Genomic DNA, 60,948 nt, shown 5'->3' on the forward strand with positions numbered 1-60,948 from the left:
TATGTTGGCTCTTAATTCAACCTAAATGATAACAAATTTAATTATCAAACGAATGATAACCAGATAACAGAATTTGTTATCATTTTGTTATCCGCCTTTGCTCGGGTATTCCTTGAAAGGTTTCTGCGAGATTGCCTTCGGGGATATGTACTACGATTTATCTAGCAATTACTTCAAAGACTTCTTAAAAAATTCCTCTAAGATTTACTTACAGATTTTTTTCATTAATTGCTTCAGGAATTCTTCTAAGCATTGATTTTGGAATACTTGAATTGATTCCTTCAAGAACACCTCCAAGAATTCCTTCAGGAATACCTCCTTGGATCCCTTCATAAAGTCTTTCGAGGATTGTGTCATGAAGTTCTTCAACGAATTCTTCAGATGAACCTTAAGGGATTTCACCAAGATTCTTCAAGAGACTTCTCCAAGAAAGGATCTGGCAGGAGTTCCTCATGGAAAATACCTTTGATGAATTTCTGAGATCATGCTTGATCAGGCATGGCTCTGAATAGATCCTTGTGAGATTTTCTGGAGGAATTTCGGAAGAAATCCCGAAAGAATCTTGTAGAAAGGCTTGCAGGTAGTTTCGGAGGAATTTTTAAAGGAATCCTCGAAGAATCTTCTAGATGAATTCTAAGATGCATTCGGAAAGAATCATTTGAATTTTAGAGATATCTTTGATGACATTCTTGACAGATTACTACAGTACTGTGAGGTAGTAGTAGCGCTACTAGAAGTACTATGAGGAATCACGTAAAGTATTCCTGAAGGAATTTTGAAAGCGAAGGAATGTTTGGAAGAATGCCTAAATTATTTTTCAAAGAAATCAATAGCATAAACCCGAAAGAATTCCTCTCAAATTCGTTGATGTTGATTTGCAAAACAATTTCTATAGATTTTCGTGAAGAAATTTCTGATGGAAGCCTTGGTGGAATTTCTTTAAGACCCCCTGAGGGAATTTGTGCAGGAATCCTTTGGGGATGAATGTGTTCACCCTTGCAGGGTTATCTGAAGGAAAACGTTGAGATATCCCTGAGGAAATCTTTGTAACGTACCTTGAAAAAATCCTTGGAGAAAAAGAAGTCTTCACTGGAATTTCTTAAAGGATTCATGATCGAATCATGAAAAGGCATTTGAAAAAAAAATGCCTAAGGAATCTTTGGACGATTTCATACAGCAATTATTGGAAGAACTTCTGAAGAAATCTTTGAAATGCTTGAACTATGCTTCGTAAGAAATCTTTGAAAGGACTTCAAGAAAAACCATTTGTGGTACTGCAAAAAGAATTCTTGCAAGTTTTTTTAAAAAAAAATCTTAAAAGAATTTCTCTGGGAAATTTGCTCAAAGGATCATGTAAGGTAGCCCCAAAGGAATCGTTTGTTGAAATATTTAAGAAACTCTTTATGGAATTCTTGGGGATACATATTACTGAAGAAATTCCTTCAGAAACGCTGTAGCATCTTCCGAAACAAATTTTGCAGGAGTTTGTAAAGAAGTCCTTGAAGTTATTCCTAGATGAATCGTACAAGATATCTAAGAAAAAGTTCTTGGAGTTCCTCATTTGGAACAAATGCTTGATGAAATCCATAGAAAAATATCTTAGAAGCTTCGTGAAGAAAATTGGTGTTATCGCTAAGTAAATCTTTAATCACAGACAAACAGACGTAACTCTTAAAGGAAATTCCTCAACAACTTTTGCCCGGTGTCTTTTTCATGCGCACACTGCCACCTGTTGGTAGAACCGCGCGCAACACTGTCGGCCATGATGGATTTTCATTTGACATTTGTCTAACACGCACACTACTAAACAAAGCGCCTGTAATTTTCGTTTGCATCATTCAGCAACGTGTACACTGGCAAACGTCAAAGCGATCGAGCACTAGCGCCTCTGGTGGAAGGATCGCGCAAATCAAATGAAATTTGAATTGAATGCATGAGGCAAGTCGTTTTGAAGAGTGTTACGTCTGTTTGTCTGTGCTTTAATGGTATCAATAGATGGAAACCTCGGAAGAATGCCTTAAGAATTCATTTAAAAAAATCCAATAATATTTCTTGGGCGAATTTTATTGAGAATTCTTGAAAAAAAAAATATTAGAATTTTCCTTTGGAAATTTCTTTTGGATCTTTTTCAGTAATTGTTTTGGAAATCCATGCAGCAATTCGTTAGGGAATATCTTTGGAAATTTATTTGGAAACTCCTTCGACATCTTTATTATTTTTAAAGAAACTATTTGGCAATTGTCTCAGATGTTGTGTTCGCAATTCCTTTGGTAAAAATTATCGAGTTTTTTTAGGAACACTGTTACAAGTTTCATTGAAAATTTATACGGTAATTCTTTTGAGAAATTGTTGGGCAATTCCTTTGGAAACTTCTTTGATCAGTTCTCGGCAATGCTTCAGCAATGGCTTTGCAAACTTCTTCAGAATATTTTTTCGACAGAAATTTCTTTGGAAATTCCATTTACAATTTCTCGTTGGTTTTTTTTTTGACAATTCGTTTGAAACATCCTTTGGTAATTACCTTTAGAATAACTTACTTTGGAAATGCATTCGGCGGATTTCCTGAGAGCAACCCCGTGGAAATCTTTCATATTACTTTTTGCGAAGTTTTTTATTGACAAAGTTTTTGAAAATTTCTCTAGCCATTTTTATTGGATTTGATCCTAAAATTGCTATAAGATAATTTTTGGGGGTTTCTTTGAATTTTTTTTGAAAACTATATCGGCAGTTCCTTTGAAATTTGTTACCCAGCCAAATTTCAACATTCGAAAATTTCTGGGCAATAATATTCCAAATTGATTTAGATTTTAATGTTTTCAAAAATCTACGGCATAACTTTTTGAATTTCTTTGGGCAATAGCTTTAGAAATTTATCAGGCAAACCCTACCCCTTCAGCCATACGCGCCAACTTGTGACGTAGTTGGGGAGGCAAAACTCTTCAAAATTGAACGTAATGCAACTTTTTTCGACTAAATGCGCGAGTGTCCACATGAATATGCCTTATTTGGATAAACTGCATCGATTTTGATAGTATTTCATTGATTTTGAGAGGCCTTGCCCCCCCCCCCCCCCTTCAACTACGTCACATGTTGGCGCTTATGCCTTCAGCAATTTTTTTGGAAGTTTCACCGGCAGTCCCTTTGCTAATCTACTTGACCTTGGTAATTCTTCCAATAGTTCCTTTCGAAATTCATTAGGCAGGTACTTTGAAAATTCCTTAGTTAATTCGTAAATTGAGGCGGCAATTTTAGAAAATTCCTCCGTTAATTTCTCAAAAAATTCTTTGGTAATTCCTGTCGAAATTTCATTCGATAACCCCTTACGGATTTCCGTCTATTGTTACTTTTGAGATTTTACGAGATACACTCTTGCCGGAACGGCCGAAGAAAATGTCAACGAATTACCTAAGGAATTTCCGAAAGTCTAAGGGAGTTCACAAACAATTCCCAAAAAAAACACAAAAATTGTTTGAAGGAATACCAGTAGATTTTTTTTATTTGCCACTGTTCTTTGGGGAATTTCTGTGAGAATTCTTAAAAAAAAATCTTTCAATTTTTTATTTGAACCAGTTGAATCTTTGAAGAAATCGCAAGAAAATTTATTGGATGAACTAATAAAGAAATCTTTGGAAAAGCTCCTGAAGATAGTTTGGGAGGAATTTCTTAAGGCATCTTTGAAGGAATTCTTTTAGAGTTTTTAATAAATCCTTGGTAGAATTCCTAAAGCAATCCCTGGAAAAAGCCCAAAAGTAATCTTCTGTATAGCTCTTGAAGAAATGATTGAATAATTTAAGCAAAGAATGCTTTATCCGATTGATAAAACCTTCACAGAGGTTCCTAATAAGATAATAAGATAATTTTTTCAAAGTTCTGAAAGATTTGTTTCAAGAAAAAATTAAGAAATTATTGGGAAAAATCCCGTAAGAATTTTTGAAGCGATTCCTGAAGAATAGGGTCCTAAAATTAAAGACGAAATCTCGCTTATATTGAATAATACGATCAAGCATGGTATTCTAATCGGAATTGTACTTTACTCGAACTTGAAAAACAAAGGAATAATGAGAAAATTCGAAATAAGAAAAATGGTAAATAGTTGTACTTTGACATTTGAGGTCAACCTTGTGTGACTGAGCTCGACATTTTTCGCACTGGGATTTCAAAAATGTTCCTATCTGACATACACGATGAAAAAAAATCACTCAAAGTATGTGTTATAAGCTAGGGACGAGACAAAAGGCTAAAAAAATAAAAATTATATATTTTCAACTACGGTTAATAAAAACGTCAAAAAATGAGTAAATATGTACTCTTGAACCATATTTTGTGGTTTAAAACAAGAATCCCGATAGGACTTTAGGAGCCTATTCTCTCTATATGAAATCTCAAACTTGCATTAATCACTTAAAAGATACTTCTAGGCATTCATAAAGAATTCTTGAAGAAAGTGGCAAAACAGTCTAAGGAGGAATCCTTGTAGAAACTTCTGAAGAAATCATTTGATTTGTTCTTATCAAATCAGATATATATTCCCTTATTATGTAAGCATATACATGTACGCTCCCATGGAATCAAGCGCTTTTTTATATTTTTGTTAGAAGTGAGCAAGAATGATAACAAAAATTACGTAATCAATCGGCGCGGTAATCGGTTAGTTTTCGAATTGGATGAATTTGGGATTGTAGGATTACTAAGACACGTTGACCCTATCAGGAATCCTCGAAGATTTTTTTGGACGAATTTTCAGAGGAACTTCTGAAGGAATCAATAATAAATCCTGAAGCAATGCTTGACTGAGGTGCTAGAAGGTAACTTTGAATGATTTTTTTTTCGGAATGAGAATGAGAGTTTTTCGAAAGAATTTCTAAGGAGTCTGATCAAAAGCCAAAATATAAATTTTTAGAAGAGTTCTTAGAGGGATGCTAGCAAAAATTTCTGAAGGAATCCTTGGGGAAACTCGTAGAAAATGCCAAGATATATTCTTGGATAAATCAATGGAGAAATGATTTACATCCTTGTTTACATCCGTGGAAAAATCATTTAGCGGATATTTGGAGGATCTCCTGATAGAAACTATGGAAGAACGTTTGAAAAAATCTAAAAGGCCTTTGAAGCCTTTGCAAGAATCTTTTGAAGTACTCTGAAGTACTTTGAAAAAAAAAAAAATACTCGGAGACCACACTGTAAGAATACATCACGGAGAAGAATCAGTGTAGTTTGAAACAACCAACACGTTTGTTGAATTTCAAACTACATAATTAGTTGTTTTTAAATGACATTTTGTTGCAATAAATCAAAAAATGTCGTTTGAAACAAACTGACAAGTTAGTTGTTTTTACCTTCAGAAACTATCACAAAACAACAAACTCAGTCGGTTGTTTTGAACCCAAAATTAGTTATTTCTAACCAACAATTCAGTTTACATTCACTAATGTCCGGGTTGTTTCGATGCGACAAACAAATTAAAATACTAGTTCGATTCAACAAACTCGGCAGTAAATTCAACTAATATATTATTTGGAGAAAAAACAACAACCAAATTGGTTTGCAAACAAACTGCAATTTTAGTTTGTTTCATTTTCTACTTCACCATCATAAAGTCCACCGATATTCAAAACATTTCTAACGTGATGAAACAACTTTGCTCCGCGTGTTGTAGTACTTCTAGTGATTTAAATGTTCAAATTGTGCCTGAACTATTGCTCTTAGGTAAGTGAAATATACTTTGCATGCCACAAGGTTGAAAGATGGTTAATCCTACATTTTTACAGCAATTCGTCGCTATCCCGATTTTCAACGGACTCACGCAGACTTCGCATTCATGGAGGATTCCAGAGTTTTCGCACACGACCGAACCACCGTCAACGCTGCTCTTCACAGGAAAACTAGTGCGGCCAGGGGTGCGGAGCGTTTCCTTCACAAATGCCATTAAACCCAGGAACCCACCACGACACCAGCAGGCCAGCAGCGCCGGAAGAATCCTCGGAAAAGCTCACCGGCAACTGAAAGACCAACTGATTTATTTTAACAGCAGTCTTCCTGAACGACATGGCATCACACCGTAGGCATGAAGGGCTAAACGCAATGGGTCCGGCAACGGAACGGCAACGGTGCGGCTGCGGCAGCTGTCACTTTTGAATGTATGGAATCAAATGTTGCGGCACGCAATGATGCGGAACGGCAAGTGCGGAATGTACTAAAACCGCATTTTTTTGAAAATTTTCATAATTTGCGGTGGCGGCAAGACTTTTGAATCTGTTTTGGACTTAGATTTCAGAAAATGGAGTACGCAGGAGAGTCGAGTCAAGGCAATTCTGTTCATTTCCTTCTAATAAATGAGATTCGCAAATATCCCGAGATTTACGCGAAAGGCCAAAAACAATACCGAAACGTACAGCAGAAGGATGCGGCTTGGAAAGCCGTGGCCACTAAGCTAAATATTCCCGGTAAGTTTTGAACGTTCAAGTATAATTATATGTATATTGATCAAACTTATTCTAATAAAATATTCGGTCTGTTTTTCTTTCTAGAGAACATGGCTAAAACGAAGTGGAGAAACATTCGCGATAGATTTGTGAAGGAACTTCGCAAATCTAATGGGTCATCTGTCTCGGGAGCAGGAGCAGATGACCTGTACGATTCAAAGTGGGTGCTGTTTGATGAGCTGAAATTCCTTTCAGCTCATTGCGAGAACCGTCCGTAAGTATATCTAGATTGAGTTTAAATAAGGGCGAAAGTAACATGAGAGAGTTCTCTTCATCGACTCTCTCTTCTGCAAATTAAAGTGACAAGATGCAAATTCAATCGAACTTTTTTACACTTAGACGCTAGATTGCATCGCAACCTAGCGATTTATGACCAAAAAGTTCAACAATACTTGCATCTTGTCACTTTAATTTGAAGAAGAGAGAGTCGATGAAGAGAACTCTCTCATGTTACTTTCGCCCTTATTTAAACTCAATCTAGATATTATCTTACTCCTTAGAAGATTTTGAGCTCCCGGGAAGAACCGGAAGATCCGCAAGTTTGAATTCAGCCACTTCTCAGAACGATTCATCGATCCAGTAATAATTTTGAAACTTATCTTGCAGCATGCCAAATTTCAATATTGTGCACAAGTTTGTTGGGAGAATATTATTTATTAGCTGAGAAGTGGATGTTCTGGGAACCTGGTTCCCTCGGAGAAGTGGACATTTTTCGAACCGCTCTAGAATACAGCTTGTGGCGCACCAAACTACAAGTCCATTGAAGTATGTTTCAGGAATGTACCGATGGATTGATCGTTTTTAAGGATGGTCCGTGAACTACGTTTTCCCATGGAAGTGGCCACTTTTTTAATAGTCCTGGAACCTGGAGGGGGTTGTATTTAAAGAATATTCCATTGTAAAATTCTTCAATACCTTGTTATGAAAAATCTTCAAATTTCACGAATTCACGCTGGGAATCTAGAATTCGGCACATATTTAAGTGTTATTTCACAGACAAACAAACATAATACTCTTATCATTCCCATGGTACACCGATTCAACCAAGGATTTATTGGTCTATTTGAAAATTTGATAGTTGGTCGACTGCCTACCCTTGGCGCTCGTATCATTTTTGTTCGAGTTCGACGGCACATTAGCGCCACCTAGTTCATGGTTGGCCAAACTCAGCGCTTTTAAAATTGGGCGATTATGATTCCGTGACTGTGATTTGAATTGAAAAATGTTCGAACTGTTACATACGTTTGTCTGTGATTATTTGATAAAATATGCAAAAACTTTATTTACAAAAAAATACATTTTCAGCACTACAGGAAACTATCAAGTCGCACCAACCGTACAAAAGCACCCTCATACAGTAGAAATAGAAGAAATTGAAGAAACTCATGAGGAGCAGGAGCAAGCTGATGAATTGGAGGACGGCGGAACAACCCCTCAAACGCAAAAGGGGCAAAGGGGCATGAACAGCAGCTGCAGATCGTCGAAAAAGCGCCGCACAACAGATCTCTATGACGAACGAATTGAAGAAATTCTGTCCAAAGCTGAATCCGTTTTGGACACACAACCACGCCACGCCGCTTTCAGTGCATATTTGACGGAGCGGATGGGAATGTTGCCATTGCAAGTGGCACGAGACCTGGAGGTAGAATTTACGTGTCGTGTGAATTCACTCTTAGATTTGTACAGTCCATCCGATGAATAAATTTGAATGTTCTTTCGATTTCCTATCAATAAACGCAGTACCTAAAAGTAAGCCAACCACAAACCTCAATATTAACATGACTATTGCCCTTTATCCTATGCAGTGATTCCCTAAATGTACAACAATGAAGTTGGAGTAACTAAAACAGTTATAAACTGAACAGATGGAGCCACGGTAGCCACCCCATATACATAGGGCGGAAAACCCATTGCAAAGGTCAGCTTCTCTAATCTTTCCCAGGAATATTTTATGCAAACTTATCCCGTTGACAGAGAGGAGCCAGATCTACATGTTACTGGTAAAAGATTTCATGTATAATTGGGAATATGTACACCTAGGAGATACATGATAAGCATAAATTTGCAATAGGTTGTCGTCTTTCACAGCTTTTAACTGAGAGCATCCGGTGCCAATAGGTGCCAATGACCATTTTGAATGTGCATATCGTGTGGCAGGCACGAAGATACTCTATACCGATGTGAATTTACCCATAGGTGCGGCGATCGGAAACTAGTCGGCTCTTCCATTCCTACGGCATTCTTATGGGAGTGACGTCATATTTACAAATTTGGAACATGACGTCACTTTCATAAGAATGCCGTAGGAATGAAAGAGCCGACTAGTTTTCTATCGCCGCACCTTGGGTAATCCACATCGACTCTATACTCAAGGAAGTCAAGGAAATTCCCTATACGAAAAATTTCTGGAATGATCGGAAATCGAACCCGTCACCATCAGCATGGTCATGATGAATACCAGTGAGCTTACCGTATCGGCTAAATGTGGAATAACCAAGTGGTAAAGTATTTGTTACGTTATGCTATTCAAATAAATTACATATATTAACAAAAAAAGCATAAAAAATGTCTAGCAGTACGTGATTCTTGAAAGAATAATGTGATTAGCTTCTTGAAATCAAACACCCTTAAGGTGATACGGGACGCCGTGTTATTTTTTCCTATCTTTCCTCTCTTTCTAACTATTTGCCTTGCGATTTTGAAAATGGTAATCTCGATTTCTATCGCATAGTAGAGGCTGAAAACTAATCAGCATATGCACTGCAAGTGAGCATACACAGTGATAAGTTTTTGTTCCATAGGGTCTGCGACAATTTGGACAGAAGCACTTATTTTGGGTAATTGCTGCTATAACTCAGCCGATTTTAAACTGATTGACTTGAATTTTTAAATATGGCTAGATACTGTGCGTATCTGATCGTGTCTCAAAAATCAAGTCAATCGGTTCAAAATTTACTGAGTCATAGCACCAAGTGCCCAAAATAGGTGCTGCTGCCCAAATAGTCCCAGACCCTATGAAGTAGAATGTGAGATTACCATCTTAGTAGAAACAGAGCAATGGCGGATATCGCGAGAGATTTTGTATAATACCATTTGAGCAGGTGTACCTATTTTGGGCACTTGCCACTCACGAAATACTAAATCATTTGTAGTCTTTTATTCAATCATGGTAAAGCCATGCGCGTGGTTTGTGCACAGCCAGCGCGTTCAACTTTACAGCTGGGGGCGAAATGCGCTGTAGTTACACGCACGGTAAAAGCCAAACTACCTAAGATCAGCATTAAATGCTTTTAATGCTAGCATTAAAAAATTTTATTCTTCATAAGAACTTTTTATTAGGGTAGCGAACCACTTGGGCAGCGGTCGGTATTTTGGGCACTCTTCGGTATAACTTAGTCAATTCCAAACCAATTGACTTGAAATTTTGTACGCGGCTAGATACAATACGTATCTCAATGCGTTTCAAAAATTGTGTCAATTGGTTCAAAATTGGTTGAGTTATAGCAGAAAAGTGCCCAAAATAGGACCCCTGCCGAGATGGTTCCACTTCCCTACTTACAGTTAGTTCTTTCTCATGTTTTATATAAACAACCCGGTTTCGATTAATGACCTTATTTTATTATTGTTACTCTTTTGCACATTGTTCGAAAATCGTGCCTAGATTATAAAAAAATGTTATTTTCAAACAGGTATTGCGCCAAAGTATCTCGTGTTTCATAAGCACTGCGAGCTGCATTGTTTCCGCGTTGAATAATGCTATTTCCAACGCTGTTCAGAGGTTCCGTTGTTGAGCGCCATTCTCCAGGGACAATAATTTCTCCACGGTGTCCAATTTGATCAACATATCCCGGAGGATTGTACTGTGGTTCATTCGTAGACTTCACGAAATTATGAAGCACTAGCGTAGCCTTCACCAAATTATCGGCTGATTCAGGGTGGAGGAATAAAGGTGATAGTAGTATACGCCAACGCGATACTAAGATGCCAAAGGCATTCTCAATTACTCTTCTTGCACGGGACAATCTGTAATTGAAGTGCTCTTGTAAGGGTGGCAGATTTCGTCCTGGATATGGCCGCATAAGGTTGGTTTTCAATGGGAATGCAGCGTCCCCAACTATGAAGTATGGCATAAGTGGCCCGTCTACTAGTGATGCTGCTTGTGGCAGTCCCAAGCGCCCCTGTAGCAAGCGACTGCCAAATTCGCTTGAGCTGAACACGCTGCTGTCGGCATTTCCACCGTACGCACCAACGTCTACAGCAACAAAGTTGTAGTTAGCGTCGCACATTGCCATGAGAACGATAGAGTGCTGCTTTTTGTAATTAAAATAAAGCGAACCGGAATTCGGAGGGCAATGAATGGAAATGTGTTTGCCATCAACAGCGGCGCAACAGTGGGGAAGGTTCCATTTTACTTCAAATTCATCGCTGTACTGCTTCCATTTAGCTTCAGTTACCTCCGGCATAAATGTTCCATGAAGTTCAAACCATAGAACCTGTGAAACCTCCTGCGTGATCTCCCTTACGGTTGTCACTCCCATTCTGAAAAGTCTTGATATCTCAAATATACTCGATCCATGAGCCAAGTACCTAAATGGAAAAGAAAAAAATTGTAATTATTTTATGCACTATCTTTTTTGTTTTAAGATTTTTTGTTAATGTATTGCTCTTTTGAAACGAAATTAGGTTTTTATGCTCACCAATGGAAAGCGTGGTCAACTCAAACGGGCTTTTCCCCTAATCGGATAGATCATTGAGGCTACAAGCCAGATGATGCCGTCGTTTCTAGTCAGGATCAGGCTTATAGGGATAGGAATCTTGCAGTATCACTGGGAGATTTTTCAAAGATGTTGGCTAAACCTATCGTCTGATCGCAGAAGAATTTTTAAATCAGAATTTTGTGGCAACTTTGAAGAACCAATGGATCACTAATGCTACGTTCACACTACGCTCTATATCAAGTAATATAGCAAGATGATATCCTATATCAAGAAAGGTGTTCACACTACGCCAACTTGATATAGGTTGACGTTTCTGTTGGCGAAAAAAAAAACAGTCCTGTTCAATGACTGAGGTTGAACATGCTCGAACTAGCTCGGAGTTGCTGCATCCTGCTCTTACCCATTTGTTGACGAATGGGTAAGAGCAGGATGCAGCAACTCCGAGCTAGTTCGAGCATGTTCAACCTCAGTCATTGAACAGGACTAACATTGCGCGGAAACGAAACTAAGTTCTGGTTGACGATTTCGGCTTGGTGATTTTGATATTACGGGGTAAATTAACTTTCCAGGAAGTTTCTGGAGATACTCCAGGAGTTCCCTGAGGATTCTTCCAGAAGTTCCCTAGGGATTCCCCCGGGAGTTTTCTGGAAATTCCTCCAGGAGTTCCCTGAGGATTCTTCCAGGAGTTCTCTGGGGATTCCTCCAGGAGTTCCCTGGGGATTCCTCCAGGAGTTCCCTGGGGATTCCTCCAGGAGTTCCCTGGGGATTCCTCCAGGAGTTCCCTGGGGATTCCTCCAGGAGTTCCCTGGGGATTCCTCCAGGAGTCCCCTGGGGATTCCTCCAGGAGTCCCCTGGGGATTGCTTCAAGAGTTCCATGAGGATTCTTCCAGGAGTTCCCTACACGCTAAGGTCAGTTTACCCAAATATAGGTAAAGTTTACCCATAATCACCGAAAAGTGCACAACCTCATTTTATGGGTAAAGGCACTTTACTCATATATGGGTAAGCTGGATATATTATAAAAATAGGTAAAATTTACCCATATTTATGATTTTAAATTTTGGGTCAATTTTACGCATATATGGGTAAAATAATACTATTCAATGAGAGAAAATTATCATAATGTTAATGTCAGAGAAAATATAAAAAAAACGAAAATCCGTTTCACTTTCACCTATTACCTATTTTATTCACCTTTCACCTATAGGGATTTCACCAGATGTTCCCCGATGATTCCTCCAGGAGTACCCTGGGAATTCCTCCAGAAGTTCCCTGGGTATTCCTCCAGGTGTTCCCTAGGAATTCCTACAGGAGTTCTCGGGAGATTCCTCCAAGAGTTCCCTGGGGATTCCTCCAGGAGTTCCCTGGGGATTCCTCCAGGAGTTCCCTGGGGATTCCTCCAGGAGTTCCCTGGGGATTTCTCCAGGAGTTCCTCGGAAAATGCTCCTGGAGTTCTTCGAGAATTCTTCCCGGTGTTAATCAGGAATTTCTTCAGGAGTTCCTGGATAATTCCTCCAAAGAGTACCTCATGAAAACCTCCAGAAATACTCCGGGAACTCTTCCAGGAGTTTCTTGAGAATTCCTGTAGGATTGCCTTGAAAATTCTTCGAGAATTCCTCCAGGAGTTCCCCGAAAATTAATTCCTCAGAAACTCATCCTAAATATCCCCGGGAGCTCCTCGAGAATTCTTCGAAAATTCTTCCCGGTGTTTTCAAGGAATTCTTACCGGAGTTCTTCAAGAATTCCTTCAGAAGTTCTTCGCAAATTCCTCTAGGAGAACCCCGAGAATTCCTCCAGAAGTACATGAGGAATACCTATAGAAATTTTGCGGGAACTCCTCCATGAGTTCCTCGAGAATTTTTCCATGAGTTCCTCGGAAATTCTTTCAAGAGTTCCTTGGGAATTTCTCTAGGAGATTCTTGATTATTCCTCCAGGAGTGCCTCGGAAATTCTTCCAGAAGTTCCTCGGGAATTCTTTCAGAAGTTCCACGGGAATTCTTTCAGAAGTTCCTCGGGAATTCTTCCAGAAGTTCCTCGGGAATTCTTCCGGAAGTTCCTCGGTAATTCTTCCAGAAGTTCCTCAGGAATTCTTCCAGAAGTTCCTCGGGAATTCTTCCACAAATTCCTCTGCAATTCTTCCAGAAGTTTCTCTGGAATTCTTGTAGAAGTTCCTCAGGAATTCTTCCAGAAGTTCCTCGCAAATTTTTCATCAAATTCCTCGGCAATTCTTCCAGAAGTTTCTCGGGAATTCATCCAAAAGTTCCTCGGGAATTTTTCCAGAAGTTCCTCGGGAATTCTTCCAGAAGTTCCTCGGGAATTCTTCCAGAAGTTCCTCGGGAATTCTTCCAGAAGTTCCTCGGGAATTCTTCCAGAAGTTCCTCGGGAATTCTTCCAGAAGTTCCTCGGGAATTCTTCCAGAAGTTCCTCGGGAATTTTCCCAGAAGTTCCTCGGGAATTTTTCCAGAATTTCATCGGGAATTCTTCCAGAAGTTCCTCGGGAATTCTTCCAGAAGTTCCTCGGGAATTCTTCCAGAAGTTCCTCGGGAATTCTTCCAGAAGTTCCTCGGGAATTCTTCCAGAAGTTCCTCGGGAATTCTTCCAGAAGTTCCTCGGGAATTCTTCCAGAAGTTCCTCGGGAATTCTTCCAGAAGTTCCTCGGGAATTCTTCCAGAAGTTCATCGGGAATTCTTCCAGAAGTTCCTCGGGAATTCTTCCAGAAGTTCCTCGGGAATTCTTCCAGAAGTTCCTCGGGAATTCTTCAAGAAGTTCCTCGGGAATTCTTCCAGAAGTTCCTCGGGAATTCTTCCAGAAGTTCCTCGGGAATTCTTCCAGAAGTTCCTCGGGCATTCATCCAGAAGTTCCTCGGGAATTCTTCCAGAAGTTCCTCGGGAATTCTTCCAGAAGTTCCTCGGGAATTCTTCCAAAAGTTCCTGGAGAATTCTTCCATAAGTTCCTAGGGAATTCTTCCAGAAGTTCCTCGGGAATTCTTCCAGAAGTTCCTTGGGAATTCTTCCAGAGGTTCCTCGGGAATTCTTCCAGAAGTTCCTCGGGAATTCTTCCAGAAGTTCCTCGGGAATTCTTCCAGAAGCTTCTGGAAGAATTCTCCAGGAACTTCTGAAAGAATTCCCGAGGAACTTCTGGAAGCTTTCCCCAGGAACTTCTGGAAGAATTACCCAGGAACTTCTGGAAGAATTCCCGAGGAACTTCTGGAAGAACTCCCGAGGAACTTCTGGAAGAATTCCCGAGGAACTTCTGGAAGAATTCCCGAGGAACTTCTTGAAGAATTCCCGAGGAACTTCTGGAAGAATTCCCTAAAAACTTCTGGAAGAATTCCCGAGGAACTTCTGGAAGAATTCCCGAGGAACTTCTGGAAGAATTCCCGAGGAACTTCTGGAAGAATTCCCGAGGAACTTCTGGAAGAATTCCCGGAGAACTTCTGGAAGAATTCCCGAGAAACTTCTGGAAGAATTACAGAGGAACCTCTGGAAGAATTCCCGAGGAACTTCTGGAAGAATTCTCGAGAAACCTCTGGAAGAATTCCCAAGGAACTTCTGGAACAATTCCCGAGGAACTTCTGGAAGAATTTCCGAGGAACTTCTGGAAGAATTCCCGAGGAACTCCTGGAAGAATTCCCGAGGAACTTCTGGAAGAATTTCCGAGGAACTTCTGGAAGAATTCCCGAGGAACTTCTGGAAGAACTCCCGAGGAACTTCTGGAAGAATTCCTCAGAAACTTCTGGAAGAATTCCCGAGGAACTTCTGGAAAAATTCCCGAGGAACCTCTGGAAGAATTCCCGAGGAACTTCTGGAAGAATTCCCGAGGAACTCCTGGAAGAATTCCCGAGGTACTTCTGGAAGAATTCCCGAGGAACTTATGGAAGAATTCCCGAGGAACTTCTGGAAGAATTCCCGAGGAACTTCTGGAAGAATTCCCGAGGAACTTCTGGAAGAATTCCCGAGGAACTTCTGGAAGAATTCCCGAGGAACTCCTGGAAGATTTCCCGAGGAACTTCTGGAAGAATTCCCGAGGAACCTCTGGAAGAACTCCCGAGGAACTTCTGGAAGAATTCCCGAGGAACTTCTGGAAGAATTTCCGAGGAACTTCTGAAAGAATTACCCAGGAACTTCTGGAAGAATTCCCGAGGAGCTTCTGGAAGAATTCCCGAGGAACTTCTGGAAGAATTCCCGAGGAACTTCTGGAGGAATTCCCGAGGAATTTCTGGAAGAATTCCCGAGGAACTTCTGGAAGAATTCCCCAGAAACTTCTGGAAGAATTCCCGAGGAACTTCCGGAAGAATTCCCGAGGAACTTCTGGAAGATTTCCCGAAGAACTTCTGGTAGAATTCCCGAGGAACTTCTGGAAGAATTCCCGAGGAACTTCTGGAAGAATTCCCGAGGAACTTCTGGAAGAGTTCCCGACTAACTTCTGGAAGAATTTCCGAGGAACTTCTGGAAGAATTCCCGAGGAGCTTCTGGAAGAATTCTCCAGGAACTTCTGGAAGAATTCCCGAGGAACTTCTGGAAGAGTTCCCGACTAACTTCTGGAAGAATTTCCGAGGAACTTCTGGAAGAATTCCCGAGGAGCTTCTGGAAGAATTCTCCAGGAACTTCTGGAAGAATTCCCGAGGAACTTCTGGAAGCTTTCCCCAGGAACTTCTGGGAGAATTACCCAGGAACTTCTGGAAGAATTCCCGAGGAACTTCTGGAAGAATTCCCGAGGAACTTCTGGAAGAATTCCCGAGGAACTTCTGGAAGAATTCCCGAGGAACTTCTGGAAGAGTTCCCGACTAACTTCTGGAAGAATTTCCGAGGAACTTCTGGAAGAATTCCCGAGGAGCTTCTGGAAGAATTCTCCAGGAACTTCTGGAAGAATTCCCGAGGAACTTCTGGAAGCTTTCCCCAGGAACTTCTGGAAGAATTACCCAGGAACTTCTGGAAGAATTCCCGAGGAACTTCTGGAAGAACTCCCGAGGAACTTCTGGAAGAATTCCCGAGGAACTTCTGGAAGAATTCCCGTGGAACTTCTTGAAGAATTCCCGAGGAACTTCTGGAAGAATTCCCGAGGAACTTCTGGAAGAATTCCCGAGGAACTTCTGGAAGAATTCCCGAGGAACTTCTGGAAGAATTCCCGAGGAACTTCTGGAAGAATTCCCGAGGAACTTCTGGAAGAATTCCCGAGGAACTTCTGGAAGAATTCCCGAGGAACTTCTGGAAGAATTCCCGAGGAACTTCTGGAAGAATTCCCGAGGAACTTCTGGAAGAATTCCCGAGGAACTTCTGGAAGAATTCCCGAGGAACTTCTGGAAGAATTCCCGAGGAACTTCTGGAAGAATTCCCGAGGAACTTCTGGAAGAATTCCCGAGGAACTTCTGGAAGAATTCCCGAGGAACTTCTGGAAGAATTCCCGTGGAACTTCTGGAAGAATTCCCGAGGAACTTCTGGAAGAACTCTTGAGGAATTTCTGGAAGAATTCCCGAGGAACTTCTGGAAGAATTCCCCTGGAACTTCCGAAAGCTTTCCCCAGGAACTTCTGAAAGAATTACCCAGGAACTTCTGGAAGAATTCCCGAGGAACTTCTGGAAGAATTCCCGAGGAACTTCTGGAAGAATTCCCGAGGAACTTCTGGAAGAATTCCCGAGGAACTTCTGGAAGAGTTCCCGACTAACTTCTGGAAGAATTTCCGAGGAACTTCTGAAGGATTCCCGAGGAGCTTCTGGAAGAATTCTCCAGGAACTTCTGGAAGAATTCCCGAGGAACTTCTGGAAGAATTCCCGAGGAACTTCTGGAAGCTTTCCCCAGGAACTTCTGGAAGAATTACCCAGGAACTTCTGGAAGAATTCCCGAGGAACTTCTGGAAGAACTCCCGAGGAACTTCTGGAAGAATTCCCGAGGAACTTCTGGAAGAATTCCCGAGGAACTTCTTGAAGAATTCCCGAGGAACTTCTGGAAGAATTCCCTAAAAACTTCTGGAAGAATTCCCGAGGAACTTCTGGAAGAATTCCCGAGGAACTTCTGGAAGAATTCCCGAGGAACTTCTGGAAGAATTCCCGAGGAACTTCTGGAAGCTTTCCCCTGGAACTTCTGGAAGAATTACCCAGGAACTTCTGGAAGAATTCCCGAGGAACTTCTGGAAGAACTCCCGAGGAACTTCTGGAAGAATTCCCGAGGAACTTCTGGAAGAATTCCCGAGGAACTTCTTGAAGAATTCCCGAGGAACTTCTGGAAGAATTCCCTAAAAACTTCTGGAAGAATTCCCGAGGAACTTCTGGAAGAATTCCCGAGGAACTTCTGGAAGAATTCCCGAGGAACTTCTGGAAGAATTCCCGAGGAACTTCTGGAAGAATTCCCGAGAAACTTCTGGAAGAATTACAGAGGAACCTCTGGAAGAATTCCCGAGGAACTTCTGGAAGAATTCCCGAGAAACCTCTGGAAGAATTCCCAAGGAACTTCTGGAACAATTCCCGAGGAACTTCTGGAAGAATTTCCGAGGAACTTCTGGAAGAATTCCCGAGGAACTCCTGGAAGAATTCCCGAGGAACTTCTAGAAGAATTCCCGAGGAACTTCTGGAATAATTCCCGAGGAGCTTCTGGAAGAACTCCCGAGGAACTTCTGGAAGAATTCCCGAGGAACTTCTGGAAGAACTCCCGAGGAACTTCTGGAAGAATTCCTCAGAAACTTCTGGAAGAATTCCCGAGGAACTTCTGGAAAAATTCCCGAGGAACCTCTGGAAGAATTCCCGAGGAACTTCTGGAAGAATTCCCGAGGAACTCCTGGAAGAATTCCCGAGGTACTTCTGGAAGAATTCCCGAGGAACTTCTGGAAGAATTCCCGAGGAACTTCTGGAAGAATTCCCGAGGAACTTATGGAAGAATTCCCGAGGAACTTCTGGAAGAATTCCCGAGGAACTTCTGGAAGAATTCCCGAGGAACTTCTGGAAGAATTCCCGAGGAACTTCTGGAAGAATTCCCGAGGAACTCCTGGAAGAATTCCCGAGGAACTTCTGGAAGAATTCCCGAGGAACCTCTGGAAGAACTCCCGAGGAACTTCTGGAAGAATTCCCGAGGAACTTCTGGAAGAACTCCCGAGGAACTTCTGGAAGAATTCCCCAGAAACTTCTGGAAGAATTCCCGAGGAACTTCTGGAAGAATTCCCGAGGAACTTCTGGAAGAATTCCCAAGGAACTTCTGGAAGAACTCCCGAGGAACTTCTGGAAGAACTCCCGAGGAACTTCTGGAAGAATTCCCGAGGAACTTCTGGAAGAATTCCCGAAGAACTTCTGGAAGAATTCCCGAGGAACTTCTGGAAGAATTCCCGAGGAACTTCTGGAAGAATTCCCGAGGAACTTCTGGAAGAATTCCCGATGAACTTCTGGAAGAATTCCCGAGGAACTTCTGGAATAATTCCCGAGGAACTTCTGGAAGAATTCCCGAGGAACTTCTGGAATAATTCCCGAGGAGCTTCTGGAAGAACTCCCGAGGAACTTCTGGAAGAATTTCCGAGGAACTTCTGGAAGAATTCCCGAGGAACTCCTGGAAGAATTCCCGAGGAACTTCTGGAAGAATTCCCTAAAAACTTCTGGAAGAATTCCCGAGGAACTTCTGGAAGAATTCCCGAGGAACTTCTGGAAGAATTCCCGAGGAACTTCTGGAAGAATTCCCGAGGAACTTCTGGAAGCTTTCCCCAGGAACTTCTGGAAGAATTACCCAGGAACTTCTGGAAGAATTCCCGAGGAACTTCTGGAAGAATTCCCGAGGAACTTCTGGAAGAATTCCCGAGGAACTTCTGGAAGAATTCCCGAGGAACTTCTTGAAGAATTCCCGAGGAACTTCTGGAAGAATTCCCTAAAAACTTCTGGAAGAATTCCCGAGGAACTTCTGGAAGAATTCCCGAGGAACTTCTGGAAGAATTCCCGAGGAACTTCTGGAAGAATTCCCGAGGAACTTCTGGAAGAATTCCCGAGAAACTTCTGGAAGAATTACAGAGGAACCTCTGGAAGAATTCCCGAGGAACTTCTGGAAGAATTCCCGAGAAACCTCTGGAAGAATTCCCAAGGAACTTCTGGAACAATTCCCGAGGAACTTCTGGAAGAATTTCCGAGGAACTTCTGGAAGAATTCCCGAGGAACTCCTGGAAGAATTCCCGAGGAACTTCTGGAAGAATTCCCGAGGAACTTCTGGAATAATTCCCGAGGAGCTTCTGGAAGAACTCCCGAGAAACTTCTGGAAGAATTCCCGAGGAACTTCTGGAAGAACTCCCGAGGAACTTCTGGAAGAATTCCTCAGAAACTTCTGGAAGAATTCCCGAGGAACTTCTGGAAAAATTCCCGAGGAACCTCTGGAAGAATTCCCGAGGAACTTCTGGAAGAATTCCCGAGGAACTCCTGGAAGAATTCCCGAGGTACTTCTGGAAGAATTCCCGAGGAACTTCTGGAAGAATTCCCGAGGAACTTCTGGAAGAATTCCCGAGGAACTTATGGAAGAATTCCCGAGGAACTTCTGGAAGAATTCCCGAGGAACTTCTGGAAGAATTCCCGAGGAACTTCTGGAAGAATTCCCGAGGAACTTCTGGAAGAATTCCCGAGGAACTCCTGGAAGAATTCCCGAGGAACTTCTGGAAGAATTCCCGAGGAACCTCTGGAAGAACTCCCGAGGAACTTCTGGAAGAATTCCCGAGGAACTTCTGGAAGAACTCCCGAGGAACTTCTGGAAGAATTCCCCAGAAACTTCTGGAAGAATTCCCGAGGAACTTCTGGAAGAATTCCCGAGGAACTTCTGGAAGAATTCCCAAGGAACTTCTGGAAGAACTCCCGAGGAACTTCTGGAAGAATTCCCGAGGAACTTCTGGAAGAATTTCCGAAGAACTTCTGGAAGAATTCCCGAGGAACTTCTGGAAGAATTCCCGAGGAACTTCTGGAAGAATTCCCGAGGAACTTCTGGAAGAATTCCCGAGGAACTTCTGGAAGAATTCCCGAGGAACTTCTGGAAGAATTCCCGAGGAACTTCTGGAAGAATTCCCGAGGAACTTCTGGAAGAATTCCCGATGAACTTCTGGAAGAATTCCCGAGGAACTTCTGGAATAATTCCCGAGGAACTTCTGGAAGAATTCCCGAGGAACTTCTGGAATAATTCCCGAGGAGCTTCTGGAAGAACTCCCGAGGAACTTCTGGAAGAATTCCCGAGGAACTTCTGGAAGAATTCCCGAGGAACTCCTGGAAGAATTCCCGAGGAACTTCTGGAAGAATTTCCGAGGAACTTCTGGAATAATTCCCGAGGAGCTTCTGGAAGAACTCCCGAGGAACTTCTGGAAGAATTCCCGAGGAACTTCTGGAAGAACTCCCGAGGAACTTCTGGAAGAATTCCTCAGAAACTTCTGGAAGAATTCCCGAGGAACTTCTGGAAAAATTCCCGAGGAACCTCTGGAAGAATTCCCGAGGAACTTCTGGAAGAATTCCCGAGGAACTCCTGGAAGAATTCCCGAGGTACTTCTGGAAGAATTCCCGAGGAACTTCTGGAAGAATTCCCGAGGAACTTCTGGAAGAATTCCCGAGGAACTTCTGGAAGAATTCCCGAGGAACTTATGGAAAAATTCCCGAGGAACTTCTGGAAGAATTCCCGATGAACTTCTGGAAGAATTCCCGAGGAACTTCTGGAAGAATTCCCGAGGAACTTCTGGAAGAATTCCCGAGGAACTTCTGGAAGAATTCCCGAGGAACTTCTGGAAGAATTCCCGAGGAACTTCTGGAAGAATTCCCGAGGAACTTCTGGAAGAACTCCCGAGGAATTTCTGGAAGAATTCCCGAGGAACATCTGGAAGAATTCCCGAGGAACTTCTGGAAGAATTCCCGAGGAACTTCTGGAAGAATTCCCCTGGAACTTCCGGAAGCTTTCCCCAGGAACTTCTGAAAGAATTACACAGGAACTTCTGGAAGAATTCCCGAGGAACTTCTGGAAGAATTCCCGAGGAACTTCTGGAAGAATTCCCGAGGAACTTCTGGAGGAACTCCCGAGGAATTTCTGGAAGAATTCCCGAGGAACTTCTGGAAGAATTCCCAAGGAACTTCTGGAACAATTCCCGAGGAACTTCCGGAAGAATTCCCGAGGAACTTCTGGAAGAATTCCCGAAGAACTTCTGGAAGAATTCCCGAGGAACTTCTTGAAGAATTCCCGAGGAACTTCTGGAAGAATTCCCGAGGAACTTCTGGAAGAGTTCCCGACTAACTTCTGGAAGAATTTCCGAGGAACTTCTGGAAGAATTCCCGAGGAGCTTCTGGAAGAATTCTCCAGGAACTTCTGGAAGAATTCCCGAGGAACTTCTGGAAGCTTTCCCCAGGAACTTCTGGAAGAATTACCCAGGAACTTCTGGAAGAATTCCCGAGGAACTTCTGGAAGAACTCCCGAGGAACTTCTGGAAGAATTCCCGAGGAACTTCTGGAAGAATTCCCGTGGAACTTCTTGAAGAATTCCCGAGGAACTTCTGGAATAATTCCCGAGGAACTTCTGGAAGAATTCCCGAGGAACTTCTGGAAGAATTCCCGAGGAACTTCTGGAAGAATTCCCGAGGAACTTCTGGAAGAATTCCCGAGGAACTTCTGGAAGAATTCCCGAGGAACTTCTGGAAGAATTCCCGAGGAACTTCTGGAAGAATTCCCGAGGAACTTCTGGAAGAATTCCCGAGGAACTTCTGGAAGAATTCCCGAGGAACTTCTGGAAGAATTCCCGAGGAACTTCTGGAAGAATTCCCGAGGAACTTCTGGAAGAATTCCCGAGGAACTTCTGGAAGAATTCCCGTGGAACTTCTGGAAGAATTCCCGAGGAACTTCTGGAAGAACTCTTGAGGAATTTCTGGAAGAATTCCCGAGGAACTTCTGGAAGAATTCCCCTGGAACTTCCGAAAGCTTTCCCCAGGAACTTCTGAAAGAATTACCCAGGAACTTGTGGAAGAATTCCCGAGGAACTTCTGGAAGAATTCCCGAGGAACTTCTGGAAGAATTCCCGAGGAACTTCTGGAAGAATTCCCGAGGAACTTCTGGAAGAGTTCCCGACTAACTTCTGGAAGAATTTCCGAGGAACTTCTGAAGGATTCCCGAGGAGCTTCTGGAAGAATTCTCCAGGAACTTCTGGAAGAATTCCCGAGGAACTTCTGGAAGAATTCCCGAGGAACTTCTGGAAGCTTTCCCCAGGAACTTCTGGAAGAATTACCCAGGAACTTCTGGAAGAATTCCCGAGGAACTTCTGGAAGAACTCCCGAGGAACTTCTGGAAGAATTCCCGAGGAACTTCTGGAAGAATTCCCGAGGAACTTCTTGAAGAATTCCCGAGGAACTTCTGGAAGAATTCCCTAAAAACTTCTGGAAGAATTCCCGAGGAACTTCTGGAAGAATTCCCGAGGAACTTCTGGAAGAATTCCCGAGGAACTTCTGGAAGAATTCCCGAGGAACTTCTGGAAGAATTCCCGAGAAACTTCTGGAAGAATTACAGAGGAACCTCTGGAAGAATTCCCGAGGAACTTCTGGAAGAATTCCCGAGAAACCTCTGGAAGAATTCCCAAGGAACTTCTGGAACAATTCCCGAGGAACTTCTGGAAGAATTTCAGAGGAACTTCTGGAAGAATTCCCGAGGAACTCCTGGAAGAATTCCCGAGGAACTTCTGGAAGAATTCCCGAGGAACTTCTGGAAGAATTCCCGAGGAGCTTCTGGAAGAACTCCCGAGGAACTTCTGGAAGAATTCCCCAGAAACTTCTGGAAGAATTCCCGAGGAACTTCTGGAAGAATTCCCGAGAAACTTCTGGAAGAATTCCCGAGGAACTTCTGAAAGAATTCCCGAGGAACCTCTGGAAGAATTCCCGAGGAACTTCTGGAAGAATTCCCGAGGAACTCCTGGAAGAATTCCCGAGGAACTTCTGGAAGAATTCCCGACGAACTTCTGGAAGAATTCCCGACGAACTTCTGGAAGAATTCCCGAGGAACTTCTGGAAGAATTCCCGAGGAACTTCTGGAAGAATTCCCGAGGATTTTCTGGAAGAATTCCCGAGGAACTTCTGGAAGAATTCCCGAGGAACTTCTGGAAGAATTCCCGAGGAACTTCTGGAAGAATTCCCGAGGAACTTCTGGAAGAATTCCCGAGGAACTTCTGGAAGAATTCCCGAGGAACTTCTGGAAGAATTCCCGAGGAACTTCTGGAAGAATTCCCGAGGAACTTCTGGAAGAATTCCCGAGGAACTTCTGGAAGAATTCCCGAGGAACTTCTGGAAGAATTCCCGAGGAACTTCTGGAAGAATTTCCGAGGAACTTCTGGAAGAATCCCCGAGGAACTTCTGGAAGAATTCCCGAGGAACTTCTGGAAGAATTCCCGAGGAACTTCTGGAAGAATTCCCGAGGAACTTCTGGAAGAATTCCCGAGGAACTTCTGGAAGAATTCCCGAGGAACTTCTGGAAGAATTCCCGAGGAACTTCTGGAAGAATTCCCGAGGAACTTCTGGAAGAATTCCCGAGGAACTTCTGGAAGAATTCCCGAGGAACTTCTGGAAGAATTCCCGAGGAACTTCTGGAAGAATTTCCGAGGAACTTCTGGAAGAATTCCCGAGGAACTTCTGGAAGAATTCCCGAGGAACTTCTGGAAGAATTCCCAAGGAACTTCTGGAAGAATTCCCGAGGAACTTCTGGAAGAATTCCCGAGGAACTTCTGGAAGAATTCCCGAGGAACTTCTGGAAGAATTCCCCAGAAACTTCTGGAAGAATTCCCGAGGAACTTCTGGAAGAATTCCCGAGGAACCTCTGGAAGAACTCCCGAGGAACTTCTGGAAGAATTCCCGAGGAACTTCTGGAAGAATTCCCGAGGAACTTCTGGAAGAACTCCCGAGGAACTTCTGGAAGAATTCCCCAGAAACTTCTGGAAGAATTCCCGAGGAACTTCTGGAAGAACTCCCGAGGAATTTCTGGAAGAATTCCCGAGGAACTTCTGGAAGAACTCCCGAGGAACTTCTGGAAGAATTCCCGAGGAACTTCTGGAAGAATTCCCGAAGAACTTCTGGAAGAATTCCCGAGGAACTTCTGGAAGAATTCCCGAGGAACTTCTGGAAGAATTCCCGAGGAACTTCTGGAAGAATTCCCGAGGAACTTCTGGAAGAATTCCCGAGGAACTTCTGGAAGAATTCCCGAGGAACTTCTGGAAGAATTCCCGAGGAACTTCTGGAAGAATTCCCGAGGAACTTCTGGAAGAATTTCCGAGGAACTTCTGGAAGAATTCCCGAGGAACTTCTGGAAGAATTCCCGAGGAACTTCTGGAAGAATTCCCGAGGAACTTCTGGAAGAATTCCCGAGGAACTTCTGGAAGAATTCCCGAGGAACTTCTGGAAGAATTCCCGAGGAACTTCTGGAAGAATTCCCGAGGAACTTCTGGAAGAATTCCCGAGGAACTTCTGGAAGAATTCCCGAGGAACTTCTGGAAGAATTCCCGAGGAACTTCTGGAAGAATTCCCGAGGAACTTCTGGAAGAATTCCCGAGGAACTTCTGGAAGAATTCCCGAGGAACTTCTGGAAGAATTCCCGAGGAACTTCTGGAAGAATTCCCGAGGAACTTCTGGAAGAATTCCCGAGGAACTTCTGGAAGAATTCCCGAGGAACTTCTGGAAGAATTCCCGAGGAACTTCTGGAAGAGTTCCCGAGGAACTTCTGGAAGATTTCCCGAGGAACTTCTGGAAGAATTCCCGAGGAACCTCTGGAAGAACTCCCGAGGAACTTCTGGAAGAATTCCCGAGGAACTTCTGGAAGAATTCCCGAGGAACTTCTGGAAGAATTCCCGAAAAACTTCTGGAAGATCTCCCGAGGAACTTCTGGAAGAATTTCCGGAAAACTTCTGGAAGAATTTCCGAAAAACTTCTGGAAGAATTCCCGAGGAACTTCTGGAAGAACTCCCGAGGGGAAGAATTCTCGAGGAACTTCTGAAAGAATTTCCTAGGAACTTCTGGAAGAATTCCCGAGGAACTTCTGGAAGAATTCCCGAAAAACTTCTGGAAGTATTCCCGAGGAACTTCTGGAAGAATTCCCGAGGAACTTCTGGAAGAATTCCCGAGGAACTTCTGGAAGAATTCCCGAGGAACTTCTGGAAGAATTCCCGAGGAACTTCTGGAAGAATTCCCGAGGAACTTCTGGAAGAATTCCCGAGGAACTTCTGGAAGAATTCCCGAGGAATTTCTGGAAGAACTCCCGAGGAACTTCTGGAAGAATTCCCGAGGAATTTCTGGAAGAACTCCCGAGGAACTTCTGGAAGAATTCCCCAGAAACTTCTGGAAGAATTCCCGAGGAACTTCTGGAAGAATTCCCGAGGAACCTCTGGAAGAATTCCCGAGGAACTTCTGGAAGAATTCCCGAGGAACTTCTGGAAGAATTCCCGAGGAACTTCTGGAAAAATTCCCGAGGAACTTCTGGAAGAATTCCCGAGGAACTTCTGGAAGAATTCCCGAGGAACTTCTGGAAGAATTCCCGAAAAACTTCTGGAAGATCTCCCGAGGAACTTCTGGAAGAATTTCCGAAAAACTTCTGGAAGAATTTCCGAAAAACTTCTGGAAGAATTCCCGAGGAACTTCTGGAAGAACTCCCGAGGGGAAGAATTCCCGAGGAACTTCTGAAAGAATTTCCGAGGAACTTCTGGAAGAATTCCCGAGGAACTTCTGGAAGAATTCCCGAGGAACTTCTGGAAGAATTCCCGAGGAACTTCTGGAAGAATTCCCGAGGAACTTCTGGAAGAATTCCCGAGGAACTTCTGAAAGAATTCTCGAGCAACTTCTGGAAGAATTCCCGAGGAACTTCTGGAAGAATTCCCGAGGAACTTCTGGAAGAATTCCCGAGGAACTTCTGGAAGAATTCCCGAAGAATTTCTGGAAGAACTCCCGAGGAACTTCTGGAAGAATTCCCGAGGAACTTCTGGAAAAATTCCCGAGGAACTTCTGGAAGAATTCCCGAGGAACTTCTGGAAGAATTCCCGAAAAACTTCTGGAAGATCTCCCGAGGAACTTCTGGAAGAATTTCCGAAAAACTTCTGGAAGAATTTCCGAAAAACTTCTGGAAGAATTCCCGAGGAACTTCTGGAAGAACTCGCGAGGGGAAGAATTCCCGAGGAACTTCTGAAAGAATTTCCGAGGAACTTCTGGAAGAATTCCCGAGGAACTTCTGGAAAAATTCCCGAGCAACTGCTGGAGGAATTCTCGAGAAGCTTCTAGAAAAATTTCCGAGGAACTTCTGGAGGAATTCCCGAGGAACTTCTAGAAGAATTCCCGAAAAACTTCTGGAAGAACTCCCGAGGAACTTCTGGAAGAATTTCCGAAAAACTTCTGGAAGAATTCCCGAGGAACTTCTGGAAAAAATCCCGAGCAACTGCTGGAGGAATTCTCGAGAAACTTCTAGAAAAATTTCCGAGGAACTTCTGGAGGAATTCCCGAGGAACTTCTAGAAGAATTCCCGAAAAACTTCTGGAAGAACTCCCAAGGAACTTCTGGAAGAATTTCCGAAAAACTTCTGGAAGATTTCCCGAGGAACTTCTGGAAGAACTCCCGAGGGGAAGAATTCCCGAGGAACTTCTGAAAGAATATCCGAGGAACTTCTGGAAGAATTCCCGAGGAACTTCTGGAAATATTCCCGAGGAACTTCTGGAGAGATTCCTGAGGAAGCCAAGGATGGGATCATTCATTTGCAATCATTTACATTCACTTGCGTATAAACATCGTACCAAAAACTAATGTACGGAGCACTTTTTTATTTTTGATTTACCTGAAACTTTGTAGAACAATGTACTAGCGTAGCGTCAATAATAAAGTCAACAGAAGGTAACAAACGCAACTCTCCACGGCGTGAATGTAATTTTCGGAAGGAATTTCTGGAGGAATCCTGGAAACCGGAAAGGAGTTCGTGGAAGAATTCGGGGAGAAATTCCAGAAGGAATTCCTGGAGGAAACCCCTCGGGAACCTCAGAAGTAATTCTTGGAGGAATCTCGGAAGCAATTTATGCAGAAATCTCGGAAACCATTCCATGAGAAATGCCGGGAGGAATTCGTGGAGGAATCCTGGAAGAAATTTCTTGAGTAATCCCACAAGTAATCTAAGAAAAAAAAAATCCGGAAGTGGAGGCATCCCGGAAGGAACTCCTGGAGGAATTCTAGAAGCAATTCCTTAAGAAATCCCGCAAGCAATTGCAGGAGAAATACCGGAAGGAATTCCTGGAAGAATCCCGAAAGGAATTCCTGGAGGAATCTCAAAAGCATTTTTTTTTTCAGGAATTCCGGAAGCAACTTTTGGAGAAATCTCCGAAGAAACTTCTCGAGAAATCTCGAAAGAAACTTCTCGAAAAATCCCAGAAGCAACTCCAGGAGGAATCCCGGAAGGAATTCTCGGAGGATTCCCGGTGGGAATTCCTGGAAGCAGAAGGAAGAGAAATCCTGGAAGATATTTGTGGGAGATTCCCGGAACCAATTTCTGGAGATATCCCGAAAGCAATGCCCTGGAGAAATCCTGGAAGGAGTTCCAGCAGGAATCCCGCTGATGGCCATGCTGCGCCATGAAACTTACCATGATGTGGAATGATACAGACAGTAGTAGAAAAGTCTCTTTGTGAATTATCACAATTAATCCAGGTGGATAATCACAAGAAACAGCTCCCGAGACTGGACACGAATGCCAACTTATCTGGTAAAGTGTCTTTAATAATATATAATAATAATAATAGCTCCCGGGAAGCTACGATGGATGGTGTACAAAAGCAGCTTTTGAAAAGCTGCGTAAGAGTTTCGGGTGAACTGTCTAGTTCGTTCGAATATCGTCGGGGACCACGACAAGGGTACGATTTCTGTGCCTGTTGCGAGCCTAACATCCTAAAATTGACAAAAGCTTGTAATTATCGGGTAAGTCGGTCGGGAGCGGTACTGAGACTCCCCGACACAATAGCCTCAGGGTCGGCACGCTCACGTCCCGTAACTCGCGGGCAGGGAACTCTCGCACTTAGAAATAGATAACCACAACAGCACTTCACGGACAACTACACTTTATTCAGGTTTTACACTGTATATTTCTGGCACTTCCTTCTCCCTTTATCTCCCACTTCCTTAAAGCTAACCTGACCTTATCGTTGGGGGCCCCTTTCCTGCAGCACTCCACCACACCTGTCCTCCACTGCGTCCTGGATACTGTGCGCGATGGCGGCGCGCAGTCCTTCGTACAGCTGGCGTACTCGATGGCGGCGCACGGTACTCTACACCGCTATGAACAACGGCAACGTCCTTCGGGTTTGGGGTGGCACTACACGGGTTCCTGAACCTCCTACGCGTCTCGGTCCTGCCGATATGGTGACGGATCGGCCTTCGGCTAGTTCTGTGCCGGAATTCGCCCAGATGATCACGGAAACGACGTAGGGAAATCGGTCGGGCACTTTCAAGTCAAAAACGGCGGGGTTCTGTAGTCCACTTCTCTGTCACTTCTTCCACTTTTCAACTTTCTCCAATAACTCTGCATAAAACTTTCCAAACTTTTACTTCTGTCCAAACTTTCCAAACTTTTACTACTGTCTTAGTCGACGAACTCTGGGCAAGTGCTAGCATACCGAATCGTTGACTGCCTTGAGGTTCATGACCTCGTTCCTCGGTCATTGCCCTCTCCAGCCATCCCATTTCTCAATGGCCCCGTTACGCCACCCCTCATGGCCGCTCAATGAGTGGTAACCAGTCCCTCTGGTGGTGGGGTTTTCAACTACAGTGTGTAGTATTGATGGTTGCTGTTTAGGGTGGTGGAGCCTGACGTTGTCCTATCTAGCCTATCGGGAGCTTCTAGCTGGGTGACACCTACACTAACCACGATTATTACCTGCCATATTACATTTTTACATTTCACGCATCACAAATCACGAAGTTCTCGGTAACACTCACGACACAAAATAACCAACACTTACAAGCTGGAACGATGGGCAGGGCATGTTGTTAGAATGCCGGACAACAACCCTGCACAGCTGATGAGATTTGTATGGTTAAGATACATAACGACCACCATTATTTATTGTAAAACTGCCATTTACCATTCGCCGAATGGTATAGATCAATAGGGGTGATGGTGAGTGTGCCGTGTAAATTACAATACGTTTAATGGTGAATATTTTTCGAAAAAATGGTGTTGTAACAATAACATTTATCGTATTTTTATGATATTTTTTATCAGGGAAGAAAGCAGACGACGTCGTTGCGATACAAAAGCTATACGCAGCACGTTTCCATTGATTGATGCACCAAGCGAAAAGAAGAAGAAGTTTTGACATTTCGAGATTGTTTTAATGAAACGGAAATAAAACAATATTTTCTGGAATGGATCACAAAAAAAAATTAAAACGGCCGCTGAAATGAACAGATAGCGCCACCATAGCCTTGTGTGTTTGACGTAACTCGACTGCTGTCACTGTGTTACCTTCCATATATGGTGGCACTTTTGTTTTGATGCGGTGAGCAGCGGAAAAGCGGGTTCAGGCGATCCATTGTGGCTGATTTGATTGGTTGTGCCATTATTTGTTGTGTTCGGATCAATCAAGCTTGAACTAATTTTTGCGAATCAACCCAAAGCAGGCAGATCAAACTGAAATATTTTAATACATTCAGATATTAATTATATACATATGTCAAACAAGATCTTTTGATTTACTACTCACAATTTTAGTTTTTCTCTCTCCCTTCGACCTTTTCGTCCTTCTTTGTTGGAATCGATATTTAAGTTTTCCTATAGTATTCAAACGTTTTATATCTTTATCTAAATTCATTTAAAATACTACTCACGAACTTGCAGCAACGCACACCACGATCAATTCTACGCCGGCTCAGAGCTCTACCGTATGCCCACCCAGGTAACCACTAAGCATTTGAATAAGCCGTACAGCAGCACGTATAATGCATTCGAACTGCTTGCTGCCCTACATAAGCAGTTCGACTGCATAACTGCCTTCAAATAGCATAAGCTGTGCTACGCAAAAGCTTTTGGTTGTTAATTAGCATTTCAACTGCTTGAGGGGTTTTCGATTGGAAGCTATCAGAATGCTTCAAAACTGCTCTTCAAGTGCCAAGAGCAAAGAGGATGGATGATATGTTATGCATTTCATAGCACATGTTGTCTTTCTCTTACAGGGCCAACGCTTTTGTTTATAAAGTTGTGCATCACATTTGCTTCTTCGTTTTCCATCACTCATTCATCAGCTCAGAAGCAAACATTGCTGGATTGGATTGGGAACTTGGCCATCAGAAAATAACTAATTCCCATTTCCTCGGAAAATGTGTCCTGAATAGGTGGATGCTTTGGCGGATCATAAGATTATTCAAAAGAGGAATGCTCAACACACAATGAAATACCTCTTTGAAAACAAGTTTTGTGAATTGACTCTGCTGCTGATGCTGCTGCTGACGGTTCAAGATGCTACAGCTGTTCCGATGGCGTGCGTTAATTTTATCCCCAATATAAAGAATGCTTGGAAAACCATTCTGTATATTGGGGATTAAATCAACGCACGCCATCGGAACAACTGTAGCATCGTGGATCAGCAGCAGCAGCAGCAGCAGATTGATAAGTTAATATGATTGAGTAATCTTCGGATCGTATAACTGCGTATAACGCTTTACGGAGCCGAGGATCTTTCTTTGTACTTAATAGTATACATTATACAGAGTAATAACTTTTTAATGATATCTGTTAGTATTGGGTGGAAGCCAGGGTACTCGTGGCAGCTCGAGGTTAGAAGGTCACATTTTGAGGGATGGACAGGGTAAGGATTGGGCCAAAGGTTTCACTGCTGCTCATCCGGGGGTGAATCGCATCTTGCTAGCGTATTCGGTGCCTTGTGGTGTTGGTACCAACTTGTTGTGGGACTTGGTCTTCCGGATGGCCAGGAGCAGCTTGGTAACACAAAGAGAACAAAACTACCAATGTGCCGTCTTGCCGTTGTAGTATTTCATTGATACTAAAGCCTATGATGTGGGAAATCTAAAATGCTGATAGGTTAAAAAAAAAATGTAGGATAAGAGATTGGGTATTGAATAATATAAAAGTTATGGTATTGGAATGTATGAGAATTGTAGAATTAAATACTGATAATGAAGAGAAAAAAAAACATCGAAATAAAAATACATAAACACCCCTATAACGTACTAGCGAGATCGCCCATTGCTTGATAATATGAGCGCTTGTCAGAATCGAGAAAAAAACGTGGCAACGTGTGAGCGAGCCTCATGCAAACTGTGCGCTGAGCAGTGTGCGAGTCAGTTGATAGACTGAAGCAAACGACGACGGACAGGCTCAACAGGAGTAACTTCGCTCCGACAAAAAAGCAAGCGGGTGGAACCGCTTTCTGCAAGTCGGAGCGTTGGAAAGTCGGCAACAGCATCAAAATCCTCACTGCCGGTAAACTGCGATATGGCTGCTGTTGCCGACTTTCCAAGTCGGAGCGACTTGCAGAAAGCGGTTCCACCCGCTTGCTTTTTTGTCGGAGCGAAGTTACTCCTGTTGAGCCTGTCCGTCGTCGTTTGCTTCAGTCTATCAACTGACTCGCACACTGCTCAGCGCACAGTTTGCATGAGGCTCGCTCACACGTTGCCACGTTTTTTCTCGATTCTGACAAGCGCTCATATTATCAAGCAATGGGCGATCTCGCTAGTACGTTATAGGGGTGTTTATGTATTTTTATTTCGATGTTTTTTTTTTTCTCTTCATTATCAGTATTTAATTCTACAATTCTCATACATTCCAATACCATAACTTTTATATTATTCAATACCCAATCTCTTATCCTACAATTCCTCTCACCCCTACTCTTCTGTTATAGACTCCATCACTAGTATTGAATCAATGAGCCATGTAACGAAACGACAACAGTGTTGATATTGAAATTGACATTCACACATTAGGATGCCACCTCTTGTCAAATTTGTATTCTCGTAAAATGGACTATTCATTGACATAGCTTTTGAAAATTTTACAATTGGGCTGTTTAGCGATAAAATTATTGTCGGGCCGCCACCAAACCGGACTTCGCACAATCAAGTCACGACGCGACCCAACTTGCGACGTTTTTTTTTATCATGTCAAAAGTAGTGCGCATCCTTCCCGTTGTTATCAGCAACACAGCAAACTAGATGCGAAACAGTTGCGACACTTGTGGACCAAGAAAATGGCAATTTTTGATTGAATGTCGGTCTTGATTCCAACCGGAAGGACAATACTGATATGTTTATAGCTTAATCGAGAGTATATTGTTCTGAGTATAACAGGACTCAATATCTTTGTTTTGACAGTCAAATTTACAAAACAATTCCAATTTCCGTGGAAAAAAAGAAGAAAGCTCAATCAAAAAACTAACTGTTCGTTGAGAGGCATAGCCCTTTCTCCTTGACTATTCCACCACAAAATTTGTTTAGGCTCTCTAATTATTATCTTGCCTTTAGCAAAACTAGTTTTGAATCTACTAGTATGTGACTTTTTCATCACTTCCACACTTTGAAAATACCAATTACGCTATCATTAAATTAAATTTTCACGATGCCATTCCTTGTCATATTGCACCTGTTTTTTTTTTTTAATAATATCATCCAAGTTGAAACCGTTGAAACTAAAACTCCAAATTTGTGCCGATTCCATCTTTCCTTTTGTGTTCCACTACAAATTAATAACCCTCCATGTTTACTGTCACTTGGGTTTGATTAAACTTTTGTTTTAAGTCTATGATGTTGACTGCATAAATGAAAACTACACAACTTTCATTGAATTATTCATTCTATTCTAGTTCATGTTCCACTACACCTTAACCTTCCGTAACTCGCGCGGTTGACTACCTGCGTCAGCACCACACTAATGCTGAGTACAAAAAGCGAGATTTTTTCAACGTGTTGTACAAAATACAACAGCGCGATCGCTCGAGGGTTAATATAGTCCTGCTTTCTGGTAGAGTTTTTCAGGCTCTAGAATATTCCATCAAGCAGAGTTATCACCAAATATGCCATCTAAGTTGTAGCTTTCTAGGCCCAAAAAGTTTCCATCAAGCTATGAAATCATATTGTTTTTCTTTATATCCAGAGTAACTACATTCTTAACTAATTAAAGTATCTCGTTACTGGATTAAGTTTTTATGGAAGTTTAAAAATGTTTTACGACTCCACCTTATGATTCACATAGTTTTATTAGCCTATTGTATCTCCATAGCGCCGCGTCGTGCCCATTATATTGCCTTCAGTCAATACTCTATTGCTATCATTAATTTTCCCCCTTTTCAAATTTATGAATATCATCCTTCTTGCAGTTCGGTATTCAGTGCTTTTAGAAAGCCTATCATTCGTTCGGAAGCCTTTCGGAACTAATACTCAAGCTATTTACCCCATAGTCTTACGCTTTGAAAATTCATAGCATTCTTACGTCTAGCATACTTGTCTTTTGCTCGATCCTCCTTTGCTATAGTTGCTTCCAAAATCATTCTCCATCACCAACTTGTAAAAGATCTAATATGTTAAATTGGAAAGAGCTTGCCAGACTCCTAAACAAATTTACCAAACGTAACATCTTCTCGATATTATTAGCTTTCCAACTATAACTTTTTTTTAACCAATTTGAATTCCAAAATCAATTAAGGAAGTTAAAGTTCAGTTGATCAGTAATCAATTTATGAGCTGATCAGAAGTATAACCGGGAGTTGCGGAACAATCTTCGTTGCTATTGAAAATTCTCAGTGAAGGTTCCCCTCCTTATTTGCATTCAACAAACCAACGCAAATCTAACCTTATCACGCCATCTTATTTCCTCACCAGATTGGATTATTTATAAGCCAGATTGGATTATTTATAATTTCTTTTTCAATTTGTCAATCTCTCACTCCTAAACCGAAATATTTCTTTGTCAATTAATCTTTCTATTGGCATTCTTATATTTTATTATTCCAATTGGGAAAAACGCTGTTGACTTTTATTATAATCAACTCAATTACAAAATTATATTCAAATTATTCAACAAGAAATCCAACCGCTTCGGAACACCAGTCAATAACATTAAGCTGCTACAGTTTCACTCTCGTCGTCAATAAATATTTATCATAAAAAAACGGCAGATTAGTATTTCTTCGTTTTATCTAAAAAAATATCTTAAAACGTGCAAACTTCCATCTCTGTGAAATGAGTCTAATGATGCTTCATAGATGAAGCTTGCCAGGCTTCAAGTGTCTATCGAGCAAAGATAAAGTACTTCAGCAGCTATCGAGCCTATAAATTTGAATTCACTTATTGTATAATTGTAGATTTCGTCTGCGCCATCTTTGGTGGAGCTCACTAGGCTCCAGAAGTGTCCATCGAATAAAGCATCAAAACGTGCCAAAATTTATCTCTGAGAAATAAGCAGTTATATTGTGGATGAAGTTTGTCTGGATTTAGGTGCCATCAAGCATTGAAATTCTACTCAGTCAGTGCCTTGCTGACCAGGCTCCAGAAGCAATGAAATTAAAGCGTGTCACTGAGGAATAGGACAGATCTATGATGCTCTCATTGACTATCAGGCTTCAAGTGCTTATCAAGCATCAAAATCAAATCTTGTTCCTTCTTCAGTGGAGCTTACCAGGCTCCAGAAGTTTTCACCATCCATATAACATAAACTATCCATCTACAACGCATAATAATGTTTTATAAGCTCTCCCAAAAAAAAAAATAAACCGTAATATCAACAGTAATATTCGTCTGTCTTTCTTCTTGCATTCTCATATTTTATTGTTCTCATTACAAAATTCTGTTCGCTATCATTATAATCAACTCGACTGTACTCAATTAAACAAGAAACCCAACCGCATCCAAATTGCAATCAATAACACCAAACTGCCATAGTTTCATTCATCGTTACTGAATATCACCACAACGAACATCGGGTTTGTAACTGTTCACTACCATTTCGTTTCATTACGATAGCTTGCAACATCCTTTTCTTCAATTGCTAATCTGTTTTCACTAGCAAATCTGTCCTTGTACACGCCAGATTGCCTCTGTTTTACAGTGTAACTCTTTTTTTTCGTGTCAGATTATTGCACTATTTCATAAAAAAGCAAAATTATCCATGTTGCCATGTATGCAACAGTATTCTTCTTCACTTGCAAATCCGTCCTTTTACACGCCAGATTGCCTCCGTTTTACAGTAAATTAGTCCTTTTTCTCTTCGCCAGATTTCTTAACCCTTTTGCTAGATTGCATCGCATTTTTCTCTACTTACAAATCTGTCTTTTTACAAGCGAGATTGTCTTCGTTTTGCAGTAAACCTGTCCTTTATCTCTGCGCCAGATTACTGCACTGTTTCTTAGAAAAATAAAAACCGTCCATTTCGCTTGCATACATTTTTTCTCTTTTTGCAAATCTGTCCTTTTACACGCCAGATTGCTTTTGTTTTACAGTTAACCTGTCCTTTTTCTGCGCCAGATTACTGCACTGTTTCACAGAAAAAGCAAAAACTGTCTATTTCGCTTGCATCAATTTTTCCTCTACTTGCAAATCTGTCCTTTGACACGCCAGATTGCCAGATTGATTAACAGTGAATCTGTCCTTTCTCTCGCCAGATTACTGCACTGCTTCATAAAAAGTAAAACTATTTGTCACGTCAGCATGTAATTTTCATTGTTTGCAAATCTGTCCTTTTGCACGCCAGATTGCCTTCGTTTCACAGTAAATCTGTCCTTTTCCTCGCCAGATTACTGCGTTACTTTTAAGCATAACTGTCCATTACGCCAGCTAGCTAATAATCACTCCACTCTTTGATACTTACTAATTTGAGGGAGACTACGCTGTGCCAATTGTCGTGACCAGAGCTACTAACTCTGTCACTTACCCACAGCTTTAAATAGCCGCAGTGAGGAAATTCCAAAATCCTCACTGCCGGTAAACTGCGATATGGCTGCTGTTGCCGACTTTCCAACGCTCCGACTTGCAGAAAGCGGTTCCACCCGCTTGCTTTTTTGTCGGAGCGAAGTTACTCCTGTTGAGCCTGTCCGTCGTCGTTTGCTTCAGTCTATCAACTGACTCGCACACTGCTCAGCGCACAGTTTGCATGAGGCTCGCTCACACGTTGCCACGTTTTTTCTCGATTCTGACAAGCGCTCATATTATCAAGCAATGGGCGATCTCGCTAGTACGTTATAGGGGTGTTTATGTATTTTTATTTCGATGTTTTTTTTTTCTCTTCATTATCAGTATTTAATTCTACAATTCTCATACATTCCAATACCATAACTTTTATATTATTCAATACCCAATCTCTTATCCTACAGTAAGTTCAAACCCAAATCACTACTAGAACATGCAAAAAAATAACACCTAGCACCAGCTGGAGTCGGAGTGTTGTGGAAGGGCGAGGTAGCGGAGAAGCAGGCTGAGAGAACGAGAAGCAGACGCAAATCTATGAGCCTGTAACTCCGGAGACTTATGGGGCTGCTCCGCAGCCACAGAGGCTCCCAATTGGGTTGTTTAGTGAATAAAATATTGCTATTTTCTATAACCTAATCGAAAGAGCTCATTTTTCTGAGTATAACGTGTTTTCATTGGATTCCAATACCTTTGTTTTGATGGTTAAATCAACAAAACAGTTTTAATTTTCGTGGATAGAATGACAGTTCAATCGATAAAGTGACAGTTCGACCCGAACAAAAAAATTTCCCCATACAAACTTTAAATGAATTTTAAAAATAGTTCCCGGACTCCAAAAATTATGAAATTTTGGATTTCGACTAATTTTTGGGCGGAGAATCCGATTATGAAATAATCTTGATACCCCTAAAGAGCCCAATTACTCCCGGGACAAGCTCAGTAGCATGAGACCGCTCGAGCTGGGTCTCAGGGCCGGCATGCTACTCGGTAATCGGAGGGGCTTCGCGACAACGTATGAAAACCAAGAATATTCACATTTCTAACATTTATTAAAATTTCTAGTGTGTCGTGTGGGTGTTGTTCTGGGTTATAAAGTGTATTAATTTGTTAAGTGTGGCCTAATCTAGATCGTACCGGTACATACCGCTGCCGTGGGTTTTTGTGGGTGCGATGGCCGACACAGTGACTTGGATCCTACTGTGTGGCCGGAACTCTCGCCGGAATGGCGAATGATGGCGGTGTTTCGACCCGGTACTTGGCCGACGGGACCAGCAGGCATAGCTGGGTGGTGTTTGGGTGGCAGGCGTCTTCCTTCTTTGTCGTAATCCGCACGGCCCAGGACGATACCGGAACGACCGTGCCGAGAAGGGTCCCTCCTTTGCGATTAAGGCCAACGGCCTGAGGGAATCGTCCTGAAGGGGACGATGGCGGTTCCTTAGCGATTAGGCTCGGAAGCCATCTTGACTTCCGAGCCGCCGTGTGTGACCGTTCTTAATAACGGATACGAGGTCCTGAATCGGATTATATTGGTCCGTCAGGTTTGTTAAAAGGATTATGCTCGACTTAATTACCTGAACGGAGGCAGCTCCCTTGCCCAACCCCTACTAAGGGGGGGGGGGGTTTAATAATAGTTGCACTGCACTTTTCAACATTCTTCACACACGGACGCCTGTTTTCTTTCTGGCCTATCTTCAGTTTATGAAGATGGCCGCGCCCATGAGCACTCATCTCAAAGCTATCTCAGTACCCATTCGTGTGAGCTTCCCTTTTACCCTTCAGCAACGTTGAAAAAGATATTCCCATTTGTACGGATTTTCTCGCTAGGGTGAAGCCTTCTGTATCTTATATATTAAAAACGTGAATTTTCTACACAAACAAATACTCATACAAACGAAAATCTAAAAACTTGGAACCAACCGGTTACAAGCCTCTGCACGAATCTGGCGTACTGCTCACTCCCACAGACAATTTGAAAACAGTTCGCACAGTAAAAGTCAAATGTGACTTTTACTGTGCGCGGTGTTTTCAAATTTTCTGTGGGAGTGAGCAGGACAGGGCAAATTCGTACAGAGGCTCATTTTTATTTTGTTTTGCTCGATGAGGCGTTACGCTTCTTTGACATATTGCCACGACGTTCCTGAAGGTGTAGCACTAAGACAGCCCATTATTTTGCCAAAACCTGCAGTGAGGTAGCACTATAGGCGTATATACGGCTAATTAGCATTAAACGCCTTGTCGTAAAGGCAACTGTAATGCTGAAGGAGTGCTATTTTAAATGCTTACTGGTTACTTGGGCACTGTATCAGCCGTCTGTGTAAATTGGTATGTTTCACTCCAAATTTCTTTTTATTTTCTAGATCTAGTTTACCTGTAGAATTCGTTCTTTCCGTGTCTGTGTCCGTCGCTAGGGTCTGTTTGTTTCGTCCAAATCAGTCACTTCTGTCCTATTTCCTTGTCGGATCGTTGTGATAATTGTGTTTAACGACGGCTGGCGAATACTCCTCAATCGTTGAACCTTCACTTCGGACCACTATGGCTAACTATTCTTCACTAATTACAAGCAAATGCTTGAGAAACAACTGAACTTTGCTCAACTTCTACTTTCTATATACCTTTGTTTTTCTTCGATTTCAATACATATCCTCCTTCTTGTTTATATTTTTCTATCTGATAATTTTGACGGTTCTCTATCTCTCTCTCGAGTCTCAACATATCTAAATACCAAGGTAAGATATTCCCGAAAATGTCAATAACGAGACCCACTTACATCTGCGTTAGTTATGAAAAGTTTGTGATTTTACTCTAGAATGTCATTATTTCTGCAAAATTTGTAAAATTTTATTAGTTTGAACGTTTCTAAATGCTGTAAAACTATGTTTAGAACCAATTAAAAAAATGTTGTCATTGATTTTCAAATAGCGATATTTTCTGATTTATTGCATGGAAGTCACTTTTTATCCAGTGAGATGCCTTTTAATAATTGCCTCTATGATGTGAAAGCCTGATTTCTCATAAAAGTTTGCTAAATAGTGATGCGCCCATACAAATCTGCACAAATTTCATAACTATTTTTTGCTTTTTTCCTTTTCTTCTTATTCCATTATTCCATTATTCCATGAATAATAGTTGGAGTATATTACCTTGGTATTTAGATACGTTGCTCGAGTCTATCATGCATCAACCCAGCCTCCTGTCACCGCAATACTACCAGCGGCGTCATGGTCGCATTTTTTTTCCGCAGTCAAGTTCGCAGATTGTTAACAATCCTCGGTACTCACTTTACGTAATTTATGTTTAGTCCCTTACTGTCAGAGCTGTCAGATCAGTGTAACACGCTAAAAAAAATTACACAAAAGGCAATTTACACGGAAAAAAATACACGGTTATGAATATTTATTGGGTACCGGACTGGTCACCGAAAATTTTGATCGTTTTCTTTGGTACATCGAGGTCTTGAAATTAGTCTATGATACTACCCCACAGGAAAATAACGAGCCAACATCTCTGGTTCCCACTTCCAGCCGCCTCGTTGAATGCAATAGCGGCGGCTCGGCGGCTTGGTTCCCCATGACAGCGCAAAGTTTGTAAACAAACATAATTCCAGGAGCAAAAATCAAAAGCGGCGAAACTTTTTTTCACAACCAATTTTTGTTTTCAACTTTTAAAATCGTTTGTTTAAGCAAAACATGATTTTCAATTTTGCAATTATTTATTTAAAAATGAAGTCGTAATAGTATCAGCTCGTCTTCGTCACGGGAATAAAGTTTTCATAAATTTTATAATTGTTATTGATATGATTCAGCCACAGTCAATAATCGTTCCTGAATTTTGATGCTGACCTCAAAAACATGGCCGCTTGACAGGAGGCTGCATCAACCGACGTCTATGCTCCTCTCACGTTTCACTTCTCACTACAGATGTTTACCTCGATGTGGCTCGTGACTGGCCAGTGTTGCCAGAACATGTTGCATTCTGTCTTGTACTGATCGCTCGCGGTCGATACCGGTTGGGAATGTTTCAAGTAATGCAAATCTGGATACTGCCCATGATGTGAGATTCACCCTTGCGCACAACTGACTAACAGATCGGTAAAAGTGTGAAACTAAAATTTTTATTGCTAAGCGCAATATCTTTCTGCTATTGCTTTTATGTCAACACGGTAGAAAATTTCCGTGTAAAAAGTGTGACTTCTACCGCTAGGTGTCGCGACCAGCAGCCTGGGATTTTAATCAATTTCTGAACCCGGAGATGACCTTCTCTTCTCTGGTAGAGGTTTCAACTCTATTCAGAGTGCAGCTAGAAACCAGGCTAGAAACCTAGCAAAAAAAGGTTCTCTTTCGTTAGATACTTACATTTCTTTGTTCAACATCACATCAGAGTCAAGTGGTCGGATCATGTTGCTTATCAACACAAGCAATCGACTCGGAATAAAATCTACTGATAAGTCTCGAATCGAATGTTTGATTAAAGGTGATAGTGAAGTGAGCGGCGTCGATAGTGTGAAGGTAAACGTAGTTGCCTCTCACCCTAGTCGGCCTAGGTTCAATCCGAGTCGACGTCGCCGGCATTTCTGTGGCAGCAATGTATGATCACGCCTTCCCTCGGATGCGAAGTAAAACCATAGACTAAAACCGTCGTAGGTTTCGGCATGTAGGGGATCAGGCTGGGTTGGCATTGCGCACAGATACTGCACGGTCGTTTGTGAAAACCCATTAGTTCGCGTACAGTTCACGCGCACCGCCAGCGTCGGCCAACTTCCTACAACAAGACAGAACAAGTACAGTCGTCGTACCGAACGGTCGACAAAAAAACGTTTTCTTTTAGCTTTGCAAAATCATTAAAATACAGTCCATTATTATTCCCCGCGTACATTTTGGACCTTCGTCGCCGGATAATTCGCGAAACCGCTATGGAATCGATTCGCAGACGTCGCGATGTGCTTTTCGAGCGCATGAAGTGGGAGCTGAAAAATGCGAGTGTGGTGGAAAAAAGGCAGCCCCCTGCTGGTGAAATTCAGGAGCGCTTGCACAAACTTTCGGACCTTTGTGAACAATTTGATAAAGCGCAAAGTGAAATCGAAAAACAACCATCAGTATTCGTGGAAATCAACTCAATTTTACCCCTTCGGTTCGAATTCGAGAAAATGTACTACAAAGTGAAAGGGTGCTACATCATGCTCCTCGATAAACGTAACCCCCACGGAAGCAGCGAAGGAACTATCGTCGAACCAGCGGATGATCTGAAGGAGGCAATCAGGTTGCTTCTGGATTCGCAGCGAATCCTGATGACGTCCCAGGCTGCAGCTTCGAACACGGTGTCGCAGTTGGCTGGCCAAGTCGGTTCCGTTAGCCTTTCCCATCCGGTTGCTGACGCTCAGGCGTCCGGGGGCCATGTTCCGCTGGAGGTACGGTTGCCAACGATTGCCCTGCCAGTCTTCAAAGGTGACTGGAAACAGTGGCCATCCTTCAAGGACCTCTTCGAAAGCTGCATCCATTCGAAGAACCTGAAAAACTCCGTGAAGCTTCAGTACCTGCTTTCCCACCTGGATGGGGAGGCGAAAAAAATGGTTAGCTCTTACGCTATCACCGACGCCTACTACGTGGGGGTATGGGACCGGCTCAACGAGTTTTACGGTAAGAAAAAGTGCACTGTCGCGGCACTCGTCAAGGAGTTTGTGGACCAGCCGCCAGTTACTGCGCCAACCCTCGTCGGACTCCGCAAGCTTACCTCTACCTCGGATGATGTAGTGCGGCAGCTCAAGGCCCTAGGAGAGGAGTACGAAACTCGTGACCCGTGGCTTATCCATTTGCTCCTTAAGAAACTCGACCGAGAAACCCAAGCGCTGTGGGCCCAAATGCTGGTCGATGAGGACAATCCCAGCTTTCAAGATTTTATCACGTTCCTTAAGCGGCGATGCGAGGCCTTGGAAACCTGCGCGTCCTTTTCCAAGAAGGGGACCGATGCCACAACGAAGAAGGAGCAGGAGCGGAAAGTGGATCCAAACACGAAGGTGGGTAAACAAATCCAAAGCTTCCATGCAAACACCCAGCAAGCTTGTCCGAAGTGCACAGAGGCTCACACGATATACAGCTTCCGCTCGATAACTGGGCTTTGACGACAGTTCAGCTAGCGAACGCCGCTCGATAACTGGACTGAGCTCCCGGAGCCGTAAGCTATTGTTATATTTTGTTTTGTTTATACTGATTTGCAAAATGTGAGGTTAAATTTCGTTTATTTTTGACAAACAACTGCTTTTTAACTGGACTTTGGTTCAGTTATCGAGCGCCCAGTTTAAAAGCAGCCCAGTTCAACAGCAGTCAGTTATCGAGCGCATGCTGTACCAGTGTGCCAGCTTGAAGAGAATACCGGTAATCATAACTATGCTGGTATTGGTAAGCAAGGAATTAGACCCTACATCCCACCTTATTAAGCGCGGACAAACAGACGTAACACTTTCCATCGACCACGCTTTTAACGATCATTTTATATTTTCATAGTTGTGGCTTTCACAACCAGAAACGCGCGCATTGTTTTTCTATGCATTTGACGTTTCACACTACTGCCGTAATTCTGCAAAGTGACGTAAGCGACATTGATAGTTTTGGCCCATTTTTTGGTTATTATGCATAAAACTCTTGCTCATCCTCTAAGTTTCTTTCCATAGATGATAGATTACGATTAGATCTTGCATTCTAATACAGCAAGCCTACCACAGTGTTAATTTTACACCAGATATTTTGTATAATATACCAAAAAATATCGACATTTTGAATGGCGCTTACGTCAGAATTACGGCAGACTAGCGCCTTCTGTTGACGATATTGCACAACACAGTGATACGTGCAACTTTTCTCCACCAGGTGATGGTAGTGTGAACTGGGCGATGGAATTCCATGAAAATGTATCCAAATAACATCATATGTATTCTTAAAAATATGTTATTCGTATCGAACGGATTGGTTATCACTGACATGCATACATGAAACGTGGAAAATCGATTTGAATGTGCAATCTTGTTTATCTTTATACGTCTTACCCCGCTGGTTGGACACGTTTTAATACGACACTTTTTAATTCGTACCCCGCTTATTCGATCAAATGTCATAGCGATGTACACTGTAAATGCAAAACAGTTTTATGCTCGCACCGGCAGCAGCTCCTCTTGCAGCCACTTATTCCGGAAGTTCTGAGTTAATGCTATTCGACACCAAAACCGCCTAGAGACCAACCGGAATGAGCTGAGGCTGGCAACAATCGTAGAAAGAACGAGTTTTTCATTCGCACCACCGCAATATCTATTGAAATTATGTTCCATAACAAATCCGAAAATCAAAACAAATACAAAAATAGAGTTGCCAAATTTCAATGAGCATGGTGGTGTAGGGTGACCAGTTTGTCGAATTAAAAGTTTACCCCGGTTATTCGACAACAGTCGGTGTCGTATTAGCGGGGTAATACGGTATAGTGTTCCATGATGATTCTAAAATAGCCTTTAAGCTATGCGCAAACATACACTTGCTTATTTCAAATACCAGGAACTAACAGTTCTACCTCTACTAATTTCTGTATGCATTCCTATTTCAATTTGAAAAACTGATCTCTACTGAGGTATACTTTAACAATTGTTTATAGCATCCTCTTTCCCTTGTTTCCCTTCTTTTTATTCCATAGCGGTCATCAAGTGAAGAAGCTTGTGAAACCATGGAACATTTATAGAATATTCAAAACTGTTTCGTCTCTCCACACATATATTGTCTGTTCGGAAAAAAAAATAGAAAATCTGCTTCGGTGAACGACACGTCTACCTTCTTCCGAAGTTCATAGTAACCCAAGTAACCACGGTGCTGAAGCCTTATTGCATGCAGATATACGGTGTATTTAGTGCAATCATTACTTTACATGCAAACTTAAGGTTGATTTAAAGTGGAAGTGGGCAATTATAGAATCAAATTAGGATTATACTGGTATAATCTTGAAGCAGTCGCATAATTGCCCATTTCCACTTTAAATCAACTTCAAGTTTGCATGTAAAGTAATGATTGCTCTAAGTACACCGTATATCTGCATGCAATAACCCGCATAGCAAAATACAGTTTGTGTTATTCTCCACACAGTATGTCTTCTTTATCTCAAACTGTTACTGCACCACGAACAGGTTCTTTCCTGTTGAAACTATGAAATTCGAAGCAATTGATTATAAAGTACGGTGGTTTGCATACATACCAAGGTGTAACAATATGTCATGTTGTGCAGAAATTGTCGAATGATATAGTGATGAAAACTCAGGAGATATGGTCGCAATATAGAATGACCTATTCTCAAACGGTTTGTGATTTTATTTCCGCAACACACTTACACATGTGCATTTCACTGTATGCCACTTAAATTCAACAGTTTGCCAAATAGTAGCTTGCATTGGTATTTGTTCCGGTCGAGCTTTGAAGTTTACATAAGTAGAAAAAAAAACAAAATCTTTCGCCCGAACGCTGAGTGAACAGTGAACTAAAAACTTCGGATGGATAACAGTTTCAAGCGCCGTGAGCACGGTCTGGATGAAACAAAGGTAAGTTTCGCAAAACTATAAAAAGTGTTTTTATGTTGTGATCTATTTCATCGGATGCAAACTGTTTTGCAGGATTCCGGAACTCCAAGCCAACTGGAGAAACCTGATCCGGCCTTACTTTGCGGCTGCGGGGAGTCCCGCAAAAGGGAGTACCGAAAGATTCGCCCTGCTGCGGGCGGGAATTGAATGCTCCCTGCCATGGAAATCCACTTTTACCACAGCAATTATCACTTAATCTGTCAATAGTTGTAAGTATTGCCAAGCCCAGTATGGGATATTGTATTTTGTTAAATAAAAATATCGGATAAACGCATAAGTGCTTTTTATTTCAAACGGTTCAAGTATAGAAGAACCATATACCATACGCCTAAAATACCACGAAAGACCATACATTAATAATAACCCATACAGTGTTCGTTTTTCTTCTAGATTTACTGTTAAACTGTTCTCTTACTGTTTGCTATGCAGTGAATTGTCTGAAAAACTGGATAATATATTGACCATTTCCTTTACTGTATTGCGAAAAATTTGTTCGAGAAAACGAGCGAATTTTTATGGTAACCTATCTTAACCGCCTATTCCACATACTGTAAATTGGCAGATTACCGTTTGTCAAACTGGCAAATCTGTACATGGAATGGTTAGATTACTGTTACCTTCGATAGTCTAAGAAATGGTTAAATGACAATTGCTAATGGTTATCTACAGTATGTAAAGCAGTGCATTTACAGTTTGTGATTATGCGGGAAGGCTTCAGCACCGCGTGGTTACTTGGGAAGTCACTAACATGTGATCGGGACGAAAAAGTATGAAATTAATCAGGTATTGCCATACCGCATGTCATTATTCACGTGTTATATGCACAGAATACACACTAGTTATTATTTTAGGTATTTTACCTCTTGCAGGGCTTCTTAATATTGTCGGCGAAGCACTAACTTAGAATTCGGTGGTTGGACTTCCGAACCGAACTTTTCTTCCGAAGTAACTAACTGTCAAACTCACTCAGAATAAATAACACATTAAATTTAAAAGTTCTGCACTTAGATTGTGACCAGTTGCTTTTACACTTGGAAAATAAGTGCAGCGCTATTGAGTCTTTGTCGATTCAATCATGATAGAATGTATGTGCATCGCTGTTGATTTCTAATCGTTCAGTGCATAGTTTTCATTATGACGAATAATAACACAATTTACACGTGGGATTAGCTTCAAAATGTAAATAAATCCAAATTTCTCATAGTCTACGATCAAGCTGATTATATTTACTAAACTTAACACTAAAGTGATCAATTTAGACCCTACCAAACTGATAAAAAAACACATCCTCATCGCAGCCTCATTCAGTCTTCGAGTTGTCACTGCAGGTCACCCAGGTAACCACTAAGCACTGTCGTAAGCGGTCTAAAGGTCATTCAGCAGCATCTCCGTGTCATTAGGCTCTGTATGCGATTTTCGAATGCTCACAGGCATTATAAATTGTAAGCACTAAAATAAGCCGTATATTAGTATATTACGCTACACTGTAGTGCTTGCAAACCCAGAGCCTGTGAGCCGAATTAGAAGCCTGACAGTGCTGTTAAAAGGCTTGGCGTACATGACGTTTATATCAATCAGAGCTGATTTGAAGCAAAACAAAACTGAACCGTCGGAGAACAATGAAATATCATCGGAACTTTTGTACGATAGATTGGGTGTTGGATGATTATCGTCATCTCGCCACTATAAACAACAAATTAATGTACAGCTACTTCCTCGATCATCTATTACGAATGCATCAGATATTTACCTGTGCAGCTGTAATCGGTTTACCCGAGCTTTTACCTACAGATGAATACCAAAAGTAGTCGACGAGCCGCATTTTGATTCCTCCTGTTAAATATGAAACCTCGTCAACCTTCCAAACTTCCCTAGCTGCATCTCCCGCAGAACCGCCATCCATAAAACCATTTCCCCGACCATTTCATACATGTCGTATGCGGCCACTTTGTGCCCGATTCCACATCCGACCATCGGATCATTCTAAACATTTCGGTTTGGAACATCAATGCTGTCCCAACTTGTTGCCTCCTTTTCCTCAAATACGGTGCTGAGCTATCCGATCTCACGCTGCATCAATGGATCAGATGGAAAACGTGACGAAATAAACTTGAAAATAGCAAGCCCGAAGATTATCAGTTCGAATCTGGATCAGCAGGACGTAAAAATCGAAGAAAAAGAGACTTCGATGGAAACCCAAGTAACCATTAAGCCGTAAAGATGGCACTAAGTCGGCTCTATAGTCGAATGTAGAACCTGGCTAACAGAGCTAATTGGTTCTATATCCTCTTATAGAGCTGCTCAAAAGCCACTTTTGGCGAATTATTCGGCTGATATACGGCCAACTTTAAAATATCGTACCAAGTCTCTGGAGCGAAAGTTGTCAAAAGTGAGACAAAGAAAAAAGAAAAAAAAATATTTGGTTTATCTCCTGTTCTTTTCTAACTTCCTTCGCTTCCATTGAAGTTGCTTTTTTGCTACTTCATCCAGATTCTAGCTGTTGTCCTCCGGGTTCCTGATCAAGTCCAAGTCTGTTCCCTTTCTCATCTGCTCCACCAATGCACCATGGGAATGGTGTGATCAAACTAGTATTTAAACCATGAAAAACAAAACAGTTTGGGCATTTCGAGGGTTGAAAATGATATGGGATGAGGATGATTCAGTGGTAAGCTTGGTGGTGACGAACGCAGGAAATGAAGCAGGAGAAGCAATGTTTATATAAATTTTCGGGAAACGTTTCAGAAGAATAGGGAAACGAGCTGGAGTTTGTCTTGATTGAAAAAAATGGAATGATTAACATAACTAGATTCCATTATCTATTTAACAACACCATTCCGATGAACATTCCAACAACAAAAATAATCCCGTTCCACCAATCCCGTCCGACATGGATGTTTAAAATGTATTGATCATGACCGACTCGAGGCTGTTTTGGTCGAAATCTATTTTGATTGATATAAACGTCATGTGCTCCAAGCCTTGTGACAGCACTGACAAACTTCTTTACAGCTTGTAGGCTTTATATAGGCTTACAGGGCCTAATTTAGTTCTTACTGGTTATAGTGCCCATAAGCATTAGGAATGCTTATATAGAGCTATTTAGCACTGAAAAGCTGTTTAATGGCTGTTATAATGCTCAGAACAGTGCTTAGTGGTTACCTGGGAAGGCATCCGGAGCAAAACATGAAGAAGATAAATAACTTTTTTTTCTTTTTCCTTAACCCACTTTTGACAGCTCTTTCACCAGAGACTCGGTACGCAGATTGAAGCTGGCCGTATATCAGCCGAATATTTCGCCAAAAGTGGCTTTTTAGCAGATCTATTATAGGATGTAGTTCTGAAAAGCTCTGTTGGCACTGTTCTTCATATGAATATAGAACCAACTTGGTGCCAATTTTTACGGCTTAGTGGTTACTTGGGCACTGCCACCTGTGCTCTTAGTAAAAAAAAAAACAAAACATTGTTACTCTCAAGCGCCGACTGCAATTTCTAGGACATTTCATTTGAATTTGTGAGGTTTTCTGTGTGGTTTAGGTGGTTTCTTCATTCGCATTGCATTAACATTGCTATAGGAATCATAAACCACCTACAGCATCATAAAAAGAATGCTATGTGATCTTCCGAAGAGTGTGACAACCGCAGGCGAATCCGAACACGGTTTGTATGGCCACTATTTTATGTTGCCTGATGCCCAGGAAACGGGAAATCCGTGACAAAAAACGATTATCGGTTCAGCCTCGGGTTCAGCTTGTACGGAATCAAAGGAATCGATCCTACAAGAAGTTTCTGAGAAGCGCTGCTCAATTTCAAATCAAACCTTCTTCTAATCTCGAAACGACTCGGTTGGAGCCGGTGCTGAGAAAAGTAAATAAGCCCTAGTTGGACCAGTGGGCTAAGGTTGTCTGATCAGAGAGACACGTGAATTACATAAAACTGGACTTTTTTTTCTTGATAACTGTGCAAATTGCATCAAAAAATTTAGTGAAACGTTTTATAATATTACATGACAAAGGAAAATGATTTTTTAATATCAACGAGTAGTTATTAGATGCTATTATGTATTATTACGAAACATGATTAATTTCATACTTTTTCGTCCCGATCACATGTTAGTGACTTACTATGAACTTCGGAAGAAGGTAGACGTGTCGTTCACCGAAGCAGATTTTCTATTTTTTTCCGAACAGACAATAATAATCGACAATTTTTCCATACAAATCTCGGATACTTTTTCAAAAAGACGTATAATACACGCAAATCCTATGTTGATACGTCGTTTTGAATAAGTATCCGAGAAATGATGATTTTTCCATAATTGAATAATACCTCAAGCAGTCCTCAACACCAAACCAATAACTCGTTGAGGTATTTTATCAATACTTACAAAATACCAAAACAAGTTATTTTCAATACCAGAAAACCCGACCAATACCTTGTCTTAGTATGATACCTGACTTCGGTATCCCTTTCGTGACGAACCAGCACAATTGTGCTGTTGAGCGGAAGCAGTTTTGCATATATTTTTCATCTGTTTAGACTTTGTTTTATGTGATGTAAACTGTTCCAATAATTCAGCCATTACTCATACTCGTTTGTGTGTAAACAAACTTTTGTTTACGTTGCCTGTGAGATTTACCACAACAAGGACAAAAACCGTAAAACATGAAAAAGTTTTATCTGTCGCAAAATTTTTATTTCCGATTTGTCTAGGTAGTCAAAGCAAGAAATCGAAAGATAAAGAGTAGTTCTTTCAAATGAGGTAAAATAACTGTTGTTTTGTTGGGAAATCTTAGAATTCTGGAGAGCCAAAGTTGAGCCATTTGTATGGAAATTTCATTTTTTTTGCGTTCCGTCACGCTGCAGTTTTGTGTCAGTTATTCGTTCCTGCTCGGGCTGCCATACCGTTCTGCTGGGGGGTGTAGTCGTTCATTCGCTGATGTCGGATGCCAAACTTCTCCAGGTAGCTCTGGAATTTCTTGTTGGTGTACTCCAGCCCGTTGTCCGTTCGAATGGTCTTGATTTTCGAACCGGTCTGCCGCTCTGCCATCACGTGGAAAGCTTGAAACGCCCTCAAAACTGACGGCGGATTGGGCGGACAGTGGACACACAGCGTCAGGACTTTCGGAAATAGGCTGAAAAGGAAGAGAATTCACACGCGGGGAAATCTACTTTCGAGTGGGAAACTTTTATTCAATAACGATTTACAAAGGTACTTGTTACCGCGACGACCGTTCGTTTAATTCTGATGGGGTTGGTCGTCGTTCCGCTTTCTGCTGTCAGTTGCACAAGGTTTGCGCTCATAGAGGTATGATGCCGAGGGGTGAGCCAATGTAGTTGAGATGAAGGTGTGCTCATTGCCACTCAACACTCCTCCTCAATGAGTCGCGGCTTCATTCGCTGTTCCTCAAACCGAGCATTTGGCAGAAACGCTCGTGCTTCTGCGGACCAAGGGGTTTCGTGAACAGGTCCGCCACCATCGATTCCGTTGGGCAATACTCCAATACTATCTGCTTTCTCTCACACAGCTCGTGGACGAAGCGCTCCCGAGTCTCAATGTGCTTCGATCTACGGCTGCACCTCTCCGTCCGTACGAAGGCCAGACAACCCTGGTTGTCCTCGTTCAGTAGCGTAGGGCCGACTTGTTGCTCTCCGAGGTCGCTGAGCAACTGCCTCAGCCAGATGGCTTCTTGGCAGGTCTCGCTAAGGGCGACGAATTCCGCCTCCATGGACGACAGTGTCACGCAGGATTGGCGACGACTCGCCCAAGAGATGACGCCGCCTCCGAACGAGAATACGAATCCCGACGTACTCCTCCTGCTTTCCGGGTCGCCCGCCCAATCGGCATCCGAATGCCCGATAAGCGGTTGGTCTGCATCGCCTCCAAGTTGTAGACACCAGTTCATAGTCGATTTGAGATAACGCAGCAAACGTTTCGCAGCAGTCCAGTCACACTGTCTCGGAGCACTGAACTGTCTTCCTAGGATTGCTGTACAGGCGGCGATATCGGGTCGGGCCAACACGGAGAGGTAGAGTAGGCTTCCAACCAGACTGCGGTACTTGGTCGAATCTTCGAAGACATCTTCGTTGCCGGCTGCTTTCAGGTACATCGGATCCATCGGAGACTTGGATGATTTCGCCTGATCCATCCCATGCTTCACAAGTAGCCTGTTGATGTAGCTCCGCAAGCAGACCTTGAACACTCCCGCCTCCCGCGTGATTTCCATCCCGAGGAAGTGGCGAACTTCACCTAAAGACGTCAGCTCGAACTCCTCCTGCAAGCCTTTGCTGATCTCCTCCAACTCTGCTTTCGTAGCGGCGATGAGGAAATCATCGACATAAACCAGCAGGAACGACTGGTTTTGCCCTGATCCTCTTACGAACAAACACGGATCTGCGGTGGACGCCGCAAATCCCAGCTTCGTTAGTGCTTGCCTCAGCCTGCGATTCCAACACCGTGCTGATTGGCGTAGTCCGTAAATACTTCTTTGGAGCTTGCAGACGAGCTCCTCCTTGCCTGGCGCTTCGAACCCGGGCGGCTGCCTCATGAATATCTCTTCGTCGAGCACGCCGTAGAGGTAAGCCGTCTTGACGTCGAAGTGGTGAACCGGCAAGTTTCGTTTTGCAGCTACCGCAAGAAATGTCCGCAGGGTCGCCATCCGAGCCACAGGCGCGAACACCTCCTCGAAATCTATTCCCGGCTTCTGGGTGAAGCCCTGTGCTACCACTCGTGCTTTATGCTTCACTATCACGTCCATCTCGTTCCGCTTAATCTTCAGTACCCACTTCGAGCCGACAACCTTCCGTCCGCTGGGCAGCTGCACTAGCTCCCACGTCCCATTGCGTCGATGAGACTCTAGCTCGTCCGTCATCGCGCTTCGCCACGTCGGATCCTTCATGGCTTCTCTATAGTTGTCCGGTTCTTCGTTGGCGCTGGCTGCAAATCCGACGACTTCTTGCAACACGTAGTCTTCCAGGTACCGCGGCAGATTGCCACGATTCTTCCTTTGCGAACGCCGGAGCTCTCCAGCGGCCTCGTTGCCTTCTTCCTCAGCTTCGTAGAACTCCTCATGTGCCGAGTCCGAGGCTGCTTCTTCGTCGGATTCAACGTTGTCACGATTTTCATTGTTCTTGTCCACTTGCTCTTCAGCTAGCTCGCCGGACCGCGCTGGTCCACTCGTCCTGACAGGAACCTCCACAGACGACGTCCCATTGCCAAGCTCTACGAACTTAGCATCTCGGCTGACTGTGATCACGTCGGTCTCCGGGTCAACGAACCGATAGCCTTTGTGCTCGTTCGAATACCCGACAAAAATCAGCTTCTGTGCCTTGCTTTCCATCTTGCTCCGCTTCACTGAAGGTACGTGGACGTAGGCTTCGCTACCGAATACGCGCAGGTGTCCCAGTTCCGGTTTCCGGTTCCACCACAGTTCGTAGGGGGTTTTCTGAACTGATCTTGAGGGTAGCCGGTTCTGGAGGTAGGTAGCAGTGAGTACGGCCTCGCCCCAGTAACGCTTATCCATGCCCGCATCCAGCAGCATGCAGGTAGCCATTTCGGTGAGCGACCGATTCTTGCGCTCGGCTACACCGTTCTGCTGGGGTGAGTAGGGGGTGGTAAACTGCGGTGTGATGCCCTCGGCTTTATAGAATTTCCGCAACTCGGTGTTGTTAAATTCCCCTCCTCCGTCCGACCGAATGACCCTAGGCTTACGGCCGAACAAGTTTTCTACCCATCGTACATATTCCCGGATTATTTCGGTAGCCTCCCACTTATTCTTTAGTAGGTAAGTCACAGTAAAGCGACTGAAATCATCTACAAGGTTCATTACGTACCTGTTCCCGCTGGGCGTGGTAGTCTTCATCGGGCCACACAGATCAGTGTGCACGATGTCAAGGATTTGGGAGGATTTGCGCTCGATCACCGCCGGGAAGGGAGCCCTGGCAGCTTTCCCTTCTAAGCAGCACTCGCACACCAGCTTCAGCCCACAGTCGCTTACCTTCATGCCGGTTCCTAGTTGCTCCTTATTAATCCGTTCAACCGCTGCCCAGTCGCGGTGGCCCATCCGGCGATGCCACTGGTGCTGGCAGTTCTCCTTGTGCTGATCCATGGAAGCCTTCATCGACACACCAGTCAGCTTCAGATGATACAGGCCGCCGTAACGACCACCAGTCGCTACAACGGCATTCTTCGCATCGACGATTTGGCAACCCTTCTCATCAAAACACACTTTTAGATTCTTCTGAGCCAATCTTCCGACCGACACTAGGCTCGTCGACAGTCCAGGCACATATTTAACGTCACTCATGTCAATTCGCACTAGTTCATCTTCGCCATCCAGGCCGAACAACACTCCACTTCCCTCGCCAAGCACCTGCGTTCGCTTCCCGTCCGCCAGTGTAATCCACCCACCGGCGAACTCTTTCAGCGAAGTGAAGAACGCCTTGTCGTTCGTCATGTGGGCACTCGCCCCACTATCGATGATCCAAGCGAGTCGTTCTCCCCCTTCGACAGTGAATGCCACATTCCGTGCCTCACCGTGTGCCGCTTTCGCCTTTGCACCGCCACCCGCTTCCCTGCTGGCGGCCGGCGCAGAATTTCCACCTTCCTTGTTCGCTGCCAAAAACTTCCTGCAATTGCGGCGCAGGTGCCCTTGCTGTTTGCAAAAATGGCACAGACGGGTTTCCTTATGCTTGCCCTCGGACGAACGCATCGCTTTCTCCACCTTCACTTTACCGGAACCACTACCGTCACGTTCGAGTCGCCGATGATACTCGTCCATTAACTTGGCCTTGACGACGTCGATGGAAATGTCATCGTCCGACCGGCTATCGAGAGCCGACACCAAATGGTCGAAAGACGCCGGCAAGCTCCGCAACAACATACATATTTTAGTGTCCGTATCTAATTCCGTGCCGGCGGCATCGAGCCTATCAAAAAGGTCATCGATCTCCATCAAATGGTGCTCCAAATTGCCACCCTCCGCGAGATTGAACGCACACAATCGCTTTAGAAGCGACACCCGCACTGAACGCGTCGTCTTCTGATGATAGTTTTTCAATGCTACGTAAGCATCCCGCGCATGTTCGCAATTTTTCACCAAAGCCAATTGGCTATCTTCCAACAGGAGCACTATTGTTGCCTTTGCCCTTCTGTCCGCGCTGTTCCACGCGGCGTTGCGGTCTCCTTCTTCCGGAACATCTTCTTCAACGACACTCCACAAGTCTTCTCGGCAAAGCAACATTTCTATCTTCACCTTCCATGTTTGCCAATTTTGCCCGTTCAGTTTCGGGACGGCAAACTTTGCGTCAACCATTGTCACACATACACTCACTCGAAAAAAAAGTTTTCGTGTTCTTCGCACGCACACACCTCTCTGGGTATTCTTCACTTTTGTCTTCCCGCGGCTGGTGATTCTAACCACACTTTTCGGAGCCAAGCGACGCGCACGTTTTCGGCTCTCCCGGCCGAACTTCGCTGCTGCAGCGGAATCGAAAAAACCGACGCGCACTCCCGAAAAATCAATTTCCAGCTCTTCCGATCCCAACTGGGCCCATTACCTGACGGCGGATTGGGCGGACAGTGGACACACAGCGTCAGGACTTTCGGAAATAGGCTGAAAAGGAAGAGAATTCACACGCGGGGAAATCTACTTTCGAGTGGGAAACTTTTATTCAATAACGATTTACAAAGGTACTTGTTACCGCGACGACCGTTCGTTTAATTCTGATGGGGTTGGTCGTCGTTCCGCTTTCTGCTGTCAGTTGCACAAGGTTTGCGCTCATAGAGGTATGATGCCGAGGGGTGAGCCAATGTAGTTGAGATGAAGGTGTGCTCATTGCCACTCAACAAAAACTTCGTCCTCGGATTTCGTTCGTAGGAAATAGACGACCATGCGGCGTGATTTGTCGTCCACGAACACGATATAGTACCTGCAACCCCCTAGCGACGGTACCTCCATCGGGCCGCAAATATCCGAGTGGACGACCTCCAGCAGTTCCTTCGCTCGGGAACCCTTCTTGCCGAATGGTATTCGTGACTGTTTCCACTTGGCGCACACGCTGCAATCACATTAGTATTTAAATTCATGCCACTCACCAGACCGCTCGCTAGCTTTTTCAGGTTCGCCGTGCTGAGATCCCCATGCGCCGATGCCAAACTTCCATGGAATCTTCCGGCGGAACAGCCAATGCCTTGCCGGATCCGCGTGGCTCGCGCTGCTCCAGTTTGAAAAGTCCGTTTTCGTGGCTCCCTGTTGCCACCGTGCCGCCGCTCGAGTTGAACACCTTGCAGCCGGCGTTGTCAAACACCATCGAGTAGCCTTTACTTACGATCTTGTTGACGGATAGGAGGTTGACGGACAGCAGCGGAATATAGTGGACATCGCTCACGGAAATTTCGCTTCCGTCTTCCTGGCAAACGGGCTTGAGTGCAGCGGTTCCAGTAGCTTCAATCTTCATAGCGGCCTTGTTCGCAGCCACTACGGTGCCACTGGATGGCTTCAGGTCCTGCAGCAGAACCTAGCTTCGGGTCATGTGATTGGTCGCACCTGAATCGAAGTACCAGTCAGCATCACTGGCGGCCTCGAACGTTGACAGGACGGTGCAGAAAGCATCTCCCTTTTTCGAGCTTCTGCAGGCCCTCGCAATGTGTCCGTAGTTTTGACACTTTTTGCACGTCGGTCCTTTCGGTTGATTGGATTGCTTCGATTGGCTGCCTCGATTTTGGTTGCCGTTGCTGCTGTGGTTGCCGTGCCACTGGTTGCCATGGCTACGTTTACCCTTCGACAACAACGCCGCATCCGACGACGGAATTTGCACCTCTTGCAGCAGCTTCGTCTTGATTGCGTCTCTGGTGATCCTGGTTCCAGAATTTTCCAGGGCCATGATCATTGGCCTGTATTCCTCCGGGAGTCCGCAGAGCAGCAGGGCACCAATCCATTCTCGTTGAGTTGGTGGGCCGTGGAGATTATCCGATTTACGTACTCGGACATCGACGAACAGCTCATCAGATCGGTTTTCACCAGCTTGTGAAGGAGACCGATCCGCCGGGTGAGGCCGGAGTCTTCGAACGCCGTCTCCAGCTTCTCCCACACTTCCTGCGCCGTTTTCGCCTCCTTGACGTGGACATAGTTCACCGGTTCAAGGAGAAGAATTACCTTGGCTCTTGCTTTCCGGTCCTTCGCAGGGTCCACAGCTTCGTAGCTTCCGTCCGGATTCTGCTCCGGCTTGACCTGAGTGTCGCGGACTGACTCAATATGCTCTCTCAGCGGGAGCCAAACATTGGGAGCCAAACATTGAAGATAGAGGTTATGTTAAACCTTGTTGTACCTGTGTGCTTGATTGAAGAGTATTGCTATCTAGGTACTGCGGATATAATCAAAACTGTTGTCACGATATCTCCATTTGCCGCTATTAATCCGTTGGAAAGCGAGGAGAAGAATAAATATTGTTTTGAGCCCATTTGAGCTAATTTTGTAACAACTATCCATCCAAATTTCCATCGCGAATGGAAAATAATAAACTTTGAACACGACAACAAAATTGGAATAATGGTGGATTGATCATGTTTACCATTTCCGAACAGCGTCGCGACGGCATGTTTGACAACTGCGCTGAGAGAGGTGTTTGCAAGAAAATTGAACGCTCGTGCGTGTTTACAAGCTGTGTGCCGGGAGTGTGTTGGTGTGTGTTGGCTAGCTTGAGAAATAAAACCGTTTCTATCCGCAGCACCTAGGGCTTGACGACTCCCCAGAGATCTTCCAGCTCGAGGTACGTTTGAACGGCAAACTTCCACGTAGCCCAGTTCTCTCGTCCGGATAACCGCTCAATGCCTGGCAGGCTTGAAATTCCTTGCACGGAAATGCGGCTTGATCCCGCTGGACTTCCGGTATTCATCCTGAATCTTCAGAGCTTAGGCTTGAAAAACGATAGGCCCATAACCTATTGTATCTTCAGAATGTAAAAGAAACGACTTGTTTGTTTGACTTGTGAACAGAAAGTGAAAATTTTATTTAAATAAAAGTCATGGCTTACTACGCTATACTCTAACAATTTGCATATGCAATTTGAATAGCCTTTGAATTGACGTGCATTTTTGTGTGAGGAAAAATTCGCGATAGTGTTCGTGTGTTAAAATGTCACTTCGACAATGAATTTCCATAAGGGCCAAACTGGATTGATCGATTTCTCTACGTCGACTCTCTCTTTCGCTAATAACTTGATCAAAACAAACAAAATCATTATTCTTATTGTTTGTATAGCAAGATGTAGTCGTCTCCTTCACATTTTAAACAAAAAAAAAATGGGAAAACTCAATACACATTCTGTAATAACACAAAGAGAGGATCGATGAAGAGAAATCGAAAATGTCAGTTAGGCCCTAATGAAACATCAGTGTCGACTTATCTCTATCCACTTATCTATTTATTTATTTATTTATTTGTCGTCAATCATGAGTAGACCAGTTTGTTACAATGAATGTTACATAATTTGTCTTAAATTTAGAAATACATAATATATATCATAGAGTATTCACTTAAGGTGAAACTGGATCCATTTCCTCACTTTTTGGTTTTTTGATTTTTTATAAAATAACGAAGCAATATTTTCAAAATCGGTTTTCGTACACATGTCGAGTATGAATCAAGGTATCTCCTGATTTTTTTTCGTGGTGGAAAAGGTTTTTCGTTTTTGCAGAAACCATTTTTGAATAAAATTTCACAAAAAAAAATGGTTTCTGCAAAAATGGAAAACTTTTTTCACCCCAAAAACATGCAGTTAAAACCCGGAATTTTCGACTAGCGAAGTTGGATTTTTCTCCAAATCCGTGCGTCGGACCTAACTTTGGAAGTGCTATACAGCGCACCACTTCCGAAATTAGGTCCGACGCACGGATTTGGAGAAAAATCCAACTTCGCTAGTCGAAAATTCCGGGTTTCAACTGCACGTACAATACAAACTAAACTGATTTTTCTCCGTGACGGCTAATGCTGACGTTCTATTTTCCAACAGGACCGAAAAGTCAGCCCGGGTGAACCAACGACTAAATGGCTTCCATCTCACCTGGAGCAGAGCGATTCCCTCGACACAGCTCAACGAGACACGCAAATACTCTTCAGGAAGTTTCGCTCTGTGCTGAACAAATTGACGTCGGATAACTTGTTCGGGCTAGTGGATCAGGTAAAATCCTTCGCCATTGACACCGACGAACGGTTGGACGGTTGTGTCGAACTGTTTTTCCAGAAGGCCATCTCAGAACCTATGTTCGCCGAAGTTTACGCAAGGATGTTTAAGGAAATTGGAACGATTGTGGTGGTTAACGACGCTTCCAAGGAGCGTTCCTTCAGTTTCAAGATGCAAATGGTGACACAGTGTAAAGATAATTTTGAACGTCGCCAAGGTCCGAACAAGGAACCAATTGGAGAATTGAAGACACAATGTGAGCAGACACTACAGGAAGAACGACGACGATACGTTGGAACTGTTCGAATCATCGGAGAGCTTTACAAAATGAAACAACTGACAAGCTCCGTCATGAAAAGTTGTATTATGCAGCTGCTTGAGACTGGATCGAAAGATTGTTCTGAAGAAGACTTGAAATGCTTGTGCGTGCTTCTTACCACCATTGGTCGTAAAATGGAGGTAGACAATGGTAAAAATTTGGGTCCATATTTTGAAAAGGTGCACGACATTTTGCATAACAAGGAAAAGTATCGACTCAGCAGAAAAATTCGCTTTGCCATCCAGGATGTGATGGAATTACGGCAAAATGGATGGACAACAAAGCAACGGGGTCAAGATCAGCGGACAGCTGAACCTACCCGAGATTATCGAGGTACCGTGCAACGCGGGTCCGGCAGGTGGATTAATTTCGGTGGCCGTGTCTACGAACGAGACAACAGGGCACAATCCTGGAGATTGGGAAACAGAAATCCATCAGTGAATTTGGAACAACTGTTGCTGAACAACATCGAACGGGACGAAGTCTCGCGAAAAACGGTTGCCCACTATGTGGCCCAGATGTTCAAGGAGAAGGCCATTGCCAAGGTCGACTATCTGCAAGCTCTCAAGAAGGTTTTCGAGCAGGCCGATGATCTTATCATCGATATTCCCGAGCTTTTCAAGTTCATTAGCATCTTCTATGTTAGACTCCTGAATATGGCTTACATCGACCTGAGAGATATACGATACGTGGCGCGAAGCGTGCTGCCCAAATATGGCACGGTCATTCTCCGTGAACTTCTGCTTCAGTATCGAGCGCTCTATGGGTTGGGTGACACCGCGAAGCTGTGGTTCGAATCGGCTCTCAAATGGACCGATTTCATCACTATGGACAATCCGAAGCAGATTGAGCAATATCTGATGGATTCCGAACTGGAATACCTGGTGGACATTGTAAAGTTTGAACAGCAGTTTCAATCTAGCTTGATCAGCGCGGAGGAAGGCATGGGCGATTTGCATTTGAACTAGGCAGCATCCGTTGCTGTCGAATACTTTATAGGTACAACGCAGGGTGCGTTTTACAAATAATTGAAATGTAAAACTGAAGATATGCTTTATAAATGTTTGTTATACGGCTACGAAGGATTAGAAATATAGATCAAAGGATAAGTCTGCACCTTTTTACCTATCTTACACCCATAAGAAGGGTATAAATATCGCTCGAAAAACCGACTTTCGATCCGAGACCTCTCATATACCAATGAACTCAGCTCGACGAACTGAGCAAATGTCTGTTGTGTGTGTGTGTATGTGTGTGTGTGTATGTGTGTGTGTGTGTGTGTGTGTGTGTATGTGCGTTACAAAAAAGTCACGCACGTTTCTCAGCCGTCTGTCAACCGATTTGAGTTCTCTTGAAAGCAAATGAAAGCCACTACATCCCAACTAACAATCGCCAGCCGCAAACAAGCATGCATGCTGAATTGTTGCTTTATAATAGTAATTATAGCTGAACTAAAATTATGCTGTACACATTACTGTACAAATGCTATTTCAATTGAAAAAGTGGCCAATGTTCAACTTTTCGTATTGTTATTAACAATGATAATTTAAAACACTTTTGAAGCGTTTAATAAGATTTTTATTCAACTCGCAGTAATTCCTTTACAACATAGTTTAACAAGACTTTTTTGTTTCCTGTTAAGTTCATGTACATACAAATTAGGACATGTATTTGTATAATGTGTTTTTACAAGTCAAATAAGCGCTTTCGATTCATCATACATACTTCGACTCAGAGTACATGATGAAAAACATGTGTTTTTTACTGAACAACAGCTGAATTAATCTGTTGTTCAGTCGTTAACCATTATGTTGTGCTAATTCACCACTGTTGAATAGGAGTCGAAGTCAGACCATTATTAAACCACGGGAAGTTTATGTTTTGATTTGAGCTCTGCAATTCATCATCTCTAGGATGGCGCAGATGGGAAGGCATGCGGTTGGCAATCGACGAGTCTCGAGTTCGATTCTGGATTTAGGTAAATTTATATGTAGTTATCATTTCACAATATTTGTTCACACCATTAAGGCTCAAGCATTCGTCATCATTTTTCGGAAAATAAAAAGCAGTTTTCTCGCTGCAAATCAAAACAAGGATCATGAAAATATATTCACTGCATTATATTCCTCAAGTGGAGTACAGTGAATATATTTTCATAGCAAAAACTTTTGTTTTGAACGAAAAAACTGCTTTCAAATGTTTGATGATGACGATGATTTCAATGACGAAAAGTTCAACGTTAAGTTCCAATCATAAACTCTCGTAGAAATTGAAAAATTTTGCATTTTTTAAACTTTTAATCATATTTTTGCTAAAGCTGAATAGCAGCTTCACTATATACAGGGGATGGCTAAAATGTTTGGGATAGGCAACTTTTTTTCTCGCACAAAAAAGTTCAACATGCTATAACTTTTCATAGAGCGCATCAAAAAATCTCAAATTTTGACTGTTTGTCAACCTACTATATGTGCATCATTGGTACAAATTTGGGCTCGATTGATTAATATTTCGCAAAGTTAGAAACGTTCGGGTAAAACACTATTTTTTAGACAACTCATTTTTGAGCTGTCATATCTCGAAAACCAGTGAACCGAATTGAATGAAATTTTGAACGTACACTAACAATATGTAAATGCTTCACAAACTATTAAAACATAGGTACTTTTTAAACGTTGAAAAAAGTTATCATGGATTGACACTTTTTGGATTTTTCTCGAAAAAATGTAATTTTTTTACATCAGTGTCAATAAATTTTTGTGTTGA

At 42.9% G+C, this 60,948-nt stretch overlaps 2 protein-coding genes across 2 annotated transcripts; one reads left to right on the forward strand and one right to left on the reverse strand.

Annotated features, from left to right (window-relative positions):
- Positions 1–10,078: 10,078 nt before the first annotated feature.
- Positions 10,079–11,084, reverse strand: LOC115255481 (uncharacterized). The gene has a single exon (XM_062846103.1). It carries the CDS (start codon positions 11,018–11,020, stop codon positions 10,145–10,147), a length of 876 nt encoding a protein of 291 aa, XP_062702087.1. The 5' UTR covers positions 11,021–11,084; the 3' UTR covers positions 10,079–10,144.
- A 29,371-nt stretch (positions 11,085–40,455) lies between these two features.
- On the forward strand, positions 40,456–59,294 carry LOC109409450 (eukaryotic translation initiation factor 4 gamma 3). Its single transcript, XM_062845134.1, has 2 exons — positions 40,456–42,095; positions 57,696–59,294. Exons 1-2 carry the CDS (start codon positions 40,995–40,997, stop codon positions 59,151–59,153), a joined length of 2,559 nt encoding a protein of 852 aa, XP_062701118.1. The 5' UTR covers positions 40,456–40,994; the 3' UTR covers positions 59,154–59,294.
- The last annotated feature ends 1,654 nt before the right edge of the window (positions 59,295–60,948 follow it).

The sequence above is a fragment of the Aedes albopictus genome, chromosome 1 (genome assembly GCF_035046485.1).
Source record: "Aedes albopictus strain Foshan chromosome 1, AalbF5, whole genome shotgun sequence".
Lineage (NCBI taxonomy): Eukaryota > Metazoa > Arthropoda > Insecta > Diptera > Culicidae > Aedes > Aedes albopictus.

Coding starts and splice junctions, on each gene's coding strand:
- LOC115255481 (XM_062846103.1), bottom strand. CDS start 11,020: ATGGGAGTGACAACCGTAAGGGAGATCACGCAGGAGGTTTCACAGGTT.
- LOC109409450 (XM_062845134.1), top strand. CDS start 40,995: ATGGAATCGATTCGCAGACGTCGCGATGTGCTTTTCGAGCGCATGAAG. Junction 42,096..57,695: donor AAGTGGATCCAAACACGAAG/GTGGGTAAACAA, acceptor ATTTTCCAACAG/GACCGAAAAGTCAGCCCGGG.